Source organism: Oncorhynchus masou, chromosome 15 (genome assembly GCF_036934945.1).
Source record: "Oncorhynchus masou masou isolate Uvic2021 chromosome 15, UVic_Omas_1.1, whole genome shotgun sequence".
Classification (NCBI taxonomy): domain Eukaryota; kingdom Metazoa; phylum Chordata; class Actinopteri; order Salmoniformes; family Salmonidae; genus Oncorhynchus; species Oncorhynchus masou.
The window spans coordinates 6,472,205-6,544,293 of NC_088226.1; the positions used below are offsets into that span (position 1 = coordinate 6,472,205).

General features: G+C 43.1%; 1 protein-coding gene and 1 long non-coding RNA gene across 3 annotated transcripts; one reads left to right on the plus strand and one right to left on the minus strand.

Moving 5' to 3' along the window:
• Positions 1 to 23,473: 23,473 nt before the first annotated feature.
• On the minus strand, positions 23,474 to 45,240 carry LOC135555420 (SEC14-like protein 1). 2 transcript variants are annotated; one of them, XM_064987831.1, is made up of 17 exons: positions 45,076 to 45,240; positions 44,137 to 44,227; positions 33,162 to 33,311; positions 32,811 to 32,942; positions 31,213 to 31,341; positions 30,620 to 30,827; positions 30,335 to 30,444; positions 29,982 to 30,171; positions 27,645 to 27,733; positions 27,424 to 27,494; positions 27,155 to 27,326; positions 26,861 to 26,995; positions 26,522 to 26,656; positions 26,067 to 26,321; positions 24,358 to 24,536; positions 23,994 to 24,095; positions 23,474 to 23,882 (listed from the first exon to the last, which is right to left on the minus strand). In XM_064987831.1, the coding sequence occupies exons 2-17, from the start codon at positions 44,197 to 44,199 to the stop codon at positions 23,810 to 23,812; spliced, it is 2,193 nt and encodes a 730-aa protein (XP_064843903.1). In that variant the 5' UTR covers positions 44,200 to 44,227; positions 45,076 to 45,240; the 3' UTR covers positions 23,474 to 23,809. The 2 variants fall into 2 exon arrangements, with proteins under 2 accessions (XP_064843903.1, XP_064843904.1); XM_064987832.1 differs by having other exon boundaries at positions 23,973 to 24,095.
• A 26-nt stretch (positions 45,241 to 45,266) lies between these two features.
• On the plus strand, positions 45,267 to 52,154 carry LOC135555422 (uncharacterized). The gene is made up of 3 exons (XR_010457869.1): positions 45,267 to 45,328; positions 46,155 to 46,212; positions 51,886 to 52,154. It is a non-coding gene; the product is annotated as an uncharacterized LOC135555422 (long non-coding RNA).
• The last annotated feature ends 19,935 nt before the right edge of the window (positions 52,155 to 72,089 follow it).

The window sequence follows — 72,089 nt, forward strand, 5'->3', positions numbered from 1 at the left end:
AGCTACACTTAGCATGATGGATTTTAGCTCCACATTCATTAATAGAATGGCTGAACATTGTCGCGCCATTGTAATAACATATCTGCCGTTGTGGCAATTTAGTTACAGATATGCATATGATATTCTAATGCCTTTAGAGGCCTTGGATCTCTCTATTTCTTCACCTCTGTGTGCAGCCCTGTCCTCCCCCTCCTCGTCTCATATTGGTATTCCATCTCATGTACTTCAGATCTTTGCCGTTGTTCTTTTTGTCACTGAAGATTCTGACGCAATGCTATTCACAAAGGCTCCAACAGTGCAGCCAAGGGGGAGGGAGGGGGCGGCGACAGCAGCCTTCATCTGTAAACTACTCAAAAGCCCAGTCCCTCATACTTACAAGTGCTGAAAACATCAATACTTCCATCTCTGATTTGTGATAAACATCAAACATGTCCAAAAGCAAAATGTACACTGTATAAGTTCATTTATGCTTTAGTCTTCTGTAAACAAACAACGCCCTCACGTCCGTCTCTTTCAAATGCAAACATACGATACACGCTCGTACGCACACATGCATGTATGCACACACACGCACACACACACAAAGAAACACATGTTAGTTGGTGTATTTCTATCTGGTTTACCCATCTGATGTTTTTTTTGTGTATCAACCATGTGTCATTTACAGTATCTTTATGCGATTGAAAATTCCCAACCATTTTGAATTCTAATATGTTTCTATGAGAAATGTATAAATGCTTATACAACGGCTGGCTTGGAATTCCCATTGTTAGAGCTTCTCCTGCCCATGATATATGAGACAACATACACATGGCCGCATTCATAGTGGCATCGTTACCTAGCAATGCACTATGCTACTACTTTTACAACTACTAGTCTTAGCACCTGTAACTCGCCATGGATGATTTTAAAGTTACTTTTTTTATTTTTTATTATCCACTAACGTTTAATGAATGGTGCCAACAAGAAGAGGAGGATATTAAAGAAATGAAACAAGAAGAAGAGTTAGTAAATGTAGCATCACCTTTTGTTGAAAAATGGATAGTTTGGGAAATAAATGTTGATTTTAATGCTGGTAACTCGTTGTATAAAAGCAATAATACACTCGAGTCCATGTGTTATGACATTTTTATCATGGTAAAATGTCATAACACATGGCCTCTCATGTATTATTGCTTAAATAGATAATTTCCCGTAATAGTTTCCAGTAAATGTTCAGATAAATTCTGGTAATATTCTCTCCTATTACAACCCTACTCCGTGAATCCTTCCCGACCTTCTACCATTGTCCTCAGCTACCCTGTACTTCTCTCAGGGCTGGCCTGGGTATTTTAAATCAACCATCCCATTTACACTCCACCATCCTGTTCCCACTACTAATGCCATTATAGTTTTGCAGATAATGCAGCCAGAGCGGAGGACGTAGCAACGGTGGATCAGTAGAACAATCAAAAACAACCCAGGCAGGAGTCAACCCAGGATTTCTTCCTCCCAACACCACGCAGCCTTAACACTACTCCACCCAGACCACCCAGTAGGATCTGCCCATACAAAGAAGACATCTGGCCAATTACTTGCATATAGAGGAGTAGAACTGGATATGTGTTTCCACACACCGTGCTGAGCAGAGTGATGCTTTCCTTGCCTGGCTGGTTGGAGGTGGAATATTGATCCATGGGATAATACGGCAGAATGATCCTGTGTAGGAAATATGAGATGGCTCCCAAGTCAATAAAGCACCACCTTCTCCTCAGAAGGCTATTTACTGTGTAATGGTGCTGAAAGACACCTGGTTCCACACCTCATAGAGAGGGTGATGTGTTTTATAGGCTACGCCTCAGCCCTCAATGGCTGAAATGAAAACACACTCAACTGACCCACATTGAAATGCTGAAAGTGTTTCTGGGAAAAGCCCTAATGTAATGAAAATGCTGAGTTCATCACGGGTTTGAACAACAACTAATCAAACAAACAGCAAGCACAGCTTATAAATAATCATGATGAACAAGCATATACTGTATGAGAGCAGTCATACATTTTCTTCCATTAGTCTTGTTTTTGATATCAACAAAAGTGAGAACAGAGCAGGAATAATATTCTGTAATAATCTATACCAAACAAATAGCAACTGCTATGATGGAGCTCAGTTCAAACACAGATGGTGTATTAACAATGCTAGGACAGGTTAGATAGAGTTCAAACCCAGACTCTACATGCCACTCTATACCCTTGACAAGTCATTCATATTAAGTCCCCTTCATCCATTGATATAAAGCGGTCTCCACCCCTGACATGCACTGGTCAGCCCTGGACCAATAGTTGGAGAGGTCAAAGTAACATCAGTTAACCAGTGTGGATTGAACAGAGGCTTATCTGCAAGGCCAGTTATTCCTAGAGATGTAACCTTAACAGTACACTCTTAGAAAAAAAAGGTGCTATCTAGAACCTTAAAGGGTTCTTTCAGCTGTCCCCATAGAACACTTTGAAGAACCCCTTTTGGTTCCAGGTAGAACCCTTTTGGGTTCCATGTAGAACCCTTTCTACAGAGGGTTCTACATGGAACCCAAAAGGGTTCTACCTGGATACCAAAAATGGTTCTTCCTAGAACCAAACAACCCTTTTGGAACCTGTTTTTCTAAGAGTGGAGCTGTGAGACCAAACAGCACAGCCAGCCACAGAGCCAGCCCGGCAGGTAGAGTTTGGTACTTCGACCTCCCATTAGTCAGGCTTTCAGTCAGGTAGTCAGTTAGGCAGTCAGTCAGTCAGCCAGTGTGAGGGAGAGTGAGCTGGGCACTGCCCTCAAACTGTCGTCCCAGCCTCACCCCACTGACCCTCATTCCCAGACTCCCCCAGATGCCCGCTTGCATTGCTGTGCAATTGAACCCTGGTCTGACTAATTTGGGCCACAGGAGCAAAACCCATAAATCACCTTCCCCGGCTCTGTCTGTCACTAAAAAACCCTTCCCCGCCAGCTGGGAAACACAGCTTGGCTCGCAGGTTAGCAAGACAGGAGAAGAAAACAATAACCCCGTTATAGACTTGATAGGCTGGCAGGATTCAGAGGGAGGGCAGCAAACATGGGCGCCACTGATTGTTTTATTAATAGCGAATTGATTGTAGCTCATAAAAAAGGATTTACAGCAGAGAGAGCATGGCTTTGATTGATTCAGGTATTAAAAAGACAGTTCACTATCCTCAACACAAAAACAATATGCCTATTGTTTGTTATCCAGACCTTGGTAAAGTATCTGTTAAACATCTATATATTTGGCACATGGTCTTCAGTCTATAGGTGTGAGGTGGGAGCCACAAATAAACAATACAGGGCTAACATAGATAGGAAGCCTAATGTAAGTATAGAGAATACAGACCCTAGCTTGATCAATTCTAACATCCGTCACATCTTTTCAGTAGATTGCACCTATGATTCCCACATAAGGCGCCAATCATGGCTCATGCTTGTCTAAGTATGATTCATATGTGCACCCTCGTGCCTACACTCCCCTTGGACACTCGTGCCTACACTCCCCTTGGACACTCGTGCCTACACTCCCCTTGGACCCTCGTGCCTACACTCCCATTGGACACTCGTGCCTACACTCCCCTTGGACACTCGTGCCTACACTCCCCTTGGACACTCGTGCCTACACTCCCCTTGGACACTCGTGCCTACACTCCCCTTGGACACTCGTGCCTACACTCCCCTTGGACACTCGTGCCTACACTCCCCTTGGACACTCGTGCCTACACTCCCCTTGGACACTCGTGCCTACACTCCCCTTGGACACTCGTGCCTACACTCCCCTTGGACACTCGTGCCTACACTCCCCTTGGACACTCGTGCCTACACTCCCCTTGGACACTCGTGCCTACACTCCCCTTGGACACTCGTGCCTACACTCCCCTTGGACAATCGTACCTACACTCCCCTTGGACACTCGTACCTACACTCCCCTTTGACACACTGAGCACGGTTAGATGCACACAATAATACAATTATTCTGGATAGTCACATTCATATATTAGTTTGTTTAAAATGTTTGCATGCTTGGAAGAATAACAATTTCCCTAATATTATTGTTAACATGGACACATCTGAAATCCGGCCACTACTGGGACTTTTGATAAATGCAGAAAAAAAATTGACAATCAAAATAAAAGTTCTACCACAGTGACCATGATATTTTTTGGAATACTATTTGATTCTGACTTTGGACATACAAACTTTATATGTGAAAACTATTTCTAAGAGAGAGAGAGAGAAACTTTCAGCTTTTCCGAACTCACTTCACTCGCCCATAAGAGGGAGGCTTGTGTTACCGGTGCTGGCACATGTACAGATCAAATATACCACAGGAACCACAACCTCGACTCACACATGCTGCTATGAGATCCTGTGGTATAATAGCAAAAAAACCACATACTTAACTAATTCAAACAGATGACAGTGCATGGCATGAAACCAGCAATCCGAGCACTTGTTGTTAAGCAGACTGAACGTGTGTCATCCGGACAACTGCGACGACAGCAGGGGGAGAGATGGGGCTCCAGCTTAGAGGGTTCAGATCGGAACAGACACCTCAATAACATCGTTGATTTAGTGACACTTTATTTTAAGGGTCCGTAATAAACCATTTATATGGCATGTATAAAGTGTGTGTTAACCATTTATTAACCATTACTCACATATTTATAAACAATTTACTAATCATTAGTAAAGTGTTTTTGCAGCCCCTAATCTAAAGTAAGCGCTGTTTATGCTTTATTAATACTTTATAAATGTATTGAGTGAACAGTGTAATTTCTCACAAAAAGATGGGCATGCTATTGGTAGACATTCCAGCAGCACCTGGTCAAGGAATAAGCACACAACATAGGATATTTAAGGAAATATATATACAGTTGTGAAGTACCTTAAACTTTTTTTGCAGGAGTAATGAATGATAAATGGTGAGCAAACTGTTGGTAAATGGTTTATAAATGGTTTATTACGGACCTTTAAAACAAAGTGTTACCTCAGTGAGCAACAAACTGATTGGATTCGTATCTGAATCTTCAAATCAAACTTTTAAACGAGACAGGTTGTTAGCAGTGAACTGACGTAGTTACACAGCAACATGTAGTCATTGAATGTCTTGAACACAAAGAACTGAGGTGGAAGCACCCAGATCAGGACACAACCTTAGTGTAATGGGGCTGGGCTAGATAATAACACTGGTAACTGTTCCTTTCTATTGCTCTGCACAAGGCAAACCTCATAGGTCTGAGGAAACTATTCAAACTGAAATTACAATTTGGCACTGCAGCCCTCAGGAACATTACAATGAAATTCTGCAAATTTCCAACACTCACCTGAGGCAAAGACCATAATGAATGTGTATTGTTCTGTGCAGGCAATCAGTACAGCATTGAGTGAGGACTGTGAGCATTTAAATGCTCAATGGATTATTTCCATTTCTGCAGTCAGAGAGAGGGAAAAGGACAGTGGGGGTCCATTTTGAATCATCTCCGTTGTCACACAATGGGACGAATACACTAAGCTCAACACAGTTCAAGTCAACCAGGAAGATATCCCAAATCCCAAAACATTTTATCAAAATCCTCTCATATATCAGGTGTACATCTGCATTGCAGATCAGTAGTGTACTACATCAGTCACTGTGCATGCGCCACTTTGAAGACTTCCTCTCTAGCTCTAATCACGTTGAGTAAGGGAAATCCCCAGCCTTGGCATGAGCACACCGTACGCCGGTCCCTGCCACAGAGGGCCAGTCTGAACCCTTTCATCTACTGAGAGTGTGAGATGCTTTTAATCCTGACCCGGCTGCCCTTGATTCTAACTGACGCTAGGATCAATCAGATTACACTGAAGCATATGCTGGAACAAAGGAGAGGAACGCCAAGGCATCTTGTCATACTATTCACTTTACAAGTTCAAGTTATGGGATACAATTCTGACAGTACTGCTAAGAATAATGTAAACTGCTGCTTAAGTATAGGTTACAAACTTCCAGCAATTTAAAGTGATGGTACAGTACTCAAGGACTGACCCCCCTCTCTTTCTCTGTTGTGATTAACCAGGCATGGTATAATTGTCTCAGTTGAAGATCCAACAGACTGATCTAACCATAGAGATCCTATTCAAATGCTATTATTATTCTAATTCCTAATTCTATGGTTCTAACCATGAACTTGTTGTTGAGTCATGCTCAGAATGATTGAAATGCCCACCAATGGCACTCAGTCAGTTTGTGATCCAAAACAATATATTAATGCAGTGGAAGACATGAAAGGAGTGAAAGAACAGGGTCTGACAACCAAACAGAAATGTTTGCGTCTGTAAGATGTGGATAATAAAGTGGAGATAAAAAGCTTTGTTTGACTGCGTGGAATAAGAAACCCATAGGATATGCATGAGGTTGTTGGGCTCACTGCTCAAGACATTTCTTATGAAAAGACTGAGGAGGGCTTAGAGATGACCGAAAAAGATAGATGGAGAGAGAGAGAGAGATCATGAGGACATACAGTATTGTACAGACACAAACGTGGGGTATGGTTGGCTGTGATGTACACGGGGCTCCTGTCTGGTGCAGAAAAGCAGAGAGGCGACATCCGGTCCAGACATTGCTGCAGTGCAGAGTACAGAGCTGCTGATGAGAAGGGAAACAGCACAACCAGATGGCTGAAAAACAGCTTAGCAGCTTGCTCAACCACAGAGCTGTAGTTGCTCCCAAACCCTAACACAACGATGGCATATCAATATTTGGCACATCTGAATTATATTCCTGTACTATCCAGTATATCTAACTGTGGCTTAAAATGTTTTGGATTAAAGCGTTGTTTAATGCTGATCAATTATTTCCTCAGTTAGACTATGTCCTACATCCTACCAATAGATATCACTCTGTCAAGCACTCCATCACTACAGTTTCCCACTTTGATAACAGGGGGATTCACATGGAAATTGACAGGTGAGAGCATGATCTTATTATGCTACAGTGCCTTGCGAAAGTATTCGGCCCCCTTGAACTTTGCGACCTTTTGCCACATTTCAGGCTTCAAACAAAGATATAAAACTGTATTTTTTTGTGAAGAATCAACAACAAGTGGGACACAATCATGAAGTGGAACGACATTTATTGGATATTTCAAACTTTTTTAACAAATCAAAAACTGAAAAATTGGGCATGCAAAATTATTCAGCCCCTTTACTTTCAGTGCAGCAAACTCTCTCCAGAAGTTCAGTGAGGATCTCTGAATGATCCAATGTTGACCTAAATGACTAATGATGATAAATACAATCCACCTGTGTGTAATCAAGTCTCCGTATAAATGCACCTGCACTGTGATAGTCTCAGAGGTCCGTTAAAAGCGCAGAGAGCATCATGAAGAACAAGGAACACACCAGGCAGGTCCGAGATACTGTTGTGAAGAAGTTTAAAGCCAGATTTGGATACAAAAAGATTTCCCAAGCTTTAAACATCCCAAGGAGCACTGTGCAAGCGATAATATTGAAATGGAAGGAGTATCAGACCACTGCAAATCTACCAAGACCTGGCCGTCCCTCTAAACTTTCAGCTCATACAAGGAGAAGACTGATCAGAGATGCAGCCAAGAGGCCCATGATCACTCTGGATGAACTGCAGAGATCTACAGCTGAGGTGGGAGACTCTGTCCATAGGACAACAATCAGTCGTATATTGCACAAATCTGGCCTTTATGGAAGTGGCAAGAAGAAAGCCATTTCTTAAAGATATCCATAAAGTTCTTAAAGATATCCATAAAAAAATGTTGTTTGCAAAACGTTTGTTTGGCCAACACAGCTCATCACAATGAACACACCATCCCCACTGTCAAACATGGTGGTGGCCTGATCTGGGTGCTTTTCTTCAGCAGGGACAGTTCTTTGTGTTGGAGCAAATACAGACCATTCTGGAATGGTGGATTGTATTTATCATCATTCCAAAACATCAAAATTTAATGGTCAAAAATAAACATATCCAGGTGTTATGGCCAAGTCAAAGTCCAGACCTGATCCTCACTGAAAGAACTTGCTGGATCCAACCTCACTGAGCTCGAGCTTTTTGCAAGGAGGAATGGGAAAAAATTTCACTGATGTGCAAAACTGATAAAGACATACCCCAAGGGCTGAATAATTTTTAAGTATTAGTAATTTTGCACGCCCAATTTTTCAGTTTTTGATTTGTTAAAAAAGTTTGAAATATCCAATAAATATCGTTCCACTTCATGATTGTGTCCCACTTGTTGTTGATTCTTCACAAAAAAATACAGTTTTATATCTTTATGTTTGAAGCCTGAAATGTGGCAAAAGGTCGCAAAGTTCAAGGGGGCCGAGTACTTTCGCAAGGCACAGTATTTACAAGGTCACCTAGTCCTCCTCAACACCGGATGTTAACAAGCCTTTTAACTCCGTTTACTGTAATTCCTCAGCACTCCTGGTTTTACAGCACATCATAGAAATCAATGGTCAAGTCAGACGTTTGCTCTCTATAACCTGGATGGGACCTGCACATTTCGTAGCGAATTGCTTCCAATAAAAAGGCAGTAAATGTGGTTGAGCGAGGCAATTAATGTACTCCCTGTTTAGTGCAGTTCAACACGTTGTTGTGTTGGTCTGAGAGAGGAAGACAGAGAGCCCATTTGGATCTGCTTAGTTTTATCAGTGCATCAGGGTGTAATGGCAATTTAATGGAACAGGCTTGAAAGCACTTGCCTTGAGATGCTGACGGTGCAGAGGTTCATCACTCAATACACCCAGACACAGAGCCTAGTGATGTCCAGTGAGGACACACACAGGGTGTCAACGAAATAGAAGTAGCAATGTGTTCACTCAGATCAATTCAGTCAAGAGGTAGTTGAGTTATTTCACCTGATCCGGAGAGCAAATTGAAGATGACAAGGGAACTTTATACGTTAAAGATTGGTCATGTGAGGACATGCCATCCATAACATGTCTCTCGGTGCTCGTCTGCCAGACACACAGGCATGAAAACCATCATGGTAACCATACAGCCAGAGCCATCGAACAGATGTACCATGTCTCCTATCAGACCTGCAACATTGAGTCCCACAGCATCCATCATGTCTGCTGTGGTGAGCCACTCCTCCTAGCCCGCCTGCTGAGAGTGACTGGGGGCATAGCACATACTACGTACACACGCTGACAAAAGGCCATTTCCCATGATCCATCAGACTTAGACGACTTCTTTAGATGGGATGTAGGAAAACGTGGAGTATCCAGACTAACGCTAATATCAGCTTTAAAGAGAACCTGACAGCAAGATCAAGTCTCATGTGTAATTGTCTGAGATGTATATCTAGCGGTAAGCCCCTCCCTCACTCTCAGGCTCTAACTGGCTTGTTGGGAGATAGGTGATACAGACACACTACCATGACCAAATGACCAGACTGGACACCTGCAGTTGTACAGCTCCGAGTGAAAAGAACTCTCCATTGAACGCAGATTGTGTTGACAAATAACATCTAATATAGAAAAAATAAGATTGAGTCCAGCTAAACAGTGATTAAACATGTTGAATAGGCATGTGTAGTAATTCTCTGTCTCCTCCACCAGATCATCAATCAGACAGGATTGTCCTTATTGTCCACAATAAGTGCATAATAGGTTTAGCAGATCAACACTGCACAAAGACTCTGGATGTACAGTCTTATCCTATCTTGACAGGCTATTTACAGCAGCCCGTTCAGGCTGCATGGTGATGGGGCTCAAGCCTTCAACCCTGTCAAGAATTCCCAGCCAGCCAATATGGGTAGTTATTGAGTGTGGAGCTTGTTCATTTCCTAAACAGGCCATTACTGGCAAGAACATGGTGGCAGAAATCTAATGTAATGTAATTCTGTGCCAGACAGATTACATTTTCCCTTCAAGCACTGCAGGGCCTGTCAGACTCCATCTACTGTCAGTCTGCTGTCAGAACCACTCTTCTCATAGTCCCCACGGACAGACAATAACAACAGCCCCATCTGCATCTCTGGGAAGAATGACTGTTCCTCTTTTGGACAGCAGAGGAAACGTTGGGTGCATCTCAATTGTCTACAATGGCTTCCTCTTTCCATCTCCTTTCCTTGCTTTGCACTGATTAGAATGAGCAGGGCAGGTGAAGCAAATTCCCAACAGATACCTACCAGGTGTTAACCTGTGTTATAAGATTAGTTCAGATGAAGGAGAGGAGATGAGGGGAGGAAGCCACTTTAGACAATGAAGATGTCCCCCCTGTCTCTATGAATATACAGCCCAATAACCCTTCCTGACAAGAGTCTACCCATACCACTACCCTGGGCTACAGCCCCTCAACCAGATGGACAATTAGTGTCACAGTAGATAGCAAATTGGGCCAACGGGCCTATCAGTCTCCTCCACTGGCCTTAACGATGTGTAATCAGGCCCAAACTGATGGTGTACTTACTGTCAGTGGGCCACATAAACACCAGAGAGGAAAGGCATCCCTCCACGGCCTGAAATGAATGATCTTAATCAACAGTTATGATGAAGCAGTTTGTTCATACGAGCTAGGAAGACACGCGGGCCACAAAAACAGACAGATTGAGTTGGTTGCCAGCGTGCATCATGGGAGCGGTTACGGCCTGGCTTACAGTAACGACCTCATCAGTATAGTGAGAGGGTGCGGACATCATCGCTGCCAAAAAGCGTTTACCTCACAGAGCTGTGCTGCTTCTACCTTCTCTCACTTCTCCCTCCTGGGTCTCTGCTCCATTACAGCTGTATGGAAAGTGCATCTAAGGGCTCAGTACAGGTAACTGCCAAAATAAAGGAAACACCAACATAAAATGTCTTAATAGGGTGTTGGGCCACCAGAACAGAGTCAATGCACCTTGACATAGTTTCTGCAAGTGTCTGGAACTCTATTGGAGGGATGTGACACCATTCATCAACGAGAAATTCAATAATTTGGTGTTTTGTTGATGGTGGTGGAAAACGCTGTGTCAGGCGCTGCGCTAGAATTTTCCATAAGTGTTACTTTTTTTTCACCTTTATTTAACCAGGTAGGCTAGTTGAGAACAAGTTCTCATTTGCAACTGCGACCTGGCCAAGATAAAGCATAGTAGTGTGAACAGACAACACAGAGTTACACATGGCTAAACAATAAACAAGTCAATAACACAGTAGAAAAAAAGAGTCTATATATACATTGTGTGCAAAAGGCATGAGGAGGTAGGCGAATAATTACAATTTTGCAGATTAACACTGGAGTGATAAATGATCAGATGGTCATGTACAGGTAGAGATATTGGTGTGCAAAAGAGCAGAAAAGTAAATAAATAAAAACAGTATGGGGATGAGGGAGGTAAAAATGGGTGGGCTATTTACCGATAGACTATGTACAGCTGCAGCGATCGGTTAGCTGCTCAGATAGCAGATGTTTGAAGTTGGTGAGGGAGATAAAAGTCTCCAACTTCAGCGATTTTTGCAATTTGTTCCAGTCACAGGCAGCAGAGAACTGGAACGAAAGGCGGCCAAATGAGGTGTTGGCTTTAGGGATGATCAGTGCGATACACCTGCTGGAGCGCGTGCTACGGGTGGGTGTTGCCATCGTGACCAGTGAACTGAGATAAGGCGGAGCTTTACCTAGCATGGACTTGTAGATGACCTGGAGCCAGTGGGTCTGGTGACGAATATGTAGCGAGGGCCAGCCGACTAGAGCATACAGGTCGCAGTGGTGGGTAGTATAAGGTGCTTTAGTGACAAAACGGATGGCACTGTGATAAACTGCATCCAGTTTGCTGACTAGAGTGTTGGAAGCTATTTTGTAGATGACATCGCCGAAGTCGAGGATCGGTAGGATAGTCAGTTTTACTAGGGTAAGTTTGGCGGCGTGAGTGAAGGAGGCTTTGTTGCGGAATAGAAAGTCGACTCTAGATTTGATTTTCGATTGGAGATGTTTGATATGAGTCTAGAAGGAGAGTTTACAGTCTAGCCAGACACCTAGGTACTTATAGATGTCCGCATATTCAAGGTCGGAACCATCCAGGGTGGTGATGCTAGTCAGGCGTGCGGGTGCAGGCAGCGAACGGTTGAAATGCATGAATTTGGTTTTACTAGCGTTTAAGAGCAGTTGGAGGTAGCGGAAGGAGTGTTGTATGGCATTGAAGCTCGTTTGGAGGTCAGATAGCACAGTGTCCAAGGATGGGCCGGAAGTATATAGAATGGTGTCGTCTGCGTAGAGGTGGATCAGGGAATCGCCCGCAGCAAGAGCAACATCATTGATATATACAGAGAAAAGAGTCGGCCCGAGAATTGAACCCTGTGGCACCCCCATAGAGACTGCCAGAGGACCGGACAACATGCCCTCCGATTTGACACACTGAACTCTGTCTGCAAAGTAGTTGGTGAACCAGGCACGGCAGTCATCAGAAAAACCGAGGCTACTGAGTCTGCCGATAAGAATATGGTGATTGACAGAGTCAAAAGCCTTGGCAAGGTCGATGAAGACGGTTGCACAGTACTGTCTTTTATCGATGGCGGTTATGATATTGTTTCGTACCTTGAGCGTGGCTGAGGTGCACCCGTGACCGGCTCGGAAACCAGATTGCACAGCGGAGAATGTACGGTGGGATTCGAGATGGTCAGTGACCTGTTTGTTGACTTGGCTTTCGAAGACCTTAGATAGGCAGGGCAGGATGGATATAGGTCTGTAACAGTTTGGGTCCAGGGTGTCTCCCCCTTTGAAGATGGGGATGACTGCGGCAGCTTTCCAATCCTTGGGGATCTCAGACGATATGAAAGAGAGGTTGAACAGGCTGGTAATAGGGGTTGCGACAATGGCGGCGGATAGTTTCAGAAATAGAGGGTCCAGATTGTCAAGCCCAGCTGATTTGTACGGGTCCAGGTTTTCGATAATCATGGATTTATCGGTGGTGACCGTGTTACCTAGCCTCAGTCCAGTGGGCAGCTGGGAGGAGGTGCTCTTGTTCTCCATGGACTTCAGTGTCCCAGAACTTTTTGGAGTTGGAGCTACAGGATGCAAATTTCTGCCTGAAGAAGCTGGCCTTAGCTTTTTACATTGGGTTAAGATCTGGTGACTGAGACGGCCATGGCATATGGTTTACAATGTTTTCATGCTCATCAAACTATTCAGTGACCACTCGTGCCCGGTGGATGGGTGCATTGTCATCTTATGGGGGCATATCCATGGTAACCAAAATAATGGCCTGCCCAGCATTTTTATTCATGACCCTAAGTATGATAGGATGTTAATTGCCTAATTAACTCAGGAACCACACCTGTGTGGAAGCACCTGATTTCAATATACTTTGTATCCCTCAATTGCTCAAATGTTTCCATTATTTTGGCAGTTACCTGTGCAGAACACTTCTAGAGGTTGCAGAACACAGTTGAATACTTTTTACCCATAGAGACTGAGAAGAGGAAGAGTACTTTTTACCCATAGAGACTGAGAAGAGGAAGAGTACTTTTTACCCATAGAGACTGAGAAGAGGAAGAGTACTTTTTACCCATAGAGACTGAGAAGAGGAAGAGTACTTTTTACCCATAGAGACTGAGAAGAGGAAGAGTACTTTTTACCCATAGAGACTGGGAAGAGGAAGAGTACTTTTTACCCATAGAGACTGAGAAGGGGAAGAGTACTTTTTACCCATAGAGACTGAGAAGGGGAAGAGTACTTTTTACCCATAGAGACTGAGAAGGGGAAGAGTACTTTTTACCCATAGAGACTGAGAAGAGGAAGAGTACTTTTACCCATAGAGACTGAGAAGAGGAAGAGTACTTTTTACCCATAGAGACTGAGAAGGGGAAGAGTACTTTTTACCCATAGAGACTGAGAAGAGGAAGAGTACTTTTTACCCATAGAGACTGAGAAGGGGAAGAGTACTTTTTACCCATAGAGACTGAGAGGGGGAGTTCACTGGATGAACAGACAGAGGGCTAAGGAGAGTGGGACAGAACAGTGGTACTGTTGAGACACCCAGACACTAAAACAGACGTAGCCACAGGCTCCAAAACAGAAGCCCCTGACAGGAGTCCTGCAATACACCCTCTAAAATAACATCTCACCACAGCATGAGACGGGAGAGAAAAGGGCCAACAGTCAACCTGCCAATCCCCAAGGATGCCCAGAAGCTAGCTGTCCTGAATCTCTCTCTCTCTTTATCATCCGACCTCCAACCCTTTATTTTTCTCTATTTCAGTCATCCACCTTGTCCCAGAGAATTGAAGGCTGCCATGCAGCCCGCCGATACAATCAGCCTGTGTTCACTGAGGCTTGGCAGGTAAGCCGGGGGAAGAAGGATGTCTTAGACACCGCCCTCTCCTCCCTTCCCCACAGTCTGATTGGCCCCGCTGGCAGAGACAGATCTGTCCAGGTAATCACCGCAGACTTTTCCCTCCTCTGCACCAACCATGGTTTCATCTAGACTGGGCTCATTCTAAATGGGTCAGGGAACACAGACTGAGAGCAGACTTCTCTGAGCTACACAGCTGGGCTCTCAGTCTACCCATGCAGTCCACGTACTGACTGTCCTCATACACAGGTAGCCAGTAGCTGTTCAGCCACTGTTTTGTTACTGCTTTAAATTCTGCTTTAGAAAAGCACTAATCTGTTTACAGAAAATCATCTGCATTCCAATCTCCTTTGCATTAGCGTAGCCTCTTCTGTACCCTGTCAACTATGTGTCTATCTATCCCTGTTCTCTCCTCTCTGCACAGACCATACAAACGCTCCACACCGCGTGGCCGCGGCCACCCTAATCTGGTGGTCCCAGCGCGCACGACCCACGTGGAGTTCCTGGTCTCCGGTAGCCTCTGGAACTGCCGATCTGCGGCCAACAAGGCAGAGTTCATCTCAGCCTATGCCTCCCTCCAGTCCCTCGACTTCCTGGCACTGACGGAAACATGGATCACCACAGATAACACTGCTACTCCTACTGCTCTCTCTTCGTCCGCCCACGTGTTCTCGCACACCCCGAGAGCTTCTGGTCAGCGGGGTTGGCACCGGGATCCTCATCTCTCCCAAGTGGTCATTCTCTCTCTCCCCTTACCCATCTATCTATCGCCTCCTTTGAATTCCATGCTGTCACAGTTACCAGCCCTTTCAAGCTTAACATCCTTATCATTTATCGCCCTCCAGGTTCCCTCGGAGAGTTCATCAATGAGCTTGATGCCTTGAAAGCTCCTTTCCTGAGGACGGCTCACCTCTCACAGTCCTGGGCGACTTTAACCTCCCCACGTCTACCTTTGACTCATTCCTCTCTGCCTCCTTCTTTCCACTCCTCTCCTCTTTTGACCTCACCCTCTCACCTTCCCCCTACTCACAAGGCAGGCAATATGCTCGACCTCATCTTTACTAGATGCTGTTCTTCCACTAACCTTATTGCAACTCCCCTCCAAGTCTCCGACCACTACCTTGTATCCTTTTCCCTCTCGCTCTCATCCAACACTTCCCACACTGCCCCTACTCGGATGGTATCGCGCCGTCCCAACCTTCGCTCTCTCTCCCCGCTACTCTCTCCTCTTCCATCCTATCATCTCTTCCCCCTGCTCATACCTTCTCCAACCTTTCTCCTGATTCTGCCTCCTCAACCCTCCTCTCTTCCCTTTCTGCATCCTTTGACTCTCTATGTCCCCTATCCTCCAGGCCGGCCGGTCCTCCCCTCCCGCTCCGTGGCTCGATGACTCATTGCGAGCTCACAGAACAGAGCTCCGGGCAGCCGAAAATGGAGGAAAACTCGCCTCCCTGCGGACCTGGCATCCTTTCACTCCCTCCTCTCTACATTTTCCTCCTCTGTCTCTGCTGCTAAAGCCACTTTCTACCACTCTAAATTCCAAGCATCTGCCTCTAACCCTAGGAAGCTCTTTGCCACCTTCTCCTCCCTCCTGAATCCTCCTCCCCCTCCCCCCTCCTCCCTCTCTGCAGATGACTTCGTCAACCATTTTGAAAAGAAGGTCGAACATCCGATCCTCGTTTGCTAAGTCAAACGACACCGCTGGTTCTGCTCACACTGCCCTACCCTGTGCTCTGACCTCTTTCTCCCCTCTCTCTCCAGATGAAATCTCGCTTGTGACGGCCGGCCGCCCAACAACCTGCCCGCTGGACCCTATCCCCTCCTCTCTTCTCCAGACCATTTCCGGGGACCTTCTCCCTTACCTCACCCCGCTCATCAACTCATCCCTGACCGCTGGCTACGTCCCTTCCGTCTTCAAGAGAGGAGAGTTGCACCCCTTCTGAAAAAACCTACACTCGATCCCTCCGATGTCAACAACTACAGACCAGTATCCCTTCTTTCTTTTCTCTCCAAAACTCTTGAACGTGCTTGTCCTTGGCCAGCTCTCCCGCTATCTCTCTCAGAATGACCTTCTTGATCCAAATCAGTCAGGTTTCAAGACTAGTCATTCAACTGAGACTGCTCTTCTCTGTATCACTTTGCTAAAGCTAACTCTCTCTCCTCTGCTCTCATCCTTCTAGACCTATCGGCTGCCTTTGATACTGTGAACCATCAGATCCTCCTCTCCACCCTCTCCGAGTTGGGCATCTCCGGCGCGGCCCACGCTTGATTGCGTCCTACCTGACAGGTCGCTCCTACCAGGTGGCGTGGCGAGAATCTGTCTCCTCGCCACGCGCTCTCACCACTGGTGTCCCCCAGGGCTCTGTTCTAGGCCCTCTCCTATTCTCGCTATACACCAAGTCACTTGGCTCTGTCATAACCTCACATGGTCTCTCCTATCATTGCTATGCAGACGACACACAATTAATCTTCTCCTTTCCCCTTCTGATGACCAGGTGGCCATCTATCGCATCTCTGCATGTCTGGCAGACATATCAGTGTGGATGACGGATCACCACCTCAAGCTGAACCTCGGCAAGACGGAACTGCTCTTCCTCCCGGGAAGGACTGCCCGTTCCATGATCTCGCCATCACGGTTGACAACTCCATTGTGTCCTCCTCCCAGAGCGCTAAGAACCTTGGCGTGATCCTGGACAACACCCTGTCGTTCTCAACCAACATCATGGCGGTGGCCCGTTCCTGTAGGTTCATGCTCTACAACATCCGCAGAGTAACCCTGCCTCACACAGGAAGGGCGCAGGTCCTAATCCAGGCACTTGTCATCTCCCGTCTGGATTACTGCAACTCGCTGTTGGCTGGGCTCCCTGCCTGTGCCATTAAACCCCTACAACTCATCCAGAACGCCGCAGCCCGTCTGGTGTTCAACCTTCCCAAGTTCTCTCACGTCACCCCGCTCCTCCGCTCTCTCCACTGGCTTCCAGTTGAAGCTCGCATCCTCTACAAGACCATGGTGCTTGCCTAAGGAGCTGTGAGGGGAACGGCACCGCAGTACCTCCAGGCTCTGATCAGGCCCTACACCCAAACAAGGGCACTGCGTTCATCCACCTCTGGCCTGCTCGCTGCTCTGGCCCCCCAATGGTGGAACAAACTCCCTCACGACGCCAGGACAGCGGAGTCAATCACCACCTTCCGGAGACACCTGAAACCCCACCTCTTCAAGGAATACCTAGGATAGGATAAGTAATCCTTCTCACCACCCCCCCTCCTTAATGATTTAGATGCACTATTGTAAAGTGGCTGTTCCACTGGATGTCAGAAAGTGAATTCACCAATTTGTAAGTCGCTCTGGATAAGAGCGTCTGCTAAATGACTTAAATGTAAATGTAAATGTAATAATATTCTAGCTATATTGACTTTCATGTCTTGTAGTAAGTTCAGAATGTTTTTCAGTTAGTCAGTACCTACTGTAATTCAAAAATTGTACATTTCTCTATTGCTATTTCACAACATACCAACCTGAGCCTTTAATAATTGAAGAAAAAAATATATGAGCGGAGCCTGGCATTCAGGCTGAAATTGATGGGTGCCCCACGTCAGGGAAAATGGATGGCTTGATGTTCTTTTAACATTTAGAAAGGGCCAGCCTATACCTGACGCACCAGTCCTGCCCTCGGTTTAAGGGGTTATGGAACGGAAATGTCAAGTCTGGCCGGCCAAGAAAACACACCAAAGAAATAACACCAGGACTGATCTTCAGGAACCAATAAAAAATTGGACTTAAACATAACAGAGACAGTTAGCTGCAAACAAGGGCAATGCTTGGAAAATGGTCCTAATTTGAGGCTAGATTGATGGCACTATTGTTCCAGGGAAAGCAATACAGTAAGCTATGAGAGAAAGGATGAGGAATCACAGAGAAATACACTTGACTGGATCTATCTTGTTGTGGACAAATTCATCAGGCCATCATAGTGTATTACAGAATATGAGTTTGGTTATTAGACTGCTTTTAAAACAACAGATACTCAATGTTGTCTGAGAATGTGTTCACATGGCTAAAAACTGTGATCAGCATTCTCTTTTTTAGACTAACCTCAATCAATGCGCTGAGGCACTGAGTCAGAGTTGTAGAAACATTAGACTCTGCATACTAACATGGCACATGCATTACCTTAAACGTTTCTGTTCAACTTCTTCTTCCCTAAAATTATTTACCAGACTCATCCGGAATTCTCCTTCTCAATAAACAGGAAGGTCAGGCTTTTCAGATGGAAGCGAAGGAAACACATCCCTGGTTTTTAATGAGAAGCCACACTCTGGAGCATGACTTTCTAGCCGTCTGTCTGGTTACACTGTCTTAATATGGTCACATGGAGCACAGGACAGAGATGGAGAGAATGTAGCCTGGGGTGCTGAAAGAGAAGAGAGAAAGAGACAGAGAGGGACATAGAAAAGCAAACACATACAATGAGATGCCCTATTGACATCAAACAGAATGAGGCACAGTAAATCAGGTATAGCTAGCTATTCAACATGAATAGCACACAGCATACAGGAAACAAAGTGCAGAGTGACAGCAGTGACATGACTGCATCACTCTACTCCATATCAATGGCTTCCTAAGAGATGTACATTTCAGCCAACTCTGGAAAGTGGCACATGGTATGGAATCATCCCCCCAGCACTATGCTCATAATAGATCAACATCAGTGACTCATCTTGGCAAGATGGCAGCACTCCTCCCCAGTCTGGACTGTGTGTGCATCCTCAGCATACGGTCTACAGAGGTCCTCTCACCGCTGCAGCATGTCTATGGTTGAGATGCCACTGCAACTTGGCCAATGCATACGCAACCGTGGAGATGGTGATTGACTTCAGGAAATAACCTTCACCATCTCTCCCCTTTAAAATCAATGGCTCAGCTGTAAGCATGGCTGATACATTCAAATTCCTGGGGTCCATCATCTCCCACAACCTCAAGTGGGAGGACAACACCACAGCAATCGCCAAGAAGGCACACCAGAGGAAGGTTCAGGTCAATCATGACCCAAACCTCCCACCACCTGGTTCATGATGATCTTCTCATTCATGGACTATGTACCCTGCACTATCAACCTAGCACCCTGCACTATCAACCTAGCACCCTGCCCTATCATCCTCGTACCCTGCTCTATCATCCTAGCACCCTGCACTATCATCCTAGTACCCTGCCCTATCATCCTAGTACCCTGCACTATGAACCTAGCACCCTGCCCTATCATCCTAGTACCACGCTTTATCATCCTAGTACCCTGCACTATCATCCTAGTACCCTGCACTATCATCCTAGTACCCTGCACTATCATCCTAGTACCCTGCACTATCAACCTAGCACCCTGCACTATCATCCTAGTACCATGCTCTATCATCTTAGCACCCTGCCCTATCATCCTAGTACCATGCTCTATCATCTTAGCACCCTGCCCTATCATCCTAGTACCACGCTCTATCATCCTAGTACCATGCTCTATCATCCTAGCACCCTGCCCTATCATCCTAGTACCATGCTCTATCATCTTAGCACCCTGCCCTATCATCCTAGTACCACGCTCTATCATCCTAGTACCATGCTCTATCATCCTAGCACCCTGCCCTATCATCCTAGTACCATGCTCTATCATCCTAGTACCCTGCTCTATCATCCTAGTACCATGCTCTATCATCCTAGCACCCTGCCCTATCATCCTAGTACCATGCTCTATCATCCTAGCACCCTGCCCTATCATCCTAGTACCATGCTCTATCATCCTAGTACCCTGCTCTATCATCCTAGTACCCTGCTCTATCATCCTAGTACCATGCTCTATCATCCTAGCACCCTGCCCTATCATCCTAGCACCCTGCCCTATCATCCTATAACTGCACATTGGTCTTTGTATTCTCTACACATCCACATATGCACCAAACTCATAGATATTTCCCACCGCACATCATCCAGTACATTTAAAAAATAAAAAAGGTAAACATCTCTTCATACATAATTTAAAATGTAGCTTAGTGAAGCTTGTAGTTCTTAGCTTACATAAGATTGCACATACTGTATGTTGATTTGTGTAAACTCTGCTTCTATAGGTTGTCTGTATATCTTGTATATTGTATACTCCGTGCTCTTACATTTATTTATTTAACCAGGTAGGCCAGTTGAGAACAAGTTGTCATTTACAACTGCGACTTGGCCAAGAAAGCAAAGCAGTGTGACACAAACAACAACACAGAGTTACACATGGAATAAACAAATGTAGTCAATAACACAATAGAAAAGTCTGTGTGTGCAAATGGAGTAAGGAGGTAAGGCAATAAATAGGCCATAGTAGCAAAGTAAGAACAATTTAGCAAATTAACACTGGAGTGATAGATGTGCAGATGATGATGTGCAAGTAGAAATTCTGGAAATACGGTTGTGCAAAAGAGCAAAAAAGTAAATAAAACAATATGGAGAAAAGGTAGGTAGTTGGATGGGCCATTTACAGATTGAGGTGGAGCTCTTGTATATTGTATATATATACAGTTGAAGTCGGAAGTTTACATACACTTAGGTTGGAGTCATTAAAACTCATTTTTCAACCACTCCACAAATTGATTGTTAATAAACTATAGTTTTGGCAAGTTGTTTAGGACATCTACTTTGTGCATGACAAGTAATTTTTCCAACAATTGTTTACAGATTATTTTAGTTATAATTCATTGTATCACAATTCCAGTGGGTCAGACGTTTACATACACTAAGTTGACTGTGCCTTTAAACAGCTTGGGAAATTCCAGAAAATGATGTCATGGCTTTAGAAGCTTCTGATAGGCTAATTGACATGATTTGAGTCAATTGGAGGTGTACCTTTGGATGTATTTCAAGGCCTACCTTCAAACTGCCTCTTTGCTTGACATAAAGGGAATTGTAGACCTCCACAAGTCTGGTTCATCCTTGGAAGCAATTTCCAAACGCCTGAAGGTACCACATTCATCTGTACAAACAATAGTACGCAAGTATAAACACCATGGGATGATGCTGCTGTCATAACGCTCAGGAAGGAGACGCCTTCTGTCTCCTAGAGATTCATGTACTTTGGTGCGAAAAGTGCAAATCAATCACAGAACAACAGTAAAGGACCGTATGAAGATGCTGGAGGAAACAGGTACAAAAGTATCTATATCTACAGTTAAACGAGTCCTATATCGACATAACCTGAAATGACGCTCAGCAAGGAAGAAGCCACTGTTCCAAAACCACCATAAAAAAGCCAGACTACGGTTTGCAACTGCACATGGGGACAAAGATTGTACTTTTTGGAAAAATGTCCTCTGGTCTGATGAAACAAAAAATAGAACTGTTCGCCCATAATGATCATTGTTATGTTTGGAGGAAAAAGGGGAGGCTTGCAAGCCGAAGAACACCATACCAACCGTGAAGCACTGGGGTGGCAGCATCATAATGTGGGGGTGCTTTGCTGCAGGAGGGACTGGTGCACCTCACAAAATAGATGGCATCATGAGGCAGGAAACTTATGTGGATTTATTGAAGCAACATCTCAAGACATCAGTCAGGAAGTTAAAGCTTGGTCTTCCAAATGGACAACAACCCCAAGCATACTTCCAAAGTTGTGGCAAAATGGCTTAAGGACAACAATGTCAAGGTATTGGAGTGGCCATCAAAAAGCCCTGACCTCAATCCCATAGAAAATGTGTGGGCAGAACTGAAAAACTGTGTGCGAGCAAGAAGACCTACAAACCTGACTCAGTTACACCAGCTCAGTCAGGAGGAATGGGTCAAAATTCACCCAACTTATTGTGGGAAGCTTCTGGAAGTCTACCCAAAACGTTTGACCCAAGTTAAATAATTTAAAGGCAATGCTACCAAATACTAATTGAGTGTATGTAAACTTCTGACCCACTGGGAATGTGATGAAAGAAATAAAATCTAAAATACATTTCTATTATTCTGACATTTTTCACATTCTTCAAATAAAGTGGTGATCCTAACTGACCTAAGACAAGGAATGTAAATTTTTTTTACATTAAATGTCAGGAATTGTGAAAAACTGAGTTTAAATGTATTTGGCTATGGTGTATGTAAACTTCCGACTTCAACTGTATATTGTATACTCCGTACTCTTACATTGAGGCGGAGCTAGTACATTGAGGCGAAGCTATTTTGTCTGCCTATATATTGTTTATTGTGGCAGTACCATTTCACCAAGTTAAATTCCTGTACATGTAAATATGTTTGGAAAATAAAGTTGAATACTAATGTTTATCGAGAGATTTGGTTGACCTGAACTCAATGCGGCTGGTTACCCGATCAAGAGAACGGAATTAGACTGTAAAGGGCACAAAGTTCAATAATTAACTGGCCAATGAGACTTGAGGAAGTGTGGCCCCGAGCCGGAGTTTGTAGACAACATGTGTCCCAGCAGGTCATTAGAGCGGAATGAAATATTCAGCTAACATCCCCCTGGTAACAACAGACAGCACACTTCCTGTTTTATCAACACTGACAACCCAGCAGGGAGCCCAACAACCAAGCACTGTCAAGCAGGCCGCCTCTCAACCAAGCACTGCGGCCGCCAGCCATTTGATTGTGTACGTATCAGCAGCTACTGTATAACACAATACAGTCAAGGGCAACGGAACAACAAAAGGAAAAATAAATTAGTCGGCTTTAGCTAGAGGCATCTGATGAGTTTATGGAAATTAAAAGTTTTATGGAAATCGCAGCCGACTGCAAGGCCTCGCTCACAACCACAAGGTGGGCGAAGGAACGCAATACTGCATTTAAATGAGCAGGGAATAATAAACATAGAACAACCCAGTAGCCTGTACCACCTCGTTGACGCAAGGTCAAATAGTGTTTTAGAAAAGACATGGCGGAGGTTTAGGAACCTCTCACAGTAATATCGCTGATCGGCCATATCAGTTATAACTTATGTCTTTCTCTATTTCAGCAACACAACTTTAAAAGGTTAAGTACAAAGGAAGGAGTGACAGAGTGGCTGGTAAGACACTCACTGGCTGGAGAAGGGCTACTGTAGTATGGCTGTGTGTAGCACCATTCCTCATGAACACACTGACATCCTATGGTGAATAAGGGTAACTTCAACAGTACCATCTGAAACAGTAGGCATCATTGTTATTACATAAATGCTGAAAATAGGAAGTACTTTATTGTTCAGTTTCAATAAAATGGGAAACATTTCTGCCACTTCCCTTAAAAAAAGAAAGAATAATGGTATTGAAAGAAAGAAGAGGATGATGATGGTTTGCAAGACATCTCCATATGCATTTATTCATTCAGCAGATGCTCATATAGCAGATGTTATACTTCCAGAGCAATCTTAATGTCACTAATTATAGATACAGATTAAAAAATGTACATGTATATTTTAATAATATATTCCAGTGCTTTAAATGCAAGTACTAGGAACTCCAGTGTTCCACCACATGGCATTAAGGACAGGCTATCCTTGTTCCATACAGTTCACAACACTTCTCTCATCCCCCTGGGTAAGGTTAAGTCCTCATTGGCAGGTGTTGGTACAGCACTGGTTTTTCTTTAAGGCAACAGGGCAGAAGTCAACAGTATCAGAAGTCAGTTAGATCCTAAATGGGATCTCCATGTAGCAAAACTCAAACTCCTTCACCTCCTATTGGCTGGATGCTACCTTGATACGGTGGAGCTGGACTGTGATTGGCTAGAGGTGGTGGTGGCGGCACTCAGCTGGGAGAAGCCACTGTGACTGGATTCCAGACTGGTCATAGAGCCCCTGGACAGACAGGCAGACAGACAAACACACAGACAATAGATTAAATATCCATCAAACACCTTTTTCGTAGAGCACTGTTTCCCTAAGAATCTTTATAAACACCCTTATAAATTATCACAAATACATTTTCCCCACACAACTACACACTGCCTAAAAAACAAGCTGGCCTAAAACATTTACTCACTGACATGCAGCAGCCCTACACACTAAGCACCACCATAACAATACACTGCGTTATACAGCATAGTGAATGATGACTGACCTGAAGTCTTCGGAGCCCAGCACCTCGGTGTAGAACATAACCTTACACTTGTGGGAGGAGACCTGCAGGGAGGCCAGCACGTCATCCACCCGGGGCAGGCTGGAGGTAGAGCAGGCCGGGGAGCAGTGGAACCGCCATTGGAGGATGTAGAACCCGGGCCACCGCGTCACATGGGAGCCCTGGGGAGAGGAGGGGGGGACAGGTGAGGTCAAAGGTCAGAGGCAGGCTATAGCTAATAGCAAATTCAATATCTAAACGACAGACTTTATGTAATAAAAACCATTAGAATTCCCTCACATGTAGGCAAATACTTTTGAAGGCGTTGCCCACTGCTGAATGACACCACATGGAAGGTACTGCAATGATTATTGAGCTACGCAAGGAGGAGGAAGGATAGCCTACACATTGAAAGTCAGCTCCTTGCACGTCTCCCTCTGTCCCTCTGGCTACTGGACCAGGCATTAGATTAGAAGAGGGAAACTACATGACTTAATCTAAATTCTCCTCCTTGGTGGACTTGTATGACATCTCTGTAAATGGTCTATTAGAGAGATTCATCTAGCAAAATGTAATAAAACACTTGAATATTTATCCTCTGTATTCACACAGCTTTGTCTGTTAGACTCACTGGCACGGAAACTTAGCGGGACGGTACCAGTTGATAAAATGTTGCAAGTTTGCTAGTGAGAGTGTGAACTGAAGACAGGCAGCTGGAGTAGACAGGTGATGGGATTGAAAGACAACCTGAACCAACTTCCATGCATTGCAATGTTTTTAGTTGTCGGCTTTTAGGTATATGTCCAAAAGCCAGCAATTACCAGCTAACAGAAACACTGGTCAGAGACACTGGTCAGAGACACTGGTCAGAGACACTGGTCAGAGATACTGCCACGGGATGGAGACCAGTTATGAGCACTGCACAGAACTCCTATTGACATCAGTGGATGTTTCTGTTACACTCACGTCTTAGGATTCAGATCGGAGGTTGGTGGTTAGTTTGGTATATTGTAATTACTTCGCCACCATGGCCTATTTATTGTCTACACTGTATATAGACTTGTTCTACTGTATTATTGACTGTGTTTGTTTTTATTCCATGTGTAACTCTGTGTTGTTCTGTGTGTCGAACTGCTATGCTTTATCTTGGCCAGGTCGCAGTTGTAAATGAGAACTTGTTCTCAACTAGCCTACCTGGTTAAATAAATGTGAAATAATTTTATTTAAAAAAAAAATTAAATAGTGGTTATCATGTTCGCCTCACACACGAAAGGTCCCCGGTTCGAAACCGGGGGGGAAACATATTTTTGGGGGCTCCCGATTGGCACAGCGGTCTAAGGCACTGCACCTGTAGTGATGCTAGAGGCGTCACTACAGACCCTGGTTAATTTCCAGGCTGTATCACAACCGGCCGTGATTGGAAGTCACATAGGGGCATACAATTGGCCCAGCGTCGTCCGGGTTTGGCCGTGGTAGGCCGTCATTGTAAAATAAGAATTAGTTTTTAACTGACTTGCCTGGTTAAATAAAAGGTAAAAAAATATATACAAATAAAAAGTTGTACATGTTATCACGAACACATATATTCGGAAGCGTTCAGAAACACAACCAATTGAACAGACCCACTTACACAAATCCAAATGAGGTACTACCAATCATCAGACCCACCTGTACCAGCTGTGGATGTGACGGTGGCGGTTTCAGTCTATTACCTGAACACTCTCTCCCTCCTTGCAGGTGAGTGCTGTCTCCACCATACTGTAGTCTTGCCCCAGAATCCAGGATCTGTCAATCAGCTGCATGTTGTTGGTGGCTGGCGACACGATGCTGCCGTGGGCACCCTGGACGTCCCTCTTGGGGGGCTGGGGCGCCCTCCGGGAGTGGTAGATGTTGAAGATGACGTCCCCTTTACACACGTCAAAGTCCCAGGTGATCACAGAAGAGGGCTCGGAGATTTCGATCAGCAGCTGGAAAAGGATCGGTAGTGAGTGTACACAGTAAGACAAAACTACAGACAAATGATTGTTAAAATCACTGTAATGGGTTTTTATAGCTTTTTGCTGTAACGCATTTCTCCACTAGGGGGAGCAACTTAACCCACTGTTTAAGCACAGTCAACTGAGAAGCTGGAAAACACATACTGTAGTTACTGTTTAGATCAGGTTACCTCATGTGGGGCCCCTTTGAAGACACTGGCAGTCTTGTAGATGGTGTCTGTCCACAGCCGCAGCTCCTCACTTTCCAGCGCCTCTTCTGTCCTGTACAGAGATTTGGGGACCATACCTCCTTCAGGGATCTCACACTGAATATGACATGACAGAGGACACAAGAGACACAATCAGCCCCCAGTTCTATCAGCACACACAGCAAGGAAAATGTATAATAAGATGACCCAATGTTAACTATATTATGTACTAGCAGCATTAGGCAATATGAATTCATATGCATGTAGAAGGGTACTGTCTACAACAGCCAGATGACACTCCGGTCTGCCAGAGAGACTCACCAGGCAGTCTCCTCCCAGGAAGTCAGGGATGACCTCTCTATCGATGTAGTCCACCAGACCTCCAGGCCCCTGGTAGTCATTCGCAGCATACACCAGGAACTTCTTCCTGGTGTTCTCGTCAATGAATGGACTGACCTGAGAACAGTGTACAGACACTCAGGATCAAAGTTAGTCTCATATGTTTGCTCTGCACATGCAATTGAATACAACTGAACGTGATCAAGTTGGAGAGGGAGAGCGAAAGCACTGTACAATGTCATGTACACTACAATGTGTGATGTTAAAGGCGCTCACCAGGGTCCAGAGCACAGGGAAGACCCGTGGAGCCCTCAGTATGAGCAGACATCCCAGGGTCTCTGGGTAGTTGGCCTCCACCACCTCTATGATCCTCAGCAGGGCTTTAACCCCTGGACGCCACAGGTGACGCATGTTTAACCCCTCCAGGTCCACCAGGCACGTCCAGCAGCTGACAGATAGACACAGGAGGGTTATAGGACATACTGAATACATACTGTATTCAGGGATGAGAGACATAAGAGGAGTGAGTGTGAAATGGGAGCTACCTGATGGGTCGGCCAAAGACTCTGGTGTTCTCTTCACAACGCCTCAGACCTTCCTCGTTGATGGACAGGACCTGGGGGAGAGTGAAGAGGTGAGAGGTTAGGGGAAGGGAGAGCATTTGCAAATAGTATGTGTTTATGTATTTATGTGTGTGCTTATACCCAGCATCTGGATGTGTGTGTGTGTGTGTGTGTGTGTGTGTGTGTGTGTGTGTCATACTCACTTGTCTCAGAAGGGACTCCTCGCCCAAGGCGCGTACTAAACCCTTGGTATCCATTTGACCGAGTCGCAGAATATACAGAGGGCATCCATCTATAGACAGATGAGGACACAAACACGTGACCTCACTGTTAAAGCTACAAGAGGATCAGTAATGATCATGACATTAAACAGACGCTGAGAGTATTCAGGTAAATCAATAGAGAAACCGAGTCAGATTCTGTTGACCATAATCACATCAACAGTATATACATTTACAACTCACATTAAAGTCATTCATGTAAATATAGGCGTTTTACTACCAACTGTATTTTCTTTTAGGTGGGGGTTATTGTTATTATGGTTACTATGGGCCATTTCCTGGTCTGAGGTCCTAGATGTCCGATTGGCTATCAGCTAAGTGGAGATAATGGGTAATCTCCTCTGCCCAGATCTTACAATGCCTGGACAGGTATTGTACGTCTCTGCTAACCACATCATATGTTATAGCAATCTGTCAGTTGCTGATGTTACGCCCCTGAAAACAGGGGAGAAATAATCACGAGAGTGATACGGTGTTGTTTTCTCAATTCAACTTTTAGTTCAATCTTTACAAAAGTAACACATTACAAAACAACAGAAAAACCATTATACAAATAACACAGCAAAATATCTTATTAACAACGCACATGTTCATTCACAATCGACATAAAATGGCAGCTACTCTCAGTACGATGCTATTCTTCGCTACAACCGAGCAGGGCTCATATTACTCTCTTCAAACTGAACTGGAACTTTCTCAAGATGTTACTAAGACACACCTTAAACGGCTCATAGATGTAATCAATATAACGTTTACACATTACTCTCACAATTCGTACCCTTTGTACGCTTGACGGATTTTAACTTTAACACAATTATATGAATTATCAATCTCTATCAACTAATACTGAATGCATCTTTTTAACCTTAGATGTTTTAAGATCCTCACATACTATGAATTTACTAATACTTTTTAATGTATAACAGGCTATGAATATTTCCTTTAACCTGTCACACTGACACAGCAGGAGAACGCGACCAACAGCTGCCCGTCTGACTGCCTACAGACTGGGAGATTTCCCTTGACACATAGTAGGCAGGTTTCCATTGACCCAGGTTTATACAAATATAAAAACCTTGTGGCAGTGTAATGGAAACGGCAGCTGTAGGAGAAACGTTCTAAAGATCAACAACATTGTATCATCTGTTGGACAGGGGCGGATTTTTATTTAGTCCAACATTCTTTATTGTGACAAATGATAGAAACGGTGCTTTCGAATAAATAATGATTGCCCAATCATTTTGACGGTACGTGGGTCACGAGACGTCATCATGTAACTATAAAGCTCCACTCCACATTTCACTCTAAATGCCGACTGCTTGCTAAATCAAAATGTTCAACTATACAAATAATGTTTCTTTGCAGGACAAGAATGCCTGAATTGCTTTGCCTTGCTTTTCTGGTTGTTTCACCATCCAACTACTTCTGAGCTAGAGGAGTGCAAATTTCACCATCCAACTACTTCTGAGCTAGTGGAGTGCAAGTTTCACCATCCAACTACTTCTGAGCTAGAGGAGTGCAAGTTTCACCATCCAACTACTTCTGAGCTAGAGGAGTGCAAGTTTCACCATCCAACTACTTCTGAGCTAGAGGAGTGCAAGTTTCACCATCCAACTACTTCTGAGCTAGAGGAGTGCAAGTTTCACCATGGCACAGTCCGTGACATACATTGGCACATGAGAAATACTTGTCATTTCTTGCATTCTATCCATGCTGACTTTTGCAAGCTACCCGAGACATGAAACGGATCGGTGGGAATGTGCATACAGGCTTATTATTAATGCACAATTTGCAAAGATGGATAATGAAAACTATTCAATCACTTAAATTTGTGTTCAACACTAAGTTTTTTGCTAAATATCGTATTTTTAATTTTCTAGGTGTGACGTCATTACATCCAGCTGTTTTTATCGACACAAAACAGTTCAACAGAAATGCATCATAGCAGGCAATTGTTGCAACATGCCCAAAAAAATAAACTAATCACTGGACAAGTTCATGGAAACATAGCTAGTGATGTCACTTCCAGAGAAGCAACCAGACATTACAGTTAGTCATTACCAATACATATAAGAGCTGGGATACATTCACTAGAAACCAAGCGGAAGAAAACAATGTGAACCTGGTGGTGCAGTACTTCCTGAATTTGTGCAATAAGAACACTACTTTCACATTTCAAAATATATTTTCATCTTCTGTCTGTGCCCGTTGAACACAACCCTGCCATTAAAACCCTATCCTGCTCCGAGAGGAACCTACCTTTGTCGTGGTGGTGCCAGCCCCCGGTGTAGTAGTCGTGTAGCAGCTGAGGTCTCTCCCAGGAGTCCAGCAGGAAGTCCACCTGGTGTTGCTTCCTCCAGGAGAGCGACTGACACAGGATCTCCCGGGCCTTCTCCAGGTTAAAGTCCCGGGCCCGCAGGAAACGCAGCACGTGCTGGTCCTTAGGGATCTAGGGGAGGCAGCGGAGATTGTGTTTATTCAGATGTTGTGGTGTGTGTGAGTTGGATGTGAGTTTTACTTACATCTATGTTGTTTGGATTCAAGTTTTGCTCTTGCTTGCAGCTATTTGAGTCAGAGTTTGAGTGTTAGGTGTGTTCATACACGTGTCCAACCTTGCCCTTGTGGGTCTCCTGCAGCCACTGGCGTAGTCTTATAAGACAGCTCTCCTGCAGCGGTGTCAGGTCTCCTAGGTAACGCCTGATGTAGTCTGCATCCAACTTGTCTGCAATCGAAACACAGACAGTCAATTCACACACATACCCATACCCACAGTCTACCAGCCCAAGGCAAGGCCAGTATGTTTGCTTTCAGAGCCAGTGGATTGGGACTTCAGCCATGACAGATCCCTCAGATTGTGTGTGTTTATTATTGTGTTGATTCTGACTCGGAACACTGACCATCTGGGGAGCCAGCCGGTAGATCTGTGGGGCTGGCAGTGGGTGTCTCTTTGGCAGTGGGCACAGGGATGGCATTGGAAGGGGCACTGGTGAGTGGCAGCTGGTGCCTGGCAGTGGGTGGGGGGGCCTGAGGAGGGCTCCAGCGGGGGACGTGGGTCACCCCCTCGTCCTCCAACTCCTTCAGGTAATACTCTATGATCTCTTTGCCCTGGAGGACAGAACACATGACTGCATAAGGACAGTACAGGTAGCGAGTGTAATGAGCAAACACTGTGAGCAAATACTGCAGGTTTGTTTAGACACGCGCCTGGCTGCATACGAGCACAGCTCATTGTGTGACAACGCTGAGCAGGATGTATGGCCCAACAAGCAAATGTCAGAAGATCCTGGTTAACACACTCAGTTTACACAGAGCTGCCAGACTGGATCACAGAAGGCCTGGAAATAGACTGCACAAGCATGCTCATGTAACACTGGGTCTATATGGGGGAGCAGCATGCTGGATGATGATGGTATATCCTATAGCCTCATCCATCCCCCACACTGACATGTATACTGTACTCACATGCTCACAGACTGACACATGAACACACCTTTTTAATACTGTTGGCATATTGCTTCATGGCTAGCTTCTCGGCCGCGTTCTCAAAGCCAAAGAAGGACTTGATGTCCAGACTGGCTGTCTGCTCGAAACACGTCCACTCCTCATTCTCTGGGTGAACCTGTGGAGGAAGCACAACTCATCACAAAACAGACGCCAAATGGATGAACCCTTTACACTGGTGGGGATTGGCCTATATGGATAGGGCTAAATTGACATGTTTCTTACAGAAGCATATGCATAAGCATGGTAGCAATTGAAAGGGAACAGTTTGGAGATTATGGCGAAATTGTTAGGCCACAACCATTACACTGTTGATTTTACATTTACTATATTTTCAGCACATTTGTTGATCAAATCTGAAAATACTCTGGATACATTCAGTAACATGAGATTATTCCTGGAAAATGTGGGTAGGTGCAACATAAGAGGAAAAAAGTGACAATTACACAATCCAAAAATGTCCCATTATAAATCGCAATCTCGGTCAGGTGGGCATCGATTGAAAGCTTGTTCTATTGCCACCATGACTAGCTAAGTTATAAAATACTCTATGTATTTTTAAGGATGAGACGTTGAAGATGGTAATAAATACCACTTTGATGTCATACAAGCCAAACACCCGTGAGTCCAAATGTGCACATCACGTTTCATCACAAAACTCATGTCATTTACAGTGTTAGGCTTTCACAGGGTAACTTCACAGGGTAACTTCACAGGGTAACTTCACAGGGTAACTTCACAGGGTAACTTCACAGGGTAACTTCACAGGGTAACTTCACAGGGTAACTCAATTTTGGCACACATAGAAAAGTGTCACGCATGCATTCACGTACGTGTTCCACTGAGATTTTTCTTCACAATAGAACAAACATCTCATTCTGTTCAGAACAACCAGGGTATGATGCCATGTCATCTGGTAACTGTACATCAAACATAGTGATCATAAACACTGACACTGTAAATGACATGAGTTTTATGATGAAACGTGATGTGCACATTTGGACTCACGGGTGTTTTGGCTTGCATGACATCAAAGCGGTATTTATTACCATCTTCAACGTCTCATCCTTAAAAATACATAGAGTCCTCTTAATTTACAGCATTTTCCTCACTCAGACAACTAAAAATTTGCACAAGTTGTCCAATTAGCAGGAGGGACGGGGGCAACTTCCTGTCGCGTGCTGTGCTCAAGTTCAAAACCCATACTGAGCTGTGAAGTTCAGAGCCTGAGCTCCGACATCATTAATAGGCGCTTATCAGTCCTCAAATCTGACTTTTTCAACCCATATATGGGTACGAGTACAAAGGGCTACAAACCCTGTTGCAGTGATAGAGAGAGTATGTCTGTTTACACAGGCAGCTCAATTCTAATATATTATAAACACAAATAGCCTTCACACATTTAAGAAAGCGTGTCAAACACACACAACTACTATATCAATCAGATCAGCTCAGAAAAATATCTCATGTACAAAGATCTGATGTGATTGGTCAAAAGAGCAATGAGTGTAAAAGATGATCAGAATTAGGCTGCCTGTGTAAAACGCAGCCCATGTAACCGATGATTATTATAGTTGTGGGGCACACCGTGTAGTTGCAGATCTCATGGACGATGACTCTGTTGGAGAAGGTCTCGTTGACGACCTCGATGTGCAGCGCCCTCTCCCTGCGGTCCAGAGTGTTCTTATGGATGAAGTACAGGTAGTCCACACCAGCCATCTAGATACACACAGTAGACCACGGTCAATCAACTCTGGACAACACTACCACAACATCAACACCCCTACCAGGATATTCAGGTCTGAGGGGAAATAATCACTAATAGCATTCACATTAGAAAATAAGAGAATCAAACAGACACTATTATACATTGCTAGCTTGAGTAGCTTCACTGCTCAAGGGAAAAGTTAAAGGTGAAAAGGTGAAAAGGTAAGATACCCTTTTGAACAGCCGGGGGGCGTCTGCCTCCACCTTACAGCGCCTCTCAATGAACACAGTGGCTCCGTCATCACTGTGCTCCTCCTTCACCACCTCACTGTCCACAAAGATGGGAATCAGGGGGCAGTTTGGAAACCTCCGCACATAGGCCTAATGGGAGAGTGGGAAGGAGGAAGAAAATATACAATTTTACTCACATGATGAAAACAAAACGGCAATCCATGACATACAGTGAAATTATTTTATGGGTTATAATCACTTTGATCAAAAAAATGTGTATACAGTGCCTTGCGAAAGTATTCGGCCCCCTTGAACTTTGCAACCTTTTGCCACATTTCAGGCTTCAAACATAAAAGATATAAAACTGTATTTTTTTGTGAAGAATCAACAACAAGTGGGACACAATCATGAAGTGGAACGACATTTATTGGATATTTCAAACTTTTTTAACAAATCAAAAACTGAAAAATTGGGCGTGCAAAATTATTCAGCCCCTTTACTTTCAGTGCAGCAAACTCTCTCCAGAAGTTCAGTGAGGATCTCTGAATGATCCAATGTTGACCTAAATGACTAATGATGATAAATACAATCCACCTGTGTGTAATCAAGTCTCCGTATAAATGCACCTGCACTGTGATAATCTCAGAGGTCCGTTAAAAGCGCAGAGAGCATCATGAAGAACAAGGAACACACCAGGCAGGTCCGAGATACTGTTGTGAAGAAGTTTAAAGCCGGATTTGGATACAAAAAGATTTCCCAAGCTTTAAACATCCCAAGGAGCACTGTGCAAGCGATAATATTGAAATGGAAGGAGTATCAGACCACTGCAAATCTACCAAGACCTGGCCGTCCCTCTAAACTTTCAGCTCATACAAGGAAAAGACTGATCAGAGATGCAGCCAAGAGGCCCATGATCACTCTGGATGAACTGCAGAGATCTACAGCTGAGGTGGGAGACTCTGTCCATAGGACAACAATCAGTTGTATATTGCACAAATCTGGCCTTTATGGAAGAGTGGCAAGAAGAAAGCCATTTCTTAAAGATATCCATAAAAAGTGTTGTTTAAAGTTTGCCACAAGCCACCTGGGAGACACACCAAACATGTGGAAGAAGGTGCTCTGGTCAGATGAAACCAAAATTGAACTTTTTGGCAACAATGCAAAACGTTATGTTTGGAATAAAAGCAACACAGCGCATCACCCTGACCACACCAACCCCACTGTCAAACATGGTGGTGGCAGCATCATGGTTTGGGCCTGCTTTTCTTCAGCAGGGACAGGGAAGATGGTTAAAATTGATGGGAAGATGGATGGAGCCAAATACAGGACCATTCTGGAAGAAAACCTGATGGAGTCTGCAAAAGACCTGAGACTGGGACGGAGATTTGTCTTCCAACAAGACAATGCTCTCCATCCAACCTCACTGCTCTCCATCCAACCTCACTGAGCTCGAGCTGTTTTGTAAGGAGGAATGGGAAAAAATTTCAGTCTCTCGATGTGCAAAACTGATAGAGACATACCCCTAGCGACTTACAGCTGTAATCGCAGCAAAAGGTGGCGCTACAAAGTATTAACTTAAGGGGGCTGAATAATTTTGCAACCCCAATTTTTCAGTTTTTGATTTGTAAAAAAAGTTTGAAATATCCAATAAATGTCGTTCCACTTCATGATTGTGTCCCACTTGTTGTTGATTCTTCACAAAAAAATACAGTTTTATATCTTTATGTTTGAAGCCTGAAATGTGGCAAAAGGTCGCAAAGTTCAAGGGGGCCGAATACTTTCGCAAGGCACTGTAATAAGGCCACTGTTACTGTTTTGGTTTCCATGGCGAAGCAGAGGTGGGGGGAGTTGCGCATCAAGGTAAAACAAATTGCATTACATGCTGCTGTTCGATCACGCCTGCAATGATGTCCGACAGAAAAACAGTCTGCGTTGTTTGCAGAAACGTCTTCGTTGTTGTAATAATATTTTAAACGGACGTGGCAGTTTCAACATGAAGGATTCCAGCTTTAAGTGCTGGTAATCAAGCAGCAGTCATCTGTCTCTTTAAAGTGTGTTCTCTCTTTGATTTCATGGCTTATATGACGACCAGGCCAAGACAGACCTACCGGGCTTCCTCTGTCAAGATTGGCCCCCGGACTGAGTGATATCTTTATAAATCTGATGAAGCCCCTGGAGGACTCCATCTGGACAAAGGTCACCAGATAAGTTAGTAGGTCATGTGACAATCACAGAGTCCAACCAGAGTCAATGTCAAGAGCTGACAAAGTTATGTCACACACATACACACCAGGCCTGACCAATACAAAGAGCACCCATGTTGATTACACATGATGGTTCTCAACTGAACTCTACCCGTAACTCAATGAGTCCCACTGTAACTCTGCCGCGTTTTGGACTTCTACCCCTTTTAAACATGTGTTTCAGCTAGACTACTGGGTTGCACCATTGGATTTGTCAATTTCTTCTCTGTGGTAATAACCACGGGGGGGGGGGCTGGGTCTTTTATACAAAAATGGCTGTAGTCTGAATGGTTTGAGCTACAAACTATAAAAAAGCTATATATGAAAAGCTGAGGCTGTTTTGTCCCATGACGCTCACAAGCTGCACATGGGTCGTTAGAAGGTAAAGGGTTCTTCTACATCCCAGTACATTTATTTCATGTAACCTTTACTTAAGGCAAGTCAGTTAGGAACAAACTCTTATTTAAAATGACGGCCGACACCGACCAAACCCTAACGATGCTGGGCCGGATGTGATACAGCCTAGAATCGAACCAGGGTCTGTAGTTACGGCTCCAGCACTGAGATGCAGTGCCTTAGACCGCTGCGCCACCTGGCCGCCCAGTGTCTACATAGTGTCTATAAAACTGTAATAAGCTCACAATGTTGTTGTCCAACTCCAGACTCCACACAGTTGTCCGTGACTTGTTTGATATTCATTTCAGTGTGCAAACAATTTCTGTACATACAGCATTCGTATAAATTCATTTGATCAGGTTTTTGATTTGGCAGACCTTATTGTCTCCAACAAGGAAATTTGGGAGGGGACTTTGGATCGGTCTCTGTCCAGCAGTCTGTCCGTACGTTAGTCACACGCGATCTCGACAGCACTGGCCAGATGTTGATGAAACTTGGGTGAACGATGCGGCATTTACAATGCATCTTCGTGGGGGACAACATGTTTACTGTTGCTTTGTTATTGACATTTGTAATAAAACTCATGAATGCAACGGTTTACTAAAAATTGTTTAGTGTTCTACTTGTATCCCTGGTTGTCCTGAAAAGAACATGGTAAAACACTTGACTGTGAGGTTAAATATAAGGGCTGGACATGCAGATAAATGAAAGTCAGATAAACGAAAAGACAATTTTTGCTAGAATCTGATAGGGTGAAACCCCAAATTAGCACAATGGTGCAGAGTACACGGAGGTCAATCTGCTGACACACACATAAAACACCCACCCTTTTCAAAGTCACTATCTATGTTTCCATCCAATTGGCGACAGATTTTCATGCAATTATTAGAATAGAACATTTCCCACCAGTGGTGTTTCCACCAAACTGACTTGTTGTGGATAAGAATCAGTTCGTGATCACGTAGTGCACAAAACATGTCTTGTTTTGCTTAAGTTTTAATATACCAAATAAAAATTGAAAGTTCAATGTGTTTCTGTGGCATTTTCAACTCTACTAATATTTCTGTCACAAAAACTATTTTATTAAATAGAAATGTGTCTACTCTGGTCTTGGTACATGTACTCTAGCCAACAGCTCACAGATACAGTGAGGGTAGGGTAGTCTACATGATGAGTTTACTATGGATAAGACCGAGAATATTTATACTTGTCAAATGGCAGTCAAGCACGGATCATGTCACCAGAATAAAACCATCTATATTTCATCAATATTTATTGGAAAGGAGCATCAATCTCATCACAGTGCACTTTCACCACCCTGTGAAGTTCATCGTAACGTGTTTAATTTGTAGCCTAATAAACTGCATGGTTTCCCAAGTAGTAGTGGGAGGACCACATACCATAACATGGCGTGACTTCAATATGATGGTTATTTTATAAATATTTACGCATAAAGGAATTTCCAACGCCATTTCTCGCATAATTAATTTTACAGATACAAAAAGATCCCAACAAACAAATGATCTGAAGGCATTTATAAAATTGGACCGGTACTTCCTGTTTCCATCACAACATGGTTAATGACAGTGCAAGTCTTTATGGATCATAGAATGACGAGGCACGAAGACATCATCCGTGAATATTGATTGAATAACATGACAGAAGGATATACAGTTGACTACAGTTACACAACCAAGACATGTAACAACTATCTTCCGATGAGATACGGAGCCCATTTCCTTCTTCCCCATTACCAAGCCAAAACACTAAAGTAGTATATAGGCTTCGGTGCATAAACCAAGAAGCCTACAGTTAGATAGTTGGGTGCATTGTCTCTAACATTGCCTGCATTCAGAAAACCAAACTGCCTCAGACGTTCTGAGCCTACATGCATATTCTAAATATTTAGGCCTAAATCTTGCTTCAGGATAGATAAAACATATCCATTATTTTGTGTCTGGATTTTGTTATTAGCCAACGATACTGGCTTCTTGTTAAGGCTCGGGATGATTTCAAGGTTTTACTGGTAACCTACAATGCATTACATGGACTTGCTCCTACCCATTTGGTCCTGTTGTACATTCCTAGACGTACGCTACATTCACAAGACACAGGCCTCCTTATTGTTCACAGAGGTTCTAAGCAAACAGCTGGAGGCAGGGCTTTCTCCTATAGAGCTCCATTTTTATGGAACCGTCTACCGATCCATGTGAGACACGCAGACTCAGTTTCAACCTTTAAGTCTTTACTGAACACTCATCTCTTCAGTAGGTCCCTATGATTGAGTGTAGTCTGGCCCAGTGGTGAGAAGGTGAACGGCAAGGCACTGCAGTGACAAACCACCCTAGCTGTCTCTGCCTGGCTGGCTCCCCCTCTCCAATGGGATTCTCTGCTTCTATTGTGGGGGCTGAGTCACTGGCTTGCTCGTCTTTCTCTCCCATGCCATCCCTAGATGGGGTGCATTGTGCCAGGCTTTTTTCCACTCTACCCTACTTGAGTGGGTTGAGTTACTAACGTGATCTTCCTGTCCGGTTTTGCGTGCCCTCAGGCTCGGGCGGTGGGGGAGTTCTTTGTGGGCTATACTCTGCCTTGTCTCAGGGTAGTAAGTTAGTGGTCTGTTGATATACCTTTGGTGGTGTGGGGGTTGTGTTTTGACAAAGTGGGTGAGGTTATATCCTGCTTGGTTGGACCTGTCCGGGGGTAACTTTGGACAGGGCCAGTGTCCCCCCTCCCCCGTCTCAGTCTCCAGTTTCTATGCTGCAATAGTCTTTATGCCAGGAAGCTAGGGTCAGTCTGTCCTATCTGGTGTACTGTATGATCTTAGGTATGATCCCTCTAAAGCCCCCCCTCCCCAAAATCAGCCAAAACAAATTATGGTATCAACAACAAGCTGAAATGATCCATTTACGATTCCCCACGTGGCAGCTTGTCATTCTTGTTAACAAATCTGTCCATCCAGAATCACAACAACACACTGACTCCTGCTCCATGGAAGCGCGCACATTGTTTTCATGACGTTGTCAGCTAACCCATCTACGGAACCCTGACCTGTTCACCAGACGTGCTACCTTGCCATGCTGCTGATCCAGTTTCTGCTGCTCTGCCTGCGGCTATGGATCCCTGATCTTTTCACTGGTCATGTCTTGAACCGGACCTGCTGCACCGGCCACCCCTCAGAGCCTGATTCCTCTCTAGGTTTCTTCCTAGGTTCCAGCCTTTCCAATGAGTTTTTCCTAGCCACCGTGCCACATCTGCATTGCTTGATCTTTGGGGTTTTATTCTTATTCATTCCTTTACACTTGTGTGTAAAATGTAGTTATTGTGAAATTGTTAGATTACTTGTAAGATATTATTGCATGATCGGAACTAGAAGCACAAGCATTTCGCTACACAAGCATTTCGCTGGCATTAACATCTGCTAACCATGTGAAGGTGACCAATAAAATTGGATTTGAATATGAAAAACAAATCTGTTTACATAAACGTTCCCGAGAACGGAGGAATGTTGTCGTCAGTGATAAGCGGTAAACCAACATGCCAGGTGTGATGATGGTGTCAGGACAGGAGTGATACTGTAATGGCTGTCAGTGGGCCAAACCAAGGATCAGTCAGTGGGACGGTCAGTCAGAGGACAGAGGAAGCCTCTAGTCTGGCTAGGCCCTCTATCTAGTGTGAACTGCTGTCATTAGAACAGGCTTTTTACAGACAGGCAGCTCCGCAACCTTTAAATCAACTGACAATCTTTGAAGTGCCTTTGAATCACGCTGACAGTGTGTGAATGGAAGTATAGCAAAAAAAAACATTCCAGGACATTTAACAGATGTTGCCGAGACTAGAACTCCTGGGATTCAAAGGTTGGGTTTTTTGGTATTTGGTGAAGCAGAGCTGCGGCTGCAGTTAGAGAAAGAACAGAGCACCTGACTTCCACTGTAATCAGGCTGCGTAACACAGGACACTTACAAAATAAACCATTTCAGTGTTAACGAGCTAAGCTTTTGTTCAGTAATGACCTTTTCCAGCGCTGACCTTCTTATTATACAATGTAACTTGCTTCTGGCTTAATAGATAACCCCAAAGAACAGGAAGTGGCACAACGTCTCAAACAGAGCAGAAACAAGGTAAACAGATGCCGAGCCAAGACAGAGCCAAGAGCTTAAATTCAAGAGTTTAGAAAAGAAAAGTGGATATAAATCATAAGATATACTGATTGCATTTTAATGGACTTTGGGCCAAGCTATTCACCGTAAAACACTGAGGCTGTGCACTGAACAGATGTGGGGGTTGATATGATATAAACAACCCTTCATACGGAGTGTTCTGTCTGAGGGAAACTGTACTAAGCCACAACTTCCCCCGGATGGAGCAGTCCTATCAGCCCTAACAGGGCAGACCAGCTGTAGCAGTAGGCCAGGCGGCAGACGGGACCAAGCACAGCGAGGGGAGGCCTAATGACACCCAGGGCCTAGTTCAGAGAGCAGCCAGTCAACCACAGCTAAGCAGGAAGTCACAGTGGGAGCAGCAGACACAGACAGTACTGTACAACTAGGCCCAGGGGAGAGACGAGAGAAGATAGAAATGAGAGAAGAAATGATAGGGGAGGAGGAGCGGCGACTGGAGTACTGCTTGTTCTGTGTCACAAGTCAGAATGCACCCATAACAGAATGAGAAGACTAGCACATCCAAAATAGATAACCTTCCCAGGCAGCCACACCAAGGCATGCTCTTAAACATAAAACCCATACAGCATGATGGGGCCTCTGACAGATGATCCTGAGACAGACAGCTGGTGGCGTGGTGAGAGAGGCAGACTATGGGAGGCTCATAGAACTGCATAGAGCCATGGCTACATGGAATTCTATTCCACATCAGGTAACTGGAGGTAACTGATGCAAGCAGTACAATTAGATATAAAAAAGATAGAAATACACCTTATAGATCAGCATGGACTGAAGAGACACACAGGCACAGACACATGATAAGACACGCACGTACACATGGATTTTGTGTTGTAGATATGTAGTAGTAGAGTAGTGGCCTGAGGGAACACACTTAATGTGTTATGAAAAGTGTTATGAAATGTAATGTCATGTAATATTTTAAATACTATATAACTGCCTTAATGTTGCTGGACCCCAGGAAGAGTAGTGGGGGATACTTAATAAATATCATGGTTAAACATAGATTGTGTTTTGGGCCTGACTTCCCCTCCAGTTAGGACTGTTAGAACACTGTGCCCCAACCCACCCCCACTCTGTCTGAAGCCCTGCGGTCTGATCTCTTCACTGAACTGGGATTAGAAGACTGCTGACTTCCTGCCAAGTCACAAGATACAATTTTTTATTTTATTTACACACACACACACACACAACCGTTCGGGGTCACTTTGAAATGTCCTTGTTTTTGAAAGAAAAGCACATTATTCTAAATTAAATAGTACCCGCAAAACACCAGTCTCAACATCAACAGTGAAGAGACGACTTCGGAATGCTGGCCTTCTAGGCAGAGTTCTTCTGTCCAGTGTCTGTGTTCTTTTACCCATCTTAATCCTTTCATTTTATTGGCCAGTCTGAGATATGGCCTTTTCTTTGCAACTCTGCCTAAAAGGCCAGCATCCTGGAGTCACCTCTTCACTATTGACGTTGAGACTGGTGTTTTGTGAGTACTATTTAATGAAGCTGCCAGTTGAGGACTTGTGAGGCATCTGTTTCTCAAACTAGACACTAGTGTACTTGTCATCTTGCTCAGTTGTGCCCTGGGGCCTCCCATTCCTCTTTCTATTCTGGTTAGAGCCAGTTTGCGCTTTTCTGTGAAGGGAGTAGTACACAGCGTTGTACGAGATCTTCAGTTTCTTGGCAATTTCTCACATAGAATAGCCTTCATTTCTCAGAACAAGCATAGACTGACGAGTTTCAGAAGAAAGTTATTTGTTTCTGGACATTTTGAGCCTGTAATCGAACCCACAAATGCTGATGCTTCAGATACTTAACTAGTCTAAAGAAGGCCAGTTGTATTGCTTCTTTAAATCAGAACAACAGTTTTCAGCTGTGCTAACATAATTGCAAAATGGTCTTCTAATGGTCAATTAGCCTTTTAAAATGACAAGCTTGGATTGGCTAACAACGTACGCCTATGTAGATATTCCATTAAAAAAAATACAAATAAAATCAGCCGTTTCCAGCTACAAGTCATTTACAACGTCTACACCGTATTTCTGATCAATTTGATGTTATTTTAAATGGACAAAAAAAAGTGCTCTTTCAAAAACAAGGACATTTCTAAGTGACCCCAAACTTTTGACCGGTAGTGTGTGTATGTATGCATGTGACATTGTGGATTGGTGCATTTCCTATGACTTTTGCAACCAACTGCAGAACTACTACTGTATCAGTACATCTATGCAGTGGTGACTGAAATCAAGAATGATGTATATTACAGCAGGGCAGGTGAAAAAGCTAATATATGGTATTGCATTTAACAGAGAGCATCGCTTTAGTCAAGGTGCCTGCAAAAATACTAAAGGCAAAAAGTTACTAATTAAATCAAATCGTATTGTATTGGTCACATACACATGGTTAGCAGATGTTAATGCGAGTGTAGCGAAATGCTTGTGCTTCAAGTTCCGACAATGCAGTAATAACCAACGACTAATACAACCTAACAATTATACACACACACACAAGTGTAAAGGGATGAAGAATATGTACATAACGATACATGAATGAGTGATGGTACAGAACGGCATAGGCAAGAAGCAGTAGATGGTATAGAGTACAGTATATACATTTGAGATGAGTAATGTAGGGTATGTAAACATATAAAAGTGCCATTGTTTAAAGTGGCTCGTGTTACATGTATTACATAAAGATGGCAAGATGCAGTAGATGGTATCAAGTACAGTATATACATATGAGATGAGTAATGTAGGGTATGTAAACATTATATTAAGTGGCATTGTTTAAAGTGGCTAGTGATATATTTTTTACATCAATTTTTCCATTATTAAAGTGGCTGGAGTTGAGTCAGTATGTTGGCAGCAGCCACTCAATGTTAGTGGTGGCTGTTTAACAGTATGATGGCCTTGAGATAGAAGCTGTTTTTCAGTCTCTCGGTCCCTGCTTTGATGCACCTGTACTGACCTCGCCTTCTGGATGATAGCGGGGTGAACAGGCAGTGGCTCGGGTGGTTGTTGTCCTTGATGAGCTTTATGGCCTTCCTGTGATATCGGGTGGTGTAGGTGTCCTGGAGGGCAGGTAGTTTGCCCCCGGTGATGCGTTGTGCAGACCTCACTACCCTCTGGAGAGCCTTACGGTTGTGGACGGAGCAGTTTCTGTACCAGGGGGTGATACAGCCCGACAGGATGCTCTCGATTGTGCATCTGTAAAAGTTTGTGAGTGCTTTTGGTGACAAGCCAAATTTCTTCAGCCTTCTTCACCACGTTGTCTGTGTGGGTGGACCAATTCAGTTTGTCCATGATGTGTACACCGAGGAACTTAAAACTTACTACCCTCTCCACTACGGTCCCATCGATATGGATAGGGGGGTGCTCCCTCTGCTGTTTCCTGAAGTCCACGTTCATCTCCTTTGTTTTGTTGAGTGTGAGGTTATTTTCCTGACATCATACTCCAATGGCCCTCACCTCCTCCCTGTAGGCCGTCTCATCGTTGTTGGGTTAGAGGCGTGCATGGCCACGCAGTCGTGGGTGAACAGGGAGTACAGGAGAGGGCTCATAACGCACCCTTGTGGGGCCCCAGTGTTGAGGATCAGCAGGGTGGAGATGTTGTTACCTACCCTCACCACCTGGTGGCGGCCCGTCAGGAAGTCCAGTACCCAGTTGCACAGGTCTCGAGCTTGATGATGAGTTTGGAGGGTACTATGGTGTAAATGCTGAGCTGTAGTCGATGAACAGCATCCTCACATAGGTATTCCTCTTGTCCAGATGGGTTAGGGCAGTGTGCAGTGTGGTTGCGATTGCGTTAAATCGTACTCTTACGGTTTCATACTCAATAATAAATATGATATTGTGTTATCTGCTGCCACGACTAATTAGGTTGGGTGAACAGAAATACCGCAGACTGTGTTTCCAAAACAAAAAGGTGGATAAACAATGATCTCACCAACAAAACACTAGAACATGACATAATACAGTGTATAGAGATATATTGTATGAGATGAGATTTGTTCCTGCAGCACAAAACACTGGCAGTCTGACTGCCTGGGAGTCTGGGTCCAATTTGCACATGAGCACTGCAACCTCTCACAAACATCCCTCACTACCCACCTACACATATATACATAGACAAAGCAGCAGCCTAAACACACAAATGTACATAACTTACCGCCATTATCAGCTCAAAGGGGTGTTTGTAGACCCTTACAGGTGACTGGTATTGTTGCACCATGGCTGTAGCTCAACCTCTGGCGCTCTGCCTTGAAATGTACAATAGACAAACCCTAGTGTTAGTTAGAGATCACTTGACACAGCACTAAAGAACTGTAACTAACAAAACATCATAAGTTCACATCATCATGAAGCAAAGGTCAGAGGAATGGGATTTGTAAAGACAACAAAGAGAAATGCTGTATCATCAGCTCTAAAACCAACTAGACAGCTGGCCTGATGCAAAACGCTTGATTGTCCTCAATTGCAAAGGCACTATTATTTAGGTCATAAACTGTAGTAGCTGATTGATCGGTTAACATGCTGAGATCAACGGTAATCACAGGATGATGACCACAATGATACAATCAGCTACTGAGCAAGACCAAAATCATCTACCAAACTGGGATTTGAGAAAAGTGGCATCTATCATCTGAGCTAAGCCTACAAACTCACAGTGGCATTGTGTTATTTTCTTATTTGTAATTACGTTAGTCCATTTTATACAGTGAACAGCTGACACAGATACAGTACAGTAGACTAGCTGTACATTGGACTTCAAAATAAAGAGTGGCTTTGATGGCATAGATTTCTAGTTATAAAAACAAAACATTTACAAAAGTACATTAGCTACACTAATCACACTTTCAGGAAATCACCTTGTGCGCGTTATATCCACTAATTGAGTTTATGAATAATTGCATTATAGATCATAACTATTACAATCCACAACACTAGCTTGCCTGATTCTCGATACGTAAGCGGCAAGTTATTTATGTCTCTTGACAACTTCATTTTGATGACAGTCAAATCGGCAAAAAAAAAACATTTTTAGATGGTCGACATTTTCAGAACGAATTCTAGGCCTTACACAGCGAAAAATGTACCTAAAACTTACCAGATCGATGATTTTCGGAGATAAGTCAAGTGAAGTTTGTCAGTAGACGATCTACTTATATTAAATTCATGGTACACTCCAACAAATACGTAAATAAAGCGACTTTCTGAGACGGGTTTGATGTTGAATCCAAGGCAAGCGGCCGGCGTAGCTAACGCCGCCTCTTTTGACTACGTCACATACTTGTGTAACATATTGTCATGGAGCAGTGTGTTTTTCAAGTGAGGATAGACATTACTGGGAATAAGCTAAGGTAACATTGTTGAAACCGTTGACAGAAAAGTAAAAGGTTGCAACATTGTATATGCTGTCATGAATGAATGAATGAAACCATCATAGTAGCCGATCCTAAAAAAAGTTTGTGTTTGTATGGAAATATACAGATGTTAATCAATATAATTTCAGCTTTTGATGTATTTTGTTTTTAATTAGTTACAGTTACAGTAATAGTAAAAAACATAGTGACTCAAATATGATCAAATGTAACTTGATCAAGGGGAATATACTGTGTGAACTGGTTACATTTTAAGAAAACGGTCTGTAGATGGCGCTAGAGATTCACTGTTGACTGCATCAAGATTGTATAGCTGTTTCCATTAACTTGTCCAGAGATTTTTGGCAACATAAAAAAGTTTGCATAGAAAATACACTGAACAAGAACAGCAACGTGTAAAGTGTTTTTCCCATGTTTCATGAGCTGATATAAAAATCCCAAAAATGTTCCATACAAACAAAAATATGATTTTGCTCCAATTTTGTGCATAAATGTGTTTACATCCCTGTTAGTGAGCATTTCTCGTTTGCCATAATATAATAATTATATTTTTGACAACTTTTACTTTTACTTTACTAAAGAAAATAATGTACTTTTTGCTCCATACATTTTCCCTGACACCCTAAAGTACTCATAACACTTTGAATGCTTAGAAGGACAGAAAATGGTTCAATTCACACACTTATCAAGAGAACATCCCTGGTCATCCCTACTGCCTCTGATCTGGCGGACTCACTAAACACAAATTATTTTGAATGTTCAATCAACTCAGAATTCCATGTCGGAATTTCTTGCCTCTTTCTAGAGCCCACAAGAAGGACTGCCACGCCATCTTCCTGATCAGGTGAGCAAAGCACAACAAGGTGAGTCCAAAATGTATTTTATGCTGCTGCATAAATTATGGAATATGCCAATGAGAATGTAATACTAAGTGTATGTTGTGAAGTAAGCTGTTAGTAGCCCATGTGCCCCACCCTAATAATTTGATCCCTTCCCTTCCTCATAACCTACCCTGCTTTTTTGACTTGATGGTGCACATGTAGCCTGTTTTAGAGGAATGTAATCATTGAATATTGTAAGAGCTTTCATTGTCTGCTTATATGCCCCCTTTATTTAACCCATGGTTCTGACTTGGTGTACAGCGAGAATATTGTAAGAACGACCCATGTTCTGAATTCTGTTGCTGTACATTTCAAAAGTGCTGAACAAATAGTTATTGACTACGTCCGTCCTAGCTCGCTCATGTCTTAATCAAAACGGATTGCCCCTTATCCATTCATGCCATAGTTTTTACATCTCAAATGTCTGTAGAAACCACATTTGTTTAAGCAAGTCAGCCATATCAGCTACAGTGGCAAGAAAATGTATGTGAACCCTTTGGAAATACCTGGATTTCTGCATAAATTGGTCATAAAATTTGATCTGATCTTCATCTAGGTCACAACAACAGACAAACACAGTCTGCTTAAACTAAAAACACACAAACAATTATACATTTTCATGTCTTTTTTTTTACTAGGCAAGTCAGTTCAGAACATATTCTTATTTTGAATAATGGCCTAGGAACAGTGGGTTAACTGCCTTGTTCAGTTCAGGGATTCGATCTTGCAACCTTTCGGATACAAGTTCAACGCTCTAACCACTAGGCAATCTGCCATTCTTTATTGAATACACCGTGTAAACATTCACAGTGCAAGGTGGGAAAAGTATGGGAACACTTGGATTTAATAACTGGTTGACCCTCCTTTGGCAGCAATAACCTCAACCAAACATTTCCTGTAGTTTCAGATCAGACCTCCTGACAATGGTCAGGAGGAATTTTGGACCATTCCTCTTCACAAAACTGTTTCAGTTCAGCAATATTCTTGGGATGTCTGGTGTGAATTGCTCTCTTGAGGTCATGCCACAGCATCTCAATCGGGTTGAGGTCAGGACTCTGACTGGGCCACTCTAGAAGGCATATTTTCTTCTGTTGAAGCCCATCTGTTGTTGATTTACCTCTGTGTTTTGGGTTGTTGTCCTGTTGCATCACCCAACTTCTGTTGAACTTCAATTGGTGGACAGATAGCCTAACATTCTCCTGCAAAATGTCTTGATAAACTTGGGAAATCATTTTTCCGTCAATAATAGCAAGCTGTTCAGGCCCTGGGGCAGCAAAGCAGCCCCAAGCCATGATGTTGGGAGGAGGTTGATGTGCTGTGCCTTTTTTTCTCTACACACAGTGTTGTGTTCCTTCCAAACAACTCAACTGTAGTTTCATCTGTCCACAGAATATTTTGCCAGTAGCACTGTGGAACATCCAGATGCTCTTTTGCAAACTTCAGATGTGCAGCAATGTTTTTTTTGGAAAGCATTGGCTTCTTCCGTGGTGTCCTCCCGTAAACACCATTCTTGTTTAGTGTTTTAGTGTCATAGACTCATCAACAGAGATGTTAGCATGTTCCAGAGATTTAACTGACACTCTAGGATTCTTCTTAACCTCATTGAGCATTCTGGGCTGTGCTCTTGCAGTCATCTTTGCAGGATGGCCACTCCTAGGGAGAGTAGCAACCGTGCTGAACTTTCTCCATTTATAGACAATTTGTCCTACCGTGGACTGATGAACGTCAAGGCTCTTAGAGGTACTTTCCAGCTTTATGTAAGTCAAAATTAGGTCTTCTTAGGTCTTCTGAAATCTATTTTGTTCAAGGCATGGTTCACATCAGGCAATGCTTCTTGTGAATAGCAAACTCAAATGTTGTGGTTTTTTTATAGGGCAAGGCATCTCTAACCAATATCTCCAATCTTGTCTCATTGATTGGACTCCAGGTTAGCCGACTCCTGACTCCAATTAGATCACCACCGACAAATCCATGATTATCGAAAACTTCAACAAGCATTTCTCAATGGCTGGCCATGCCTTCCGCCTGGCTACTCCAACCTCGGCAGCTACTCGCCCAAGCCTCTCCAGGTTCTCCTTTACCCAAATCCAGATAGCAGATGTTCTGAAAGAGCTGCTAAACCTGGACCCGTACAAATCAGCTGGGCTTGACAATCTGGACCCTCTATTTCTGAAACTATCAGCCGCCATTGTCGCAACCCCTATTACCAGCCTGTTCAACCTCTCTTTCATATCGTCTGAGATCCCCAAGGATTGGAAAGCTGCCGCAGTCATTCCCCTCTTCAAAGGGGGAGACACCCTGGACCCAAACTGTTCCAGACCTATATCCATCCTGCCCTGCCTATCTAAGGTCTTCGAAAGCCAAGTCAACAAACAGGTCACTGACCATCTTGAATCACACCGTACCTTCTCCGCTGTGCAATCTGGTTTCCGAACCGGTCACGGGTGCACCTCAGCCACGCTCAAGGTACTAAACGATATCATAACGGCCATCGATAAAAGACAGTACTGTGCAGCCGTCTTCAACTCTGTCAATCACCATATCGGCAGACTCAGTAGCCTTGGTTTTTCTGATGACTGCCTTGCCTGGTTCACCAACTACTTTGCAGACAGAGTTCAGTGTGTCAAATCGGAGGGCATGCTGTCCAGTCCTCTGGCAGTCTCTATGGGGGTGCCACAGGGTTCAATTCTCGGGCCGACTCTTTTCTCTGTATATATCAATGATGTTGCTCTTGCTGCAGGCGATTCCCTGATCCACCTCTACGCAGACGACACCATTCTATATACTTCCGGCCCGTCCTTGGACACTGTGCTATCTAACCTCCAAACAAGCTTCAATGCCATACAACACTCCTTCCGTAGCCTCCAACTGCTCTTAAACGCTAGTAAAACCAAATGCATGCTTTTCAACCGTTCGCTGCCTGCACCCGCACGCCTGACTAGTATCACCACCCTGGATGGTTCCGACCTTGAATATGTGGACATCTATAAGTACCTAGGTGTATGGCTAGACTGTAAACTCAAACATATCAAACATCTCCAATCGGAAATCAAATCTAGAGTCGGCTTTCTATTCCGCAACAAAGCCTCCTTCACTCACGCTGCCAAACTTACCCTAGTAAAACTGACTATCCTACCAATCCTCGACTTCGGCGACGTCATCTCCAAAATAGCTTCCAACACTCTACTCAGCAAACTGGATGCAGTTTATCACAGTGCCATCCGTTTTGTCACTAAAGCACCTTATACCACCCACCACTGCGACTTGTATGCTCTAGTCGGCTGGCCCTCGCTACATATTCGTCAACAGACCCACTGGTTCCAGGTCATCTACAAGTCCATGCTAGGTAAAGCTCCGCCTTATCTCAGTTCACTGGTCACGATGGCAACACCCACCCGTAGCACGCGCTCCAGCAGGTGTATCTCACTGATCATCCCTAAAGCCAACACCTCATTTGGCCGCCTTTCGTTCCAGTTCTCTGCTGCCTGTGACTGGAACGAATTGCAAAAATCGCTGAAGTTGGAGACTTTTATCTCCCTCACCAACTTCAAACATCTGCTATCTGAGCAGCTAACCGATCGCTGCAGCTGTACATAGTCTTATCGGTAAATAGCCCACCCAATTTTACCTACCTCATCCCCATACTGTTTTTATTTATTTACTTGTCTGCTCTTTTGCACACCAATATCTCTACCTGTACATGACCATCTGATCATTTATCACTCCGGTGTTAATCTGCAAAATTGTAATTATTTGCCTACCTTCTCATGCCTTTTGCACACAATGTATATAGACTCCCCTTTTTTTCTAGTGTGTTATTGACTTGTTAATTGTTTACTCCATGTGTAACTCTGTGTTGTATGTTCACACTGCTATGCTTTATCTTGGTCAGGTTGCAGTTGCAAATGAGAACTTGTTCTCAACTAGCCTACCTGGTTAAATAAAGGTGAAATAAAAAATAAAAAATAGATTTTGTAGATGTTATTAGCCTAGTGGTTCACATTCCAACCTACACTGTTTAAATGATGTATTCAATATAGACAAGAAAAATCAAATCAAATAATTTATTAGTTTATGTCTATGTTTGTCTATTGTTGTGACTTAGATGAAGATCAGATCAAATTTGATGACCAATGTATGCAGAAATCCAGGTAATTCCAAAGGGTCCACATACTTTTTCTTGCCACTGTATGTTTTTGAAAAAGGCAGTAAATGAGGCTGAATGAACTGTTTCGCTGCCAGATATTGCTCCGCTGATAGCCAGGTGTAGCAGTGGTAATGTGTTGGGACTTTGTGGGCACCGCATGTCACCATTATAGTGCAATTAATGTATTTTTTAGTGCTGTGTTGTGTAGTGGCTTTGCTGGCATGCATCAAAACATAACCCCCCCCAACACCAAGATGTACATAAAAATGGCCAAAGCTCAGGTATCCCACGAAAACCAGCTTGGATAGAATGCAATAATTGACTAATATTTGCCATATTCTAATAATTATCATGTGCCAGCATATCGCCATGGTTAATGCCAAGGTGCACCCCTGAAGACCAGAAATTATTGGATGGTGAAACTGGCAAGTCAACCAGTAAAACAAGACAAAGCAATTCAAAATTCAAAATTAATTTGCAAACAGTAGACATTTATAACTACATGTGGAGTGGATCTTACAGTTACGTGATCACCACCTGCCTTGCGTACCTTCAAAGTGGTTTGACAATCATCATTTATTCGAAAAACACAGTTTCCATCATAATTTTTCGCAATAAAGAAAGTTCAACAAAAGAAAAATCCACCCCTGTCGAACGGATACAAATTTTGTCGATCTTTAAAATGATCCTATATCGCAATGTTTTTGTTGTTGTTGCTGGGTCAATGGAAACCTGCTTACTGTTGGTCTGCCTACAGTACACAAAATACGATACTAAACCCTAGTACGTACCTTTCGACCAGTCACAAAACATCTAACCTATATTATTATTTCAGATTTTCTTCAGTTATTAATTCAATTGTTTCAAGACAATACATTCACTTACTGGCTATGTCCATTGAGAACCTCTTTCATTGAGAACTGCTAGAGGCACCATTACTGTATCTGTGTGCTTAGTTAATGTACCTAGACTATGAAGACCTCTCTACTGTCTTCTCTAAAGAGCAACAATAGTTTTCGTTGATATCACTGACGATTAACCCAAAAGTGATATTTTGTATTTTGTTACGTTAATTCTGTTTATTTTCTTTCCTTCTTAACTTGGCATAGATTATGGGAAGAACACAGCTGCAGAGATAAGAACTGGTTTATGTGGCAATAGCACTTATCTTGTAGTGCTGCCTTTTACAGCTTGTTTATATCGCTTAGTGAGGGTAGAGAGAAATACAATAACACCTCTGATTTCTGTGTCTTTTTTTGCCACATACACTGACTAAACAGCCTCACAGATGACATAGGTCAATAGTTCATTGTATACCATTCATTTTGAGGTGATGAGGGTTCCATGTCCAGAAATGATCTACCAATGATATCCCGCCTCGCAACAACCTTGTCCAATCCTCTCTAAATGTAATAAAAGCCTGGCACAGTGAACCTCCAAGAGCAGAGCTGCAGATCCCAGCAGCTTTTCACCATGTTAGTGCTCCACTGTTTCTTCTGTCTCTTCAGCCTTGCTGTAGGTGTTCTGTCTGGCCAGGATGGAAAGCTTTTCCTGGGCTCCTGCTCCATGGGCTGGTACAGCTCTAATGGCCGTTGCTTCAAGTATATTGCCATGCGTGTTGATTGGGCCAATGCAGAGTCACACTGAGTGTCTCAGAAAGCTAACCTGGCCTCTGTTCACTACCTGGATTAACACTACATTATAAACAACCTGATCAAGATCTACGACCCAGCTGAGAGTCTCACCTGGATCGGATTGAGTAACATCCACAAGGAGGGCAGGTGGATGTGGTCTGACGGCTCCCAGGTTGACCCACTGGAACGAAGAGCAGCCTAGATAATGACCAAGACACTGAAGACTGTGTTCTCACTAACTGGCCCGGTGGAATGCAATGGAATGATCTCAAATGTTCCAACCTGTTTGCCTTTGTCTGTGCCAACTGATTGAACTAGATGGCCATAGAGGTGGAGGATACTCAGACTGTGTCTGAAATCTGCCTTGATTTTCAATAATAAACCCCTTTTATTGAACAAATGTTGTTTGTGTTGTTTGTCACAATAATGTCTTGAATTATATAACCCATTTTTTAAAATAGTCCTCATCATCACATTGCACTCAGTTGTAAAATGACAGCTCACCAAAAATGTACATTGTTTTATATGGCTATGGCTGCAGCTGTCTCAACTGTGTGTGTCTGGACATTCTTTGTCTCAGCCTGGCTGTGGCCTTGGTTCTGGTTCTGGCTCTGGTTCTGGTTAGTAGAATGGCTCTTAAGGCAGCATCTGCAGAGGGATTCAAAGCTGCTGGATCAAAGATGTTCTGGCAGAAGCAAAAAAATAATTTCATAGAGCAGGTGCAGGAAGGGGGAATGGAGTTAAAACAGTTAGAAACTCTCTTCCAGTCAGCTCAAGTCTAAGTGTATAATGCCATCTTGTGCTACTAAGCCCTCCCAAAGATCTAGACAAAAAGAGACTGCATCATAACATAACACTGTTTTGGCATTGAGGGGCTTTTATCTGTTAACACAGCCCCTGGTTTTAGATCAATTGAGTGAAATTGTGCCATCTTTGGTATCAGTTAAGAATGCTTTAAAATACAAATGGCCAAAACAAAGGCAGAATATTACTTCTCGCCCAGCTAGCACATAACGTTCTGAAAACCATATGTTTCTTAACGTTTGGTGAGAGCGTGTTTGTCCTATGGTTCTTTTGCGTACAATCTTCCCACAACTTTCTGGGAATGGTGAAGGAAAGTTGTGTAGCTTTGGAACATTCTCAGCACATTTAAGGAACTTGACAAAAAAAGAGGTTATTTTCTTGATATTTCATTACTTTAACAGAACGTTTCCTAAAGGTTCAAAGATGGTTACATTTAATTTCAATTTGGTAATGGTATAGGAAGTTTGTCCAACTGGAATGTTCTAAAATAGTTCAGAGAACATTAAGGAATAACGTTCTTCTGTGGAAGTTTCAGTACTTCAGCATAACGTTTCCTCATGGTTCTATTTAAAGTCATATTCTCAAATTATCCCTAGAACGTTAAGAACACTTTCCATAAAAAAACACAAAACTTCTGTAACGTTTTAAGAAAGTTATTTAAAAAGATACACATTCCATTCTTCTCAACATCAACAAAACTCTATCCTTTATCTTGTTAAGTGGGTTCAGGTTTGTTGTTGGCTGCGTCCACTAATTGGCCACACCTGATCCTAATGAGTGCTTGATTCCTTTGAAATGAGGTCTGCTTGAATAGACTAAAATTAACAACTTTGTACGAGTTTAAAAAAAAAACATATCATGCTAGCTTCATCCTGGAGGCGCAGTGGACTAATTCCATGGACAGAGAACAGAATATCTACAATAAAAAATCTAAATTTGTTTGCATGATTGATGCCTAAGCAAATTAATTTCCATGTGTTCTATCTGTGCTTGGAGGTTAATCCAAACTAAGCTAGGAGTTCTAATAAAAGCCTTATTGAAACATGTTCTCAGAAAGAAATTTAATTACCTTCAAGTAACCTATTTCCGTTCTCAGCACAAATGAATAAAACCTCCCAGGAAAACTTTCAGTGAACCACAGTAAAACATTCTCACAAACTCCCTAAAAATGTACATTCCCAGAATAGGTGAAATTTTCATTTCCGTTCTCAGAACATTTAAAAAAACATGGTGCGTTTTACTGGTCAGGAACCATATGGCTTTGTTCCAGAACTAATGGAAAAACTCAAACGTACGTTCACACAACTTCAAAGAAACCAAACCAAATCAAATCAAATCAAATGTTATTTGTCACATACACATGGTTAGCAGATGTTAATGCGAGTGTAGCGAAATGCTTGTGCTTCTAGTTCCGACAATGCAGTAATAACCAACAAGTAATCTAACTAACAATTCCTAAACTACTGTCTTATACACAGTGTAAGGGGATAAAGAATATGTACATAAGGATATGTGAATGAGTGATGGTACAGAGCAGCATAGGCAAGATACAGTAGATGGTATCGAGTACAGTATATACATATGAGATGAGTATGTAAACAAAGTGGCATAGTTAAAGTGGCTAGTGATATATGTATTACATAAGGATGCAGTCGATGATATAGAGTACAGTATATACGTATGCATATGAGATGAATAATGTAGGGTAAGTAACATTATATAAGGTAGCATTGTTTAAAGTGGCTAGTGATATATTTACATCATTTCCCATCAATTCCCATTATTAAAGTGGCTGGAGTTGAGTCAGTGTCAGTGTGTTGGCAGCAGCCACTCAATGTTAGTGGTGGCTGTTTAACAGTCTGATGGCCTTGAGATAGAAGCTGTTTTTCAGTCTCTCGGTCCCAGCTTTGATTCCCCCTTGACTGACCTCACCTTCTGGATGATAGCGGGGTGAACAGGCAGTGGCTCGGGTGGTTGATGTCCTTGATGATCTTTATGGCCTTCCTGTAACATCGGGTGGTGTAGGTGTCCTGGAGGGCAGGTAGTTTGCCCCCGGTGATGCGTTGAGCAGACCTCACTACCCTCTGGAGAGCATTACGGTTGAGGGCGGAGCAGTTGCCGTACCAGGCGGTGATACAGCCCGCCAGGATGCTCTCGATTGTGCATCTGTAGAAGTTTGAGTGCTTTATATTCTAACTGGGGCAATATGCCATGGTTTTCAGGAGGATCCTGGTTGGGTTTGTGTGTTGACAAACCTCACTTCAACATACTGCACAAAATAAATTAGTGGAGGTTACTGGGACAGCAGAGGAAAATGCAACAATATATTTCACAGTCCTGTTTCAGACTCTATTGACCTGGTACTTAGTCATAAAATCACGTGGTACAGTAACAGTTTGTACATTGTTATTTACCAAACGATACAGAGGGCTATTTTCTCCATGAATCCCAAAGAAACCAAAAGGTAATTATAATAATCAGAATTTTGACCTAGTCATTTCAAAGAAAATTCCAGGTAAATGTCAGACTATAATAAAACACCAATGCATAAATGTTATTTTTAAACACCACTGAAGTGCACAGCTGGAGCCTGTGATGGGCTGGCCATGCCAATATTTGAAGTATGCTTCCGCATTTTTCTGCTATTACTCCCACAACTGCATTTGCTTGTCAACACAGATAATGATCACTTAAAAGATGATAGTCTGAGTAAACAATAAAGCTATATATCTCTAGAAATGTCATTAAGGTAGCCACAGCCCCAACAGATCTATTCACTTTCTCCAGCCTACCTGTATTAACCCTTTCATTGCACACATATGGGTATAGCCCCCATCCCTTGTTCTCTTTTATGTCGGGTTACTGTTTCCTATCCCCATTTTGAAAGCAGCTCAGTAGACAGTCCTGTCCAAAGGGAGGTTCCAGACCTGCAGTATTACACTCAGCTCCTCTCTCCCCTCCAACCTGACCTTATCATCCTCATCACAGACATATTATCTCTCCTGTCTGATTAGCTGTAATTCTGCAATTGGCTCTAATTGAATGTTGTCCTCCCCTGTACGCCGCCTCCACACATCCAGAGCGTCACGTCTCTCTCTCTCTCACACACACACACACACACACACACACACACACACACACACACACACACACACACACACACACACACACACACACACACACACACACACACACACACACACACACACACACACACACACACAGAGATTGTGTAGTTTCTGTTGTCACCATCTTTGTCTGTATCTTTGCTCCGTGTAATTCTCCTTCATCTTTACCATTGTCAACAGAGGGATCATGAACATCTAGGCAATAGCAACCTTAACAAGTGATGTTCATGTCCTGGATGACACCATCCTGTTTCATCTCCTTATTCTAGTCTTTAAGTTCCCTCTTTTAATTAGCAGCAGTGAGTCAGTGTGGTAGATAAGGCTTTCCCCTGGTGATTCAGTGTCACCATTGTGCTTTCTTTCAGCTCAGTATAGTTCTCTGTGTTTCTCTATCGTAGTTTTGGGGAAGATACCCTAAGGGAAGTCAGTTGAAATAATAACTAAAGCCCTCTCAGAAAACGAAAAATACAAAAGGTTTTGAAGGAATTTAACTCACTTCAGAACCAACAGTAAACTTGTTCCAAAAGCCTCACACTGTGGAATGGATCATTCAAAATCCAATTAAAATACCCCCTCACTCACTCTCAACAAACAGCCCAGGAAATCCCTGCATAGAAAGAGAATGTGTGTGTGTGTCCAAGATGAAAAGTACTATTGGCATCAGAGTGAGAGAAGTGTGCCCGAGGCTGAACTGACTCAGGATGATAGCCAGTTGATCTGTATCAATAGCTAATTAAAACAATTCCCGATAGACACACAAACACAAAGTCTAAAATGTTTTTATCTCATTACAATCCCTTTAATTGTAGAGAGCTCTTTGTCTCAGTATGAAGCTGGAGCCTGTTTGTGTGGAGTGATTGACAGCTCGGTGTAGAAGGCACGGATCTAGTAATTACTTCAGAGAGATTGGGGTTTCTGGTTTGATTGCTTGCCTTGCTTTTAAATTATGTTCAGTCTTCAATCAGGTAATTAACTCATTTCGCCCAGCCCTTCTTTGTTCTGCAGAACAGCTTCTTCTACATAGATGTGATTTCTTCTCTGAGGTCCTTTTGAATTCAAATATGAGGGAATTACTATTTAGTGCCAATAGCCAATGAGTCATTGAAGAAAGTACTGCAGATTAAAGCTATGTCCAAGAGCATTTAGAATAATATTTTTACAGTAGTGCGCACAGATGAACTCATAATTGAGTAAAGGCTATCTGACTATAGTAGGTAAAGGTTACACCCAATGCAAATACCCATGAAGAAGAGAGATTCTAATGAAAGCAATTTCAGCCGTAATAATAAACAATATACAGTATGTAGGGGCTAGCGTGTCAGGAAGATTACACTTCAGTGTGTGTGCAGTTCAGGTCAAGATATATGAAGGAATGAGCAGAAGCAATTTATCAGTCCCTTAAACCCAGTCAGCCTTTTTCTATGAGTGAGAAGAGTGAGTGATGGGGCTAATTTCTCCATTCAGCAGCTGGTTTGATGGGGTGTGGGGGGGTGGGTGGCAGTGAAATCAGCCTGACCAAACACCAATAGCATGGCTGTCCACCCGTCCGTCCTCCATGTCCCCTGTGAGACAGACAGCACACCATCGGTGATCAACTGGGTGATTGACTTAGGGTTAATTTATTGTACAGTGACTGTAGTTAAACTACAGTCCACTAGAGGTCCTTACACCATAGTCAATTTAGGACTCCCAGGCAGGTACTTTGTCAATGTCAAAAAAAAACTGCATAGTTACCATCTGGGAGATTTGCTCAGCCACACACACAAACTCACACACTCCCAGCAAGCTGGTAAACAAAACTATGATTCTTTCAGACTTGCAGCAGCAGTGTTCAAAGTAATGCACAATGCCAAAGACAGAGGCAGATTGTAGCATAAGAATGATCTTGACTGGGTGCAGGAGGTTCAATCACTCAATGAATAGTTTTAATGATCTATTATCATTACTTGTATATTGAAGAGGCCAGAAAGCACTTACAGAAATAATCATATATTATAATTCCTCCATGGATGGTTCATTAATATATGGCTGCAATACAGATACTCTGTTTTTAAGCGGGATTATTTCTTCCCTCAGTCAGTGCCACCCCCACACTAACCTCTTACTGTACATGCAACATGATGTTCCAACAGCAGTCAGAGTCTAATCTGAAGTGATGTCTGATGGGAAAGTAATTTCTGCACAAGGAGAAAGAGGCCAAGAACGAACACTTACATAAATTGCAATTGCTTGACAAATGTAATTAAGTTATTGATGTGTATAAGCCTACATTAAGACTGATACCCACTTTAAAAAGGTCAGGGTGGATAAGTGGTCTGGGAGGGGGGGAATTTACTGTATGTGTGTGGGTACAGGAGGAGACTTAGAAGACATGGGTGACATTAGCCAAACAACATGGAGTCCAAAGTACCAATACATTTACACTAATGGATGTGATGTGAAATTTCGCTACATATTTACAGTAAAGGTACATTGGGCGTAAATTCCTGGAGCCTCATTTATCATTCATAGGCACAAATCTGTGCGTAAACCATGCGTGGGATCATTCCAATGTAAAGTGTAAGATTGATCAATATGAACGTTTGCTTGAGAGTTTACGTACATTTACGCACCGCCATGACCACGCGTACAAATTGATGGAATAAGGAACTGCTTGTCAAGTGTAGAATGGGTCAAATATATGGTGAACATTTGTGAAATTGTGGGAGTAATAATTAAATAATTTTTCCATTTCATTATATTTCCATTGTGAATTCATGCAACATATGTAATTTTACTACTTCAGTGCATTTGTTAGGATAAATTAATATAAAGTACAGTAATTTGTTAAATGACAAGTATTTGTGAAAGTGAAACCATTGTTGAAATGCAATAAAAGACTGAGATAATGGAAAATAGAATGAGTTGAGAGCTCAAGGGAGGCCTGCTTGGTGGAGAAGATGGCAGACAAGGAAAAAAGGATGAAAGTGGAACATATTATGAATAAATATGGAGTGGGGATTGCACAAGGCTTCTGGAAGATCTGGTAAAGGAGAAGATGGCGCATAAGGAAAACAGTGGAATATGTTTTGAGGGAATATGGAATGGAGGATCGCACAGAACTTTTGGAAAAGCTAGAGAAGGAAAGTGAACGTGACGAGGGTGAATTAATTGTAGTGGCAGGTGCAGTGATGACCGCTAAGAAGGGAAGCAGGCTGCTGAGGAAGGTTGGCTTCAAGTGCAAAAAGTAGGATACCTGCTCTAGTAGCTCAGAGATGGAACCTGAAGAGAGTATGGAGGTAGTATATGCGGTGAGGCCTGTCGAGTTTGGGCCTCATCCAGAAGATGAAAAGGAGGATTCTGGCCCAGTGGGAGTGAGATTTGTGGATCCTTGCATTTTGGCTGATCCATATTGGGTGGAGAAGAGGTTGGGGACTGTTGATTGGTGAGTGTAACTCGGGAGTGGACTAGTGATGATTTATTGTGTTTCTTCAGTCCAGAGGGAGTGGGTGCTCCGGATCACGTGATTAGGGAAAATAATTGTGTCTTGGTTTGCTCTTTGGAGCACGGCGCCATTGAAAGGAGTAATATTGGGGTGGCATTAAGTGTTGAGGAGGATCAGTTGAAATTGAAGAAATTCTTGGTATCTGTGATACCGGCCGTTTGGTGAGACACAGATCCGATGGAGAGTGTACGAAGAAGACATTGTCTGTCCTGCTGAGTTTTGATGTAGAGTCTTTGCCCAACAATGTCATGTACGCTATCCCGTGAGAGCATTGTTAAAAAAATACTGGTGTTTTAGTTGTCAAGTTCATGGGCATGTTGCAGCAGTGTGTAGGAGGGAGATTCCTAGATGTGAAAAGTGTGCAGGAGGTCATGAGACGAAGGAATGTGTAGTTTCGGTGGAGAAAGTTGTGTGTGTTAGCTGTGGGGGTGCCCATGGGGCTGGACATTGGAGGTGCTTGGTGAGAGAAAGGCAGGCGGAGTTTGCTATGATTAGACTTGTACAGAAAGTGTCATATGCTGAAGCAGGGAAGAGAGTGGTAGAGGAAGATGGGTACAGGGTGAGGGATACTTAGAGGATTCCTGTGAGTAGGCAGAGACCAAGCAAGAGACATGGGAAGAATATGTGCTTCAGTAAGGTGGGCTTTTTAGCATTCATAGCCATGGTGGTCAATTGTAATGCAGAAATGGATCAGAGGTCACAGAAAATAGAGGTTGTGGTGGAAGAGAAGTATTTGGAATTGTGAGGATTTACTGCAGAAGAGTTGCAGGGGGGTTTGAATGGTAGTGTTCTGTCCTCTCAGACCGTTGGTCTCAAGTAGGATGAGATAGGGTTAAATAGTGGAATGGTGGTGATGTTTTTTTAGAGATGGCTAGTAGTTGGCAGGACAATTTTCCTTTTCCCCAATTTTGTATTACCAAATCAAGAGTTTAATGTAGGTAGGCCGTGCGTGAATGGCCTCACACACCAGTACAGTAGGGGGCGGTGTATGCACCTAAAATTTGGATGCGAACCGCCAACTAAATCCTAAAGAAGAAATCGACCGAGAGATATCTGATCTTGCTCTGTTTGAGGATTTGACACTCCACATTTAGCAGAGAGGGCATTTTTAGAGACAGGTGGGTCTTCCTGCAAAAAGTACAGATTGTTTCAGCAAATATTGTTTCCAAAAAAGAGATTTAGAGATTTAAGACAAACACAAAAAAGGCAAACACATGCCATTCCGGTGCACATCCAAGCGCTATCCACCCCCAGGTTGTTTTTTGGCAACGGCACTTTTCAGTAGGAACTTGCCGATAGGCATCTCACAGCCCTCGATGAGCCAATGTTTTGGATGCAATCATCAGCAAAAGCAACAGTAACACATACAATTTCCATACACCATCGCACAACAGGTTGGTCAAGAGGGGTTTCTTTGCCATGTTGCCATGGGTTCCCAAATACGAACAGAGCGATAAACGGCACCCACACCCAAAACAAAAATACCATCGCAAAACATTTTCAACTATGTGAACAGAAAAGGCTTCCACTTTTTATGTGCAGGTGGTGCAATGCGTAAAATACCCTGCTGAATGTGGTGGCAAAGTGGCCCAACTTGTTCAGAACAGCAATGTTGGCCTATACGCCCACAGGAGAGAGCTGTTGAGGATGGATGGCTTATTGGTGAGTGTTGCCTTCTCATTTAAAGTATATTTTCCATTGCTAAAGCAACTTGAATCGTCAAATGGTCCTCTTTGTAGCCATGTTTTAATATTTACTGGTCAAGCCACAACTGCAGGGAGCCAATTAAAACATTTTGTTTGTACTCAATCTCTGACATTAGCACCTCCATTTCAGTCTCAGAAAAGTAAAACAGATATTCGCTTTTTTGGTTGCTCCTTTCTATTTCATGGTACGGTGTTGTATATTCATGGTACGGTGTTGTATATTCATGGTACGGTGTTGCCTTTCTATTTCATGGTATGGTGTTGTATATTCATGGTACGGTGTTGCCTTTCTATTTCATGGTACGGTGTTGTATATTCATGGTACGGTGTTGCCTTTCTATTTCATGGTACGGTGTTGTATATTCATGGTACGGTGTTGTATATTCATGGTACGGTGTTGTATATTCATGGTACTGTGTTGTATATTCATGGTACGGTGTTGTATATTCATGGTACGGTGTTGTATATTCATGGTACGGTGTTGTATATTCATGGTACAGTGTTGTATATTCATGGTACGGTGTTGTATATTCATGGTACAGTGTTGTATATTCATGGTACGGTGTTGTATATTTCATGGTACGGTGTTGCCTTTCTATTTCATGGTACGGTGTTGTATATTCATGGTACGGTGTTGCCTTTCTATTTCATGGTACGGTGTTTGTATATTTCATGGTACGGTGTTGCCTTTCTATTTCATGGTACGGTGTTGCCTTTCTATTTCATGGTACGGTGTTGTATATTCATGGTACAGTGTTGTATATTCATGGTACGGTGTTGCCTTTCTATTTCATGGTACGGTGTTGTATATTCATGGTACGGTGTTGCCTTTCTATTTCATGGTACGGTGTTGTATATTCATGGTACGGTGTTGTATATTTCATGGTACGATGTTGTATATTCATGGTACGGTGTTGTATTTCATGGTACGGTGTTGCCTTTCTATTTCATGGTACGGTGTTGTATATTCATGGTACGGTGTTGCCTTTCTATTTCATGGTACGGTGTTGTATATTCATGGTACTGTGTTGTATATTCATGGTACTGTGTTGTATATTCATGGTACTGTGTTGTATATTCATGGTACTGTGTTGTATATTCATGGTACTGTGTTGTATATTCATGGTACGGTGTTGTATATTCCACACAGGCTTTAAATGGAGGATTTGACAATATGTTTAATTAGGGGTCATGGTCATGTACGACCACTGAGGCTGAGAACAATTGGTATTTATCAATGGTTATCGCCTACCAGTGTGCATATGAAGCATGTAGGATTGTTTGATAAATAACTTTATGTATACGACTATTCTAAATTCCATTCGTAAGTAGTATTTAAGAATAGTTTAACAATATTGATAAATAAGGCCCATGGCCTGTTTTAAATTTCATTGATAGCCTCAGAATATATTAATAATGTATTGACGTTGGCCTGGGGGTAGGTTTATGACAGTCATAAATACCTCTTCCCCCCTTTTTCCTCTCTCTACCCTACTGATGTGAAATTTGAAAACCTCTTGGTTAACATAGAGATTCTAGGAACATCGGAAGGTGGGGGGGAAATTAACTATATTCTGGTAATCCGACCAATTGAACATATGTGGTGGTACTTAATGAATATGATGTCAGTTTGGTTGTCATCTGGGACATTCTCATCAATGATAGGATGACATAACTCTGATGTGTAGACTTTCCACTGTAGAGTTTATCGGATTCACATGGAATAGTTTTTCAATTTAAATGTTTGAATATAAATTTATTGGTGAAGAGATTAAATGTAATTTTAGCTTCCAAATGAGAGATGGGTTTTCATAAGGTTAGGGCTCTGCTCAATCAGTGGCCCGCCCCTGTGAAGAGACATACAACTTTTCAGACACACCCTTCTCGCTCCATTATATAAAGCCTTGACGAAAATGTAACCTCCTGTTCCAAGTGCATGAGGTCTGCAGCCTCTGTGTTAAAAGGACTAACATGTCAACTACAGAACTAAGCCAACCTCAGCGTGAGCTTTGGTTGCGAATGGTATAAACTTTGAACTCTTATTCACTACAGAAGTGATACCTCCTAGCCGTTGAGTTAGCAACAGCAGCTGCAAACGCGGGCTAGGAAAGAACAGACAGAGTATCCCGTCTACCACACAACGACGTTACTACAACGTATACAATTGACCACCAAAGACATTCTTCAAAGGACAAAGGACTCAAGGCAACACGGCCTTCCATCTACCACCAACCTACCGAAGCGCAGCTCAGAGTAAATATTTATTGCATTTTCCTTTTCCAAATGGGCAGTAATTTAGAATGCATAGTATACTGTATTTACGATAGCACAGCTTCTCCCTTTGTCCCTCAGTCTTCCCGCTCTTTCACTCAAACCCAGACCCTTTTCTTTTGTGTAACCAGCTGTCATATCTGTTCCGCCCGCAAGGGACGTTTTCCTTTATGACGTAATTTGTAATCAAGTTATAATTCATTCTGTGTATGTGTAATTCTGTGTGATTAGTTAGGTATTTGGTAAATAAATAATGAAACCCAATTTTGTATTGCTGATTCAACTTGTTATCCAGGGTTAGTGAAGTTAACCAAGAATTTACAACTTTCAGATGAGACTGAATTAAAGTGATGCTTAATATTGACTGCTATTGATGTAAAATATTACTAGGTCTTTAAGAGTTTATTTGGCATAGCAAAAGAAATGACAATAGTAAATCCATAATGTGTTGGTTTTCAAATAGCGAGATGATTCGAATTTGTTAAACTCAAAATTAAAATTGAACTTCCTTCAATCTCTTCCGGATCAATCATGATGAACGCACAAGTCCTTCCACATTCAAATGAGAAAGATGTAGCCTTCAAAGGGCTGCTCGGCCATAGTAAGCGAAGTCTGCCAAAAGACCAGAGAGAGAGAGAGAGATGAGCTCACTCCGTGTCTGTCAGCTCGGCTTTAACTCATCAGGACATTAAAACACTGGGCACCTGAGAGGAGTCAGAGAAGAGTCACGCATTGTGACCTTTTCTCAAACAGCGGCACAAAGACCTCAATGCCTTTTATAATGGGCCACTCTAGTCTGCTCACCTAGATATCTACAGTAATGGAGAGCCTAGAAGATTTAGCCCTACTCACCATATTATTCCATTTAATATTTTAATCTGCATAGTAACCCAATGTAACATGCCGGACCACAGGTAGTCACAAAGAAACAGGCATTAACCATAGCTAGATAGGTTTTCAGATATAAGTGTTTATCAATTATCCAGTGTTCATCTGTGCTGGCTCTAATTAGCAGGCCCTGACAAGCTGGGTGACAGCTGTTTCTGCTGCAGCTGAGGCAGCCTTAACCAGCGCAAATGAGATCAATTAGGCCTGATCAAAGCAGGAGATTACAGCTGTTTGTGAGACGGGCCTGAGTCATGCCATCCTGATTCATTATTCAGCCTGCCTCTGCTCTGCCACCCAGGCACAGACACCCATCAGGCCCTCTACGTCAGCACAGACAGGGAACGGGTGAGGCATACCATTAACTGTTTTGTTTGTTTTTCAAGTTATCACGCACTTATTTCCTTTGGGAATAGTTTTTTTAGAGTATCCTTATTTACAAACTTGGTGGCGTGGTTTTATATATTTTAATTGTTGGTTATTTCTGGGGCTTTGCTTGGCTTTCTTAAGTGACAATAGCAGATCAAAAACCGTCCACTGGGAATAATTGTTTGATACCAAGCGGCAATATTCATTTTCTTGAGGCGAAAAGGTGAATTGAATAGAGAGAATGACAGAGCGAGACAGAGGTGTGTTGCAATGAGGAGAGAGACAATCCATAATCACACGGTTCACTATGTCTCCCCGGGAGATCCATCCTTAGTGAGATTGCTGCAGTCACTTCTAAAGCTTGGCCATCTCATTTGGAGAGATCAAAGGGGATCAGACAGTATCAGAGGCTGGCGGAAGCATCTCCACAATCAGAGCAGACGACTGGTGACTACTGATCATCTTTGCTGCGGCTTCACAGTCTATAGGAACACTATCATTGTACTGAGGTTCTATCGAGTTCTGGATCAATCCACTACATGCTGAAAATCAAGGATAAATATATGCCGGGCATATAATTAATCATTAATTAAGGTAAGAGCAGTGAAACCCCCCCACCCCCCCACCCACCCACTACTAGCTAGCTTCCTTTAACTCTCATAGTTCAGGGGCAGCATGGAGACTGAATGGGACTTTTTTGTTTCACTCTCTCTCTCCTCTCTCTCTTCCCTTTCAATGAATTGGACCCACAGCTGTGCCCTGTTCCCCGTGGCTGCACCATGTAAAGTGGGAGATACTAGAGTTCTCTTCTGCTGCGTTGCTGTGTCTGAGGATGGCTCTGGGGATATGCCTGCCAGAATGTAGTACAGCATATCCCTTCTCTCTCTCACACACACACTGACTCCCCCTCTCACTCCATCAATCCACAGCATGCTAAATAACTCATGAGAACAAGTGGGCTGGAAACAAGCTGGCTCTGAAATTCACACAGGCTTTGATCTCTACCAAGACTTTTACATCAAGGATCTAATTGGATGGATTTCAGAATTTTGCCATTCTGTGAATCCCGTTTGAGGCTTCTTTCCTTCATATATTCTAGATTTGGATCAGAAAAGATCACTCATCCTGTGCTGTTTTCCTTTGAATGTGAAAGTTATATTGCTTGAAAGGGTTTCATGAGATCATTGTTGGGTAATGAGTGTATTTCTGACCGGTCAGTTCAAGACAACCTGGTGTGCTGCCAATGGATCAGTGGTGCTGAGACTGTGAATAAGTCCAGAGTAATAGCAAATACCCACTGGACACAAACGTCAATTCAATGTCTATTCCACGTTGGTTCAACAAAATTGTATTGACATGATGTGGAAACAACATTGATTCAACCAGTGTGTAGCCAGTGGGTAGGAGTGTCTTCAGTTTACCTCTCTCCTGTTCTCTCCCTCACTTATTCAGTCTAACTCTCTTCTTCCACTATCCTAAACTCAGCAAAAAAATAAACGTCCTCTCACTGTCAACTGCGTTCATTTTCAGCAAACTTAACATGTGTAAATATTTTTATGAACATAACAAGAATCAACAACTGAGCCATGAACTTAAGAAGTTCCACAGAAATTGAATAATGTGTCCCTGAACAAAGGGGGGGTCAAAATCAAAAGTAACTGTCAATATCTGGTGTAGCCACCAGCTGCATTAAGTACTGCAGTGCATCTCCTCCTCATGGACTGCACCAAATTTCCGGACACTGACATTCCTGTCTTGCAGGAAATCACGCATAGAATGAGCAGTATGGCTGGTGGCATTGTCATGCTGGAGGGTCATGATGAGGGAGAAGGGAGGAGGATGTCTTCCCAGTAACGTACAGCGTTGATATTGCCTGCAATGACAACAAGCTCAGTCTGATGATTCTGTGACCCAGACCATGACGGACCCTCCACCTCCAAATCGATCCCGCTCCAGAGTACTGGCCTCTGTGTAATGCTCATTCCTTTGATGATAAACGCGAATCCGACCATCACCCCTGGTGAGACAAAACCGTGACTCGTCAGCGAAGAGCACTTTTTGCAAGTCATGTCTGGTACAGCAATGGTGGGTTTGTGCCCATAGGCGACATTGTTGCCAGTGATGTCTGGTGAGGACCTGCCTTACACCAAGCCTACAAGCCCTCAGTCCAGCCTCTCTCAGCCTATTGTGGACAGTCTGAGCACTGATGGAGGGATTGTCCGTTCCTGGTGTAACTCGGGCAGTTGTGGTTGCCATCCTGTACCTGTCCCACAGGTGTGATGTTGCAGGTGTTGTTACACGTGGTCTGCCACTGCAAGGACAATCAGCTGTCCACCCTGTCTCCCTGTAGCGCTGTCTTGGGCGTCTCACAGTATGGACATTGCAATTTATTGCCTTGGCCACATCTGCAGTCCTCATGCCTCCTTGCAGCATGTCTAAGGCACGTTTACGTAGATGAGCAGGGAACCTGGGCATCTTTCTTTTGCTGTTTTTCAGAGTCAGTAGAAAGGCCTCTTTACTGTCCTAAGTTTTCATAACTGTGACCTTAATTGCCTACCGTCTGTAAGCTGTTAGTGTCTTAACGACCGATCCACAGGTGCATGTTCATTAATTGTTTATGGTTCATTGAACAAGCATGGGAAACAGTGTTTAAACCCCTTACAATGAAGATCTGTAAAGTTATTTGGATTTTTGCTAATTATCTTTGAAAGACAGGGTCCTGAAAAAGGGACGTTTCTTTTTTTGCGGAGTTTATTTTCCACATCTAAGTGACGATTTTACTCTTTTAATCCCTCACTCTTGATTTCTGTCCCGTTTATATGCCATTATTTTCATTCAGCCTCACGTGTCCCTCTTACTGTGTTCCCTCATTCTTTCTCTGCTTGTTTTCCCTTAGTGCTCTCCTTCTCATCTCCTTTCTCCATCAATACAAGTGGACTCAGACATTTTGGCAGGCCACTCAGACACGAGGATCATGTGAAGGGAATGTCTTGGGATTTAGAAACCTCTTCTCTATCTACCTGTATCTTCTCGCTCTCTCTTTCTCTCTCTCTGCTCCACCTCTCCAGACAGTCAACAGTCACCACGCCACACACTTTTCCTAAAATCCAGACCACAGATGCTCTCCAGTCCTTCAGCAGCCCCTGATTTACCACTGAGAGTGGCTATACTGTCTGTGTGTCATGCTGCTAGATCGCAGTCTATAAACTCTGTAATTGTGTGACCTTTGCAGTGACAGTGTGTCTGTCAGAACAGTGACAGATGCAGCATGAATAAACTGGTCCTGCATCTGCCAGCTGGCCCGAGCTGCATAGACTCACCTGCTGATTGGTATGTCTTCTGTCCTCAGCTCCTTTCTACTGTCAGTTAGCACACACCTTTACGGCTTGAGCTCTAGCTATCATTCCACACACCTTTACGGCTTGAGCTCCAGCTATCATTCCACACACCTTTACGGCTTGAGCTCTAGCTATCATTCCACACACCTTTACAGCTTGAGCTCTAGCTATCATTCCACACACAACTATTTTGGGTGGGTAGCATGCGTGCAGGATGGCATGCTCCACTGAGCTTGCTTGATCGGATAGCATGTACCATAGTATACGTCAGTGACCAGGCTGAGTGACTTCAACCATAGATGACAACAGAAGAGGAGTGAAAGGGCATTTTGAGTGAGTGGGCTGATATTTGAGGGCATTTTCCTGGAGAGCCTATTTCCTCAGCTCTGTGGAAGACTTTGCTGCCTCTCTGACTTTGGAATATATGTGTAAATATAATACATATAGCCCAGAGAGAGGTATCCAAAATGAGAATGATTGGTGAATATCCCCTTCCAGATTAGTTTTAGCCCATCATTTCAGGCCAAATGAACTTTAACAGTAGTTGTGATTTGAAAATCTCTGCACTCGCTACCGAGTCAAACGCCTTGGATATGACCCTGAGCAGGGAAGCAATTAAGTCAGCCAGGATGGAGACTGCATTAGCCAATGTGATTACCACCTTACATATGAAAATATCCCCCATCCGTAGAGGTGAACTGCCCGAGTGTCCGGCGGAGTGACTGACAGATTGCTAATGAGGTGAAGAGGCAGAGACACGGTCGGGTCCAAACCCAACCTTCCTCTTTTCGGATGCCTCTGGGCAGACTCAGCACCAATGGCCCAGATATGGATGATACTACCCAGCTAGCACATTTGGTTCCTTGGGAGTTGTGGGAAAGTATGTTTTTGGTTTCCTGTTGGTTCTGGGAACAATGCCATATGTTTCTGACCAGTAAAACGAAACGTTTTTTTAATCAATTCTGAGAATGGAAGTGATCATTTCGGCTGTTCTGGGAACATTTATTTTTAGGTTGCTGGGAGGTTCTGAGCATGTTTTACTCTGGTTTCTTGAAAGAAAATTCTGGGAGGTTTATTAACGCTTTGAGAACGGAAATTATAGATTATTTGGAGGTTTATGAATAACTTTCAATAACACAACTAGCTTATTTCCTCAGGCATTAATAATGCAAACATTTATTTTTTTGTGACATGGCATCAGTGAAATTCAAACCTATGGTCATCTGTCCTCTATCCATGGAATTAGTCCACTGCACCACCAGGATAGAGCTAGCATGCCATTTCTTTGTTGCATACAAAGCTGTTCCTCTTAGTCATTAAAACAGACCCCATTTCAAAGGGAAACAAGCATTCATTAAGATCAAGTGTGGCCAATTAGTGGGCGAGGCCAACCAACCTGAACACACTTAACAAAATAGAGAATAGAGAGATTTTTGTTGATGCTGAGAATGTTATTTACAAATATATACATTCCAATCTTAGAACGTTCTCTGAACATTACAAAATGTTCTTGTGGTTTTTATGGAAAGTTTTCTTAACATTCTTGGAACAATTTGAGAACATGACTTAAAGTAGAACCATGAGGCAACCAGTAGGAAACGTTACAATGTACTGAAATTCCGTTGTTCCTTAACGTTCTCTAAACTATTTGAAAACATTCCCAATGTCAAACCAGTTGGAGAATGTTTCTAGAACATTACCAGAATTTAAATTAAATGTAACCATGTTTGAACCTTTAGGAAACGTTCTGTTAAACCTTCTTGGCGCACCCATCCCGTAAGCGGATCATTTTCGTCAACATCCGCTGAACTGCAGAGCGCCAAATTCAAATTAAATTACTAAAAATATTTAATTTTCATGAAATCACAAGTGCAATATAACAAAACACAGCTTAGTTTGTTGTTAATCCACCTGGCGTGTCAGATTTCAAAAAAGATTTACAGCGAAAGCAAACCAAGCGTTTATGTGAGGACATCTCTCTCAGCAGACAAAACATTACAAACAGCTAGCAGCCAAGTAGATTGGTCACGAAAGTCAGAAAAGCAATAAAATGAATCGCTTACCTTTGATGATCTTTGATGTTTGCACTCAAGAGACTCCCAGTTACACAATAAATGTTCCTTTTGTTCGATAAAGATTATTTTTATATCCAAAAACCTCTATTTGGTTGGCGCGTTATGTTTAGTAATCCACAGGCTCATGTAGGTCACGACGGGCAGATGAAGAATTCCAAATAGTATCCAGAAAGTTCAAAGAAACATGTCAAACGTTTTTTATAATCAATCCTCAGGTTGTTTTTACAATAAATAATCAATAATATTTCAACCGGACCGTAGCTTTTTCAATAGGAGAGAGAGAGAAAATGTCTGCTCCAAACTGTTGGCGCATGCAAAACTCTGCTGGTACCCAGCCATCCACTGATGCGATGTGATCGTTCTCGCTCATTGTTTAGAATAAAAGGCTGAAACTATGTCTAAAGACTGTTTACACCATGTGGAAGCCATAGGGAAAGGAGTCTGGTTGATATCCATTTAAATGAAGGGAAGGCATGCAATGGAACAGGGAGTTTTCAAAATAAGAGGCACATATTTTTGTCAAGTTCCTTAAATGTGCTGAGAATGTTACAAAGCCAAGCAACTATCCTGCACCATTCCCAGAAAGTTGTGGGAAGGTTGTATGCAAAATAACCATAGGACAAGCATGCTCTAAGAAACATATGGTTCTCAGAACGTTATATGCTAGCTGGGTATAGTCTAGAGCTGGTTCCCCCTTGTTTAGACTGTTCTCTCTCTACCTACCTGCCTGCCATGTGTCTTGCCTCTGGCAAGTACAGACGTAGACAGGGATTGTGTCTGCATGCTCTGGGTCCTGCATTTTTATACATGCTATAAATGTTTTGGTGAGAATCACATTACTGTATACGTTATGTACATATGTGGGTGTGCACGAATATGCAATATCCTAATTTGCATTTGGGGTATGTTTCTACACACAGACTTTTAATGAGCTCTGCCCCCCAAAAATACAAAATTTGGTTCATCAAGACCGGACCGAATCTGAATCAATCATATATTTCACAAGTTTGGACATCAAAGTACAGCACAGTAGAGCTTAGTACAGGACAGCGCAGCACAAAACAGAGTAGAGTTTAGTTTAGTACATTATACTCAACTCTAGTGTTCTCTACTGTGTACTGTACTGAACTCTACTCTATTCTATTATACTCTGTGCTGACCTCTACTGTACTGAACTGTAAGCTACTTTTCTTTACTCTGCTGTACTGTACTGAACTCTACTCTACTGTACTGTCCAATTGAAAAATATTTTAAAAAATCCAGAAAATCACATTGTAGGATTTTTATGAATTTATTTGCAAATTATGGTGGAAAATAAGTATTTGGTCAATAACAAAAGTTTATCTCAATACTTTGTTATATACCCTTTGTTGGCAATGACAGAGGTCAAATGTTTTCTGTAAGTCTTCACAAGGTTTTCACACACTGTTGCTGGTATTTTGGCCCATTCCTCCATGCAGATCTCCTCTAGAGCAGTGATGTTTTGGGGCTGTTGCTGGGCAACACGGACTTTCAACTCCCTCCAAAGATTTTCTATGGGGTTGAGATCTGGAGACAGGCTAGGCCACTCCAGGACCTTGAAATGCTTCTTACGAAGCCAGTCCTTTGTTGCCCAGGCGGTGTGTTTGGGATCATTGTCATGCTGAAAGACCCAGCCACGTTTAATCTTCAATGCCCTTGCTGATGGAAGGAGGTTTTCACTCAAAATCTCACGATACATGGCCCCATTCATTCTTTCCTTTACACGGATCAGTCGTCCTGGTCCCTTTGCAGAAAAACAGCCCCAAAGCATGATGTTTTCACCCCCATGCTTCCCAGTAGGTATGGTGTTCTTTGGATGCAACTCAGCATTCTTTGTCCTCCAAACACGACAAGTTGAGTTTTTACCAAAAAGTTATTTTGGTTTCATCTGACCATATGACATTCTCCCAATCTTCTTTTGGATCATCCAAATGCTCTCTAGCAAACTTCAGACGAGCCTGGACATGTACTGGCTTAAGCAGGGGGACACGTCTGGC

Coding starts and splice junctions, on each gene's coding strand:
- LOC135555420 (XM_064987831.1), bottom strand. CDS start 44,199: ATGGTGCAACAATACCAGTCACCTGTAAGGGTCTACAAACACCCCTTT. Junction 30,828..31,212: donor ATGCCAACAGTATTAAAAAG/GTGTGTTCATGT, acceptor TCTGTCCTCCAG/GGCAAAGAGATCATAGAGTA. Junction 27,327..27,423: donor GTCTTTGGCCGACCCATCAG/GTAGCTCCCATT, acceptor TCTATCTGTCAG/CTGCTGGACGTGCCTGGTGG.